The sequence below is a fragment of the Passer domesticus genome, chromosome 5 (genome assembly GCF_036417665.1).
Source record: "Passer domesticus isolate bPasDom1 chromosome 5, bPasDom1.hap1, whole genome shotgun sequence".
Classification (NCBI taxonomy): domain Eukaryota; kingdom Metazoa; phylum Chordata; class Aves; order Passeriformes; family Passeridae; genus Passer; species Passer domesticus.
The window spans coordinates 5407857-5462656 of record NC_087478.1 but is presented as its reverse complement, the minus strand read 5'-3'; the positions used below and the strand labels follow the sequence as shown (position 1 = coordinate 5462656).

Below are 54800 nucleotides of genomic sequence, written 5' to 3'. Positions count from 1 at the left end.
TTTCTGCAGGATCTCTTTTTCTTGGGCACAAGAGACAGGAACTGGCAAAAGTGTGAAGCTTTCAACATGCTGGCTGAAGGCTGATACCAAGGTGAAATCCATGGTGGTTTTGTGGACTCCAGGTGAGAAACTCCTGTTAAGTCTGAATGAGCAAATTCTGTGAGAGCTGAACTTAACAGACCACAAACCAGTTCCTTGTGGTGATTCAGCACTGACCTTGTGAGAAAACAAAGGTGTTAAGGAAGCAACTCATCTTCTTCCTCAGAGAAATACCATGCAGAACCAGGGAGAGTTTTAATTGTACTCTATTTATTCTGAATGAGGAATCCACAGAAGATGTTGCCAAGCAATGTCACAGTTACTGATTTTGTCCCCTAGCAGTGACACCCCACTCAGCAAATGGTACCAACAGGAGACTGAAATGAATGCTACAGGCCAAGTTCCACCAATAAAAGCACCAGTAAGAGATGAGGGCTGCAGAATGCTGAGGTGAATCCATCCAGTTGCTTCAAATGAAGTAACTTATTTCTCTTCCAGCCCCTGTGCAAGCAAGAGGCATTGACAAGACGACTGGGACATGTGAGATGTTTAGTGGCCCTTTGATCAAATCACTAAGGTTAGGGGGGTTTAGGCACTTAAAAATATCCTGTGATCCTACTGGGCATGAGCTAGAGGCAGGAAAAGGCTCAGGTCCAGGAAAAGCTGGGTAAATGCCCCAGGCATCCCTACAGAGATGTGCTGTCAGAAAAATGCCTGTATGGAGAGAGCAGTTCTCAGGAGCCACCTCTTGGTCTGAGGCAGCTACTGTTCCCATTTAAAATACCAGAAAAAGGGTAAAAAGTTTAAAATATAATCACTCAGCTCTTTAAAACCACTCACAAAGTGGTGCCAGATTCATTAAAATGTTTTTCAAAGTGGGAGCTACAGGTGTGTAGCCACAAGAGCTCTGTAGTGTGGATGGTGGGGGACAGGGAGCTCTGAGTTTCCAGCACTGGCTTGCAGGGCCAAAACCATGGAAGGGTTTTTCTAACAGGTAAGCCAAGGAAAAACTCAGGACATCTGTTTGACATCTATTTCTAAGGGTTCAGAGTAATTTCAAAGCCAATGGAGAATGCTCTGTGCCTACAACCCTCTCACACCCCTTTTTGTCCAAGAGCTGAAGACAGCTTGGCATGAACACATCAGAGTATTAATTTATAAGTGCTTATGGAATCTACAGTCATTTCCATTCATGATGATCTGTCACCTAACAGTGAGGTCACTCTTGTGTTGTTAGCTGGAAAGAACAGGCACAACTGTGCATTGCACACAAAGTCTTAGTCAATTAAAAAAAGATCAAAGTTCAATATCCATGCAGTGGCCTGGTGGACTCTTGGCAGATGATATTTTCATCAAAAATTGATTCCCCTACTGATTCATCACTAAAACCTGAATCCTCTTGGCAGTCCAGTATAAATGTGTTTCAGACACAAAAATCCATCCATATGTTGTGAAAAAAATCAACTCCAGGTCACTTAAGACTATTGAGAAATTTTGGTTGTTCTTCTCCTCTTGGTAGAAGCGTTTCTCCACCAATCTTCGGACCTTTTTTCTCCTGGAAACATGAAACATGGAGAAAAGTTGTTAAATGTGTGGTAGGCATCTCCCAAACACTTCTCTGGCAGGAATTATGGTAGGGCTAAATTACCTGACTAAACATTGACAGACCCTTTAGGGACCTTGACATTTTGACTTCTTACAACTTTGTTCAAATGCCATTTCCCCATGGTTAAATAAAACAAAGCTTTGAGAGCAGAAAGCAAAAAGCAGCAGTCCACTATAACACAGCCTGCAGGCACCTGTGTGTACCTGACAAAGTGCAGAGCTGTTGGCTTTGCTGGGAGGGACACAGAACCAAAGAGGGGGACAGAAGTACCACAGGAAGCAGCTGTGAGGTGCTCCCTCACACTCACCTTTAGCATCCCATCTCGCTCCCACTTGAAGAGGCCACAGTTACTGAAAGAGGAAGAGGGCACGTGAGGAACACTGAGCTGTGTTTGCTGCACAGCATGAGGGGACACCAAAGCAGCCCCTCACCCAGCCCATGCTCCTTGGCACAAGGGCCAACATTCCCCTTTCAGGACATGGTGACTCACAACAAGTTACTTGTGAAGGACAGTACCTGTTTCATGAGGCTCATTTCTTACCTGCAGGGCTTTTTTGGAAGCCTGTCAAGGGAGATCGCTCTGCTTCCACAAGGACATTTGAAAAATCTCTTGATGGCGTCATGCCAGAGGTAGTTGTGCTTATCCTGCACACAGGTCTCCAGAGGCTTGAAATAGGTGTAATTACACTGTCAGGGAGGAGAGAGAGAGTGTGTGAGACCTGTTCTGGGGACTGGAAACAGCTGAATGTTCAGAGGAAAGCATCCCTGTCCTCTCCCATCCTGAGGAGCCCAGCAGCTGGATCACCACCCCAGGCTTTGTCCCTGCTCCTAATGCCATCCTGCCCTTGCCACCACCCTGTGGTCCTGCTCCCAGCACTTCATGGGGCACAAGTGTCCCTCTGTGCTATCCCAGAACAGGTAGGGAAGGCAGCAAGAGGGAAAGTTCAGCAGGGGCTGAAACTTTGGAAGGGGGAGGTAATGCTTCCCTTCCTCTCAGGACATTTGGGACAGTCATAAAGCTCCACTCCTATTCCTGATGGCCAAGTCCCTGGAAATGCAGATAGAGAATTCTACCTGAATGTTTTCAAGGACTTTGCTTATTTTTTCATAAAATATGGGGAACTGAGAGTCCTGGTACAAAGCACTTCATGAAAGCAATGGAGAAATTCAGGACAGCAATACCCATGGAACCACTGGCACAAGCACTGAGCTGAGATGAGCACAGCACTGAAGCCTTGCCATGTCTCAGTCACTCTGTGCACAGGCTGCTCTCAGCAACAGGCATAGGAACAAACCATCAATCCCTGCACTGGGCCACAGCCAAGGGAGTGACAGATGGGAGGCTGCAGGATAGTCCTGCACCATTTTGTACAATCCATGTTCCACTCCCCTGCTGGTACCCTGGCTCCCCTTCACTCACTGTTTTACATGTCACAACTCTGCATTTCACTGCTTTAATGTTCCTCATCTTCTCTTCCAGTTCTTCCTTTTTCACCAGGGGCTGAAAGTATTTCTCCTGCAGTTCAGCCTCAACCTGCAGGGCACACAAAATTGGTTGTGAGGACACAGAGAGGGGAGAAGCCACTCCATAAATGGTCCTAGGGCAAATTATTGTCAGGTCTGCTTAAAGCAGACTGCAGTCTGGGAGCAGAGAAACACAACATCTCTCTTGTTTCAAGCAATCCATTATTGTACATGTGCTGTAGCTCACCAGCACTGACACGAGCCACCAATGAAATGCATGAGTGGGAAGGTTTAACAGCAGCAGGAAGTACTGAAATAAGCACATTCCCATGAGGACAGTGCAGAGAGAAGTCAGGTAGGCAGAGGGAATTAATAGGTTCTTAGCCAAAATATTACTCCCCAGAAGACCTTAAAACAACTATGACTTCATGCCAGTAAGTGTCCAAGACAAGAGCCCTGTGCCACTGGAGGTGCTGTAACCCTGGGGAAGTGCTCAGCAGAGACCCCCAGTGTGAACAACCCAACCTCTGAGCTCTCCAGGGCACCTGATGGCATTTCACAGCTGACATGAGCCCCAGATGAAGGTGGCAGCTGGCTTTATGTGGCCCAGATGTCAATAATGAGGGACAAAATAGGCATGTGGCTCATTTGATTTTAAGGCAGAGGGATTTCTTTGATTATCCACCAATAGGAAACTTCACTGATTCTTCCAAACACAACAAAAAAACTGCTGTCAACTGGCAACATGACCTTACCCTGGCTATGGCAGCAGTGCTGACTTGCAGGCACTGTGCCCTGTGTGCCCAGAGACACCCAGCCCTGCTCCTTGGGACGACCTGGAGCCTGGGAGATGTTTGGTGCTTGCTGAAATCATGAGGAGTCCAGTCAGGTCCCCATTCTAAGCCCTCAGTCACAGCTGGAAGGAGGCCATACCTCTTTTAGGACATCTGTGTGCTTGGACTTGGCCTTCAGGATTTTCTGGAACTCTTCTGACTCCAGATAGGCCAGCTGCTGACGCCGTTTCTTTTGGTCAGGCTCCAGTTCATCCATTTCTGGGGAGACAAAAAGGTTCAGTCCTACAAAACAAGGCACTGAAGGCTAAACTTGCTCACTGCAGGAGATTTTGGAAGTCTCAGGTCTCTCAGGCAGATGTTCAGGTCAAACAGCAGCCTTTCATAGTTTGGGAACTTGAAAACAAGTTCAAATATGGCTTCAGAAAAAATAAAAGTATTTTTTAAAAATAACATTGCATCTTCTCTCAAAGCACTGTACTAGGAATTTTCACATTACTCCCAGGAGTGCAAGCAGTGTTCCCTCACTGACTGATGAAGAAACTTTAAAGGGAATTAAACAATTCATCCAAGATCACACAGTAAATCACCAGCAGGCAAACTCAAGTTCCCACAAAAAATTCAGATACCTTCCCAGGTGGGAGGGTTCTTGTTTTCCTTTGGTGAAGTCAGCCTTGCACTGCAGATGCTCAAGTGCCAGAGGAAAGGGAACAGAGATGAACACAGGGAGCTATCAGAGATTACATCTCACACTTTCTCCACAGGGTTAGAGATTTTTTATTCTTTCCAACAAACCCTTGAAGTTCCAAACAGACCTAACTTGGCCTCTTTTCAGCACAGCAATTAAGTCCTTAACCCAGAGCAACTCCTGCTCTGTCAGTAGGACAGAAGCACATTTTTTTCTGTTCTAGAAGCTAACAGTACATACCATTGCCTGCTTCTGCACCTTGTGGCTGAGCAACATTTTTCTCAACCCTTTCAACAACTTCCAGGACATCCTCAGCATCAGTGCGTTTCCTCTTGATGCTGTTTGGGTCTGTTTTAGGAAGAATCTGCCCTTTTGCTCGGAGCCGTCGTATTGCAGCCAGCTAGAAAACAGGAAAGGGCAGGGGAAGAGAGAACATCCACTGGCCTGAGCATGGAGCTGGCTGGAGAGAGTTCCAACAAAATTCCCAGCTCTGACATACACGTAACCTTTAGTGAATTCCCAAACCAGAAAATCACCTCTGCACAGGTGTTACCAGGCCTGGTGTCTCTGCAGCTGAGCTTTACCTGCTTCACAAATCAGTAAGTTTTTCAGAGAAATCAAATCATTTGAGATTTCCATATAAATTGATCATAATTAGGAACTAATAGAAAATTTATTACAACTATTTCTTCTCATACTCCCAGAATGCTAAGACTTCCTCATTCTAGCTGGAAAAGTTTCTTTGACAAACAAATGAACATATTTTTACCAAAAAAAAGATGCAGTTTGTTTTGGCTGGAAAACAAAATTATCCAGACTCATGACACAACACAGCTAAACCAGCTGCTTACCTACCTGTCACACAGAAAACACCTGCCATACACTGCACTAGCAGTGCCAGAGTTTAGCACTCCAGGGATTTTAGGCACAAATCCCTTCCTTTAAGAGATTGACTGAAGGCAAGATGGCAGCATGGACTTTGGCACTGACAGCACCTGTGTGCTGGAATATAGGCCAGTGTGATCCCTCAAATGAGAAACTTCACTAACACCAGAAATGAGCTGACCAATGACTCGTCTTCTACCACAAACCAAATTCCTCTTAACCTCTCTTTAGTACTTAAATGATCTAAAGAGCTGGTACCTTTTTGGCTTCTGCCAGACTGTCTAGCTTTGGCCTTGGAGGAGGAGACTTGTCAAAGAAGAGGATATCTTCTCCTTCTGAGAAGCCTGTACCTAGCCTGGGCCTTTGAGGAGTTGACATTTTTGCAGCTTTGGGAAACTCTGCCCCAGGCACTGGGGAATGGAGGGAGGTCTGTCTGGAGGAGGACGGCAGAGCAGGAGTGCTGGCTTTATCTGTGTTCTGGAGAAACCTTGTAAGACAAGAATAATTCATTCAATTAGGGACAAGTCAGAGATAGAATGGTTTAAGAAACAAATGGGAAGGAATGCAGACTATGATTTTTTACTATTTGGCCTTTAATTGCTAAAAGAAATACACAGCAATTTTGGTATTCAGAAGAAAACAAGACTGGTAAAGGACTCACTGGGGCACTGAAATCAAAAGTGACTTGAACAAGTCAGCAGAAGGAGTGAACGACCAATTGTTTTCAAAGCTAAAATCAGAGAGAGGCATCACACAAAGCTGAGAAGTGTAAACACAGCTATCCTTACAGATACAATAACAGAACCCTTCCTGTGGAAGCCCCTGTGTCTCACCGCCTCTGAATCTCTTCAGATCGCTTTTTTCTGGCCTCCAGCAATTTCTGTTTCTGTTGCTTGAGCAGTGCTGAAGCAGAGATAGACTGGAAGTTTGCCCCTTGCTTCTTTTCAGCATCTGGGAAAAAATAATAAAGCAAAATAAAAAGCCACTTTTTTCAGAAGGAGGTAGAGTGATTTTAGGAGTGGGTCTTCCTTCAGGCAAAAGGACAATACCTGTTTTGGTCCAGTGCTTGGAGAGGTTTCGTGCTCCAAAAGTTGGCTGTGCCAGCAGTTCCCTGAATTCTTCAGAACACTGCAGGGGTCTCTTTGCTGCACCTGAGTGGGAGAGGCAGAAATACAACAGATTTGATGTGAGGAAGGGAAGCAGGCCTGGCTTTTGAGATGTAAAGTTGTCTAGGTTGGAAGAAACCCTTGCAGGTCAGCTGACCACTTCCTCAGAGCAAGACCAACCTTTACATTATATTTGGTTGCCCAAGGTCTTGTCATTTGTCACAGACATTTCTGTCCCTCTCACTCAGCTCCTCAGCAGTCTTGGCTGTCTGTGTTACTCCCACCATTCCCATTTTCAGGATGCTTGACAGTCCTGAAGGCTGCACACTTTATCCCTGAAGAATTCACAGCAGCTAAAAGCTGCATGGACATACACTATGTTGTCTGAAATGGAGGCAACTAACAGATGGAACTGAAAGATGTAAATAAGACTAAGTGGCACCTAGAAGACAGTTTGAATAATCTGTCACCTGCTATCCAAGGAGCATAAAGAGTGTAATATTAAATGCTTTACAGAAACCAAACAGAGGCAGGGAAGACTGATGACATCCCAGGGGCTACAAAAGAAACATGCTTTGACACAAAAGAAAAGCACTAGAAACAAGGTGGGTTTTCAGGAGGGTGCCTGCATTGCAGACCTGACTGATTTATACTTAGTATTCCTTAGAAGCTTTCAAGCTGACAGAAATAATTTATTTTAATCAAATAAAATAAATCCTTTGGTTCAAAGTTCTTGAAACTTCCAATTCCCATTAATCTGGCAAAGATCTTCTGTCACTATCCAAAGACAGAACAGGAGACTTTATCTGGGGGCACTGATGAAAAAAGATGCATGAAGCCACACAGTTGCTTATTAAATTTGCCTTGAAACTGTGATCTCAAGAGGGAAGAGTTTTGACCAGCTGAGGAAGCTGCCTGCAAATGACCCCTTCTGAACAAAGTACTGCCAGGTTCAGTCAGTGATAGAAGGCCCTGGGACAAGCTGGAAACACCTAAGGAGTGAAGAGACTACTTGAGTAATCAGGTACCAATTTTCTGCTTGGTTTCCTGGACAATTGCATCAGCTCCTCTCACGACCAGGTTGGAGAGAGTGGTTTGAATCTTCCTTTTGGGCACAGCAGCTGATGCACTAGAAAGAGGAAACAAATCCAGAACATCAGAGTTTTCCCAGGACAGAAGCCTGAATACTAGCCCAGTGGAACAGCAAAACTCCAGCCACCCTAAAGGGCCAGCTGTCTTTTTGGAAGGATGTGAATCTAAATCCAAATTCCAGCATAATGTTTGGGATCTCCCATTTCTCCCTTTGTTGAGATATGTATTTCCTATGCACTGCAGAAAAACTAAACATAGATCAAAGCTTTGCTTTGCTCACAGGTCGTTCCAGGGATGGAAAGGAGGTTGGAATTGCATCATTACTGTGGAGTCACACCAGGTATCAGAGGGCAGTGGTAAGGGAATAAAAGCTGTGTCCAAGCACAGGGCTGGATCCAGCTGTGACTCAGCTCTTTCCACATCTGTCTTCATGGGATTTGGATAAAGGACCTGGCCCCTATGAGATGCATACTGATATTGGTCAGTCCTGTTTCCTCATTAACCCAGAGTGACACTGTATTAATTCAGCCAGGGAAGACACGAGGAGATACAGAAAACACTGACTCTGGGACTAAATGCAGTAAGCTTTAAGAAAATAACTACAATCTCAGAGACTCAAATGCTTGGGATCTCATGATCTCAAAGTCCATTAATCTACTGAAACACAAAACTGCCTGGCTTCACATCACAGTATTAATGTAGAGGTAAAAACAACCCTTACCACATCTTAGCACCAACTTAAAATTTTCCTGTCAAAGAGCAGCTCTGTTACCCCATGTGGCCAGTAGGATTATGCCAAGTGTGGGGCTTTATTCCTGTCTGGTGAACGTAGTTAAGGCAAAGGCATTCTCTAAATGTATAGAGTCCCTTAGACATAGCTTCAGGCTCCCTTGTACATGTGAGGGAAATTCTGTTCAAAAGCAAGGGAAATAAATGGTTTATCTTACACTGAGGCTGCATATGCTGCTGAAGAGACTCCTCCATAGTAAAACCCATCCTGACACAGCCTCTCCTTCAAAGTGGGATTTTTCCGACCAGCTTTTCTGGGAATGCGGCCACCGGAAAAGGTGGACTGCAGATCCGCCCGCTTCGAGCTGAGCTTCTTGTACTGGGACTGGATGTGGTACTGACAGTACTCACAGTCATTCTGAAAAGAAACGGGAGAAGCTGTTACAGAACACCAGCAATTACAGTTTCCTTCATTCCTCTCACCCACATGCACCTTGTATGGCTAAAATGAAGTAACATCTCTACTGTGGTACTCCAGCATTTGATCATCTAAGCAAAAAAAATGCCCACACTCAAGCAGTGAAAAACAAAGCCAAAATTGCCTATACTAATCACTGGAAACAACCCTGTGCATCAAGGAATTTTAAGGCCATTCCTTGAAGTCAACTCATTTCCCACCCAGGACCTCTTGCCCAGATTCTGTATTCTTGACTCTACTCAGTTTTTTATGTACTGTCTGCACAGCCTCCTCCTGGACTGGGTCTGCAATCACAGACTGGACTGGCTGCCGGTACCTTCTGCATTTTTCTTCTTCCCACTTCCCACACTTCCAGCTCCTCCCCAGTTCTTCATTCCTTCATTTTTTCTCCTCCTTCTGACACCCTACTATCTACAACCCTTCTGACTCAGACAAGATTTCTTTCAGGTATCACACCATCACCACAACCATGAAGTAACATAATCCACAAGTCCTTTAAACTAGTACAAGGCAATAATGTCCTAAAAGAAGGATCCCAAAACTTTTTTCTCATTTCTGGTGCCCCACATACAGGTGTAAGTATCCTAACAGCTTGCAGGTATGCTGGACAAGGGAGCTCATTAGGTGAAAATCATTCCAAAAAAATAGCCATTCCCAAAAATAATCTTGTGTTGTTTTTCTCTGGATGAGTTTTCTGGTGCAGTGCAAGGAAGTTTGCTCTGGAGCAAAGGAGAGTGAAAGGGTGTGGCATCATGGGTCAATACCATCTCCTTTCACTGCAGCACCAGCCTTGCATTCAGGGAAATCCCCTGCACAATGACAACACAGAAACCGCTCCTCTGGGTTCCATTTCTCACTTTCTCCACCCACTTGAATTAGTTGCAATTCAAGATCCAGAAACAAGTAAGAAAAGTCAGAGTATCAGTACAAAATCAGCAGCCAGGTTATCACCAGCAGCTTAGGAATGAATGCCCTGACTATTGAGATACAGACCAGGTTCACAATCTGTGTACAAGGATCACCATTCTTCTTCCTGGCTTTGCAGGTGCCCATATCCAGAGCTTCTCCCATGAGGAGGATCTTCTGGGGATGGTCAACAGACAAACACACCTAGAGAGAAATCAGAACACTCTGGATAGGCTCTTTCTAGATGTCACTGCTTTGTCTCTGATCTGGGTCAGTACCTCTGGTACTAACAATGTAGTCTTAAAATGCAGGCCTAGCTTAAGAAAGCCACATGTCCTATTCAGATTGAGAAATGGCTCAGTTAAAAAGGAAAAAAATGAAATTATTTCTCGCAAAGAGATGAAAGACATTTGAGTTGTATGCTCAGAGCCTCAGGAAACCAAAAAACACCTAAGGCAGTTCTAATTGTGCTGTAAATGAACCTGTACAGCTGCTTGGCTCTGACACCATCATGACCCCCACATCCAGCAAGGGATGGGAGGAAGAGCTGTACCAGGGCTCTCTGTCCTTCTCCAAATGTCTTGGTGCAATCAAAACTGAGTCCTGTGCAAGAAGAGTGTCTGCTTCACACCACCAAATACAGCAGGGACTGTGTCTGTAGCCAAGGGACAATTTCAGAAGTCACTTTTAATGTAGCAATAAATGGGAACATTTTAGCTAGGAAGAGCCATTCTTGACAGTTAAATGCAGCCCTCCAATTAAATCTGCTGTGCCTTTCTGCTCACCAACGGGACTATCTACTGCTTATTCATGCTAATTTAAGCAATTATATAGCTTAAAAGATAATTAATGAGAGCCTTAATTTTTCTATTTGGAGAATTTAACATGCAGAACACTACATGATCAGCAACTAGACTGAAATTCCCCTTGACAGAAGTAACTGGAAACAGGTTACATTCCAGTGCAATTGAAAATATGGTAATTTATTAGCAAAATGAAGCCATCTTAAATGTTTTGCATGTTCTGCATTTATAAATAATCGATTCAACAAGTGTACTACTATGTATCAGCTGACATATATTTACATGTTTGTTTAATAAATCAAATATTGTTGCCTCTCTGTTGTGATTTTTGAACCAGAAACATTTTGTAATCGTATCTCATGCTTGAATTAGAAGAGAGAAAATGTGGTGCTCCACCTTTTTCAGCTTTGAGAGACCTCTAGGCTGAAATAGGTGTTACACTGAAGTCGCTGAATAAACTGAAATGAAAAACTCTCTGTATTTGTGGAAGAGCCAACTGCTACTGAGAGCAAATTAAAAACTGGAATAAACTCTGGGTTTAAATGGTTAATAGGACTTTTTGAAGTTCAGTCTCCCAGGAGGCCAGGAGCACATACACACCATGCAACTACCTGAATGCAATTCAAACTGTTGGGCAGACTGAAGATGTGCTGTAAAGCGAAATCTCAGCCAAACATGAAAAGGTTCAGCTATAGGTTTTTATCTACAGCTGAATGAAAAATCCTCTCACCTCATCTGAGCCTTCTTTAGGTTTCATGGGGTTGGCATTGAGCAGGCCAATGACGGTGCCTTGGTCAGTCTTCCAGTGCTCCTTGTGGACTTCTCCAAACAGGAAGAGCGAGACGCACTCAGTGAGGTCCCGCAGGTCGTTCAGCCGCCAGATGCTGAAGGTCCTGCCCTGGAACAGACATTCCCTTTCCTTCAGCTTTGCTGCAGACACACTGACTGCATCCCCTCTGGCTGTTTCTTCTAAAGAGCTATTCTGACTTTCTCCCTCCCAAGGTTTTAATGATTTAGAAAAGCACAATTTGTAACCTCAGTAGAGCTTACATACAGTACCTCCAGCCATCTGTGTTGCCAGTTTCTGGGGTCAAAAAAGGCCAAAATAGCAAATAATTCTGCTACTACCAAACTTTCTGATATCAAAGCTGGGCAGCACATTTGTTTCTGAATAAAGAGGTTTTTACCCCACTGAACACACAAAACCATTGCATATGCAGATCACTTTAATCAGTGATTTCTAGGACACATAGGATAGGATAGGACACATACAATACTGGATGAAACCAGACAAGCCAAGATCTTTAATACAGAAATTTTCCATTAACTACATGAATTGGCTGATTAAGTTGAAGATCTCTAGGGAAGTTTCTCAGGAAAGACCACCAGCATTTCACTTGAACTCTGCAGGGATACAATGAAGTTACTTACATTATTTGCGCTCTGAGGAGTGACCTTCTTCACTATGACTCCAAATGTTACCCAGTCTATTTCCTCCAGATTTTCAGTAGCAAGTTTGTTCTTCAGCTGAGACAGTCGGATGAGCTTCCTGTTAGCCATTTTCCTGTCCATTTCGGCTGAAGACACCCGGGGTTTTCTAGATCCAGTGAAAGCAAGTAAAAAAACAACACATCCATTGGCACAAATGGACAATCAAAACCAACCAGCATTTCTCTGGGGAGACAACATCTTGCTGCAAAACACCTCTGTGCCTTGCTTCACCCTGAGGCCACTTGAAATAAAACCCCCCATATCAGAAAGTTACTGATAACAGTTTTTGTCCAAATAGCTGCATGGCAACTCAGCCCCAAGCCTACATTAACTCTGCTCATTTCAGACTAACCAAGAATGGCTGACTGAGCTGGGAGTACAGCAGGGTTCTGGTGAGGACACCGTGAGGATTCGGAGTCCTCTTGTGGCCACAGTGAGTATAGGGATGGTGAGTGGCTCCTGAGGCTCCTGTGTGCAGCAAAAACTGGCTCAGCTGGGCTTTGCACATGGCCACTGCTTCCCTGCTCTGCCACTGAGATATCCCAGTGCTAATGCAATGAGAGCCTTTCTGTTAGAAAAGAGCAGAAGTGAATACAGAAACGTGGTACTAAGCCAAAAGTCAATGTTACATGATTACTGATCAACCAGACAGTGCTGTGGCTTTGTGTTACATCCCTTCATGACAAGTGACTAATCTGACATGGTTAAACCATGCATATACATTATGTTTTCTTTGCCTTTACTGGAGGGGTTGTCCCCAGACAGGGCTCAGAGTTGGGCTGCTGACCTTAGTCTCAGTCCTGAGAAGGTTTCCACAGACACTGGCTGCGTGGCTGCACTGGAGCATGCGGGCACGTGAGGAGTCTTCTCTCTGGTCACCTTACTGGGTGTGTTCCCTACGGCAGGCTTGAGAGGCTGGAACGCCAGACTGAGGACTTGCCGTGGAGGAGGAATCTTGTTCTCTTTAGCAGAAGAAAAAAGGCATAGCTCCCATTACAAAGAATGCAATAATTAACTTAATAATTAATTAACAAGCTCTCTGCCACTGTGAGCAGATCACTCTTGGTGCACTGAGTAGTGTAACACTGTCCTGGATGTGTCCACACCACTGCTGGGAACTATAAGCTTTTGACAGAAGCTCAGTGTCTTTAGTAAAAGGTAGACTGAGAATGGTACCTGCTGAGGATGATTTTGATTTCTGGATTCCTTGCTTGGCAGGTGGCAAAGGATTGCCCAGCTGGGCTGAGAAGCATGGTGATTCTTGCAGCTTCTGAACTTTCCTTTCCTTTAAGGGTGGACAGGGAGATTTACCTGGCCAAGGGAACAAAAAAAACAATGAGACTTCAGGATCTGGACTCAGACTCTAAGCACTGTTCCAAACTGTGTAATTCCTGAATAACAATCCCAAGTCAGTACCCCACATGGAAAACTTTCAGCTAAGTTGTCAGCTGAAATGCAACAGCTGAAAAAGCACCGAAGACTCTTCCCCATGACAACTTAAGACTTTGGATGTCACTGCAGCCTCGAAGCTGTGGAAAGTAGAAACATCCCCTGTTTTGCAATCTTTCCATGAAGCTTCATTACAACATCCAGCACACTCTAGCAACAAACACAGCTGCATATACCGGGTGTACCAACATCTGCCAGTAAGAAGGGACACCTCAAGAAGAGTCTGGAGCACTTAGTCATGAAACCTGTCCAATGCAGAATTAATCCATGATGCAGAGACCAAAACTGATTTAATCTGTAGCTGTAGAAACAACCTGTCTGGGAATACACCAGACCACCAGTCCTCCTTGCTACTTAGGATTACTTTGCGTCCTGCCTATAAACTCACATGGGTAAGCCAATAAATCATAAATCCATTTAATTAGTTTCATTACCAGGGGTTTTCTTCTCAGGACCTGAACTGGATTGCTGCCCAAGAGCAGTCTTCTGCAACTGCTCCTGTAACGTCTTCATCTGTTCTTGCAATTTTCTCAGCTCAGCTAGGAAAGGAAGGAGAAGAAAAAGGATAATAATGAAGACAGTAGGAAGCCACTGCACACGGGGATTTATGAGATCCCTGGAAGTCTGGCAGTTTTACTGCATCATGGAAACCTAAAGGAAGACTTGAGTCATAATGCAGATTTACTTGATTCTACATAGCTCATAGTGAAGGCAAACTTTTCTATACAGCCTCGAGCTGGGTCCTCTCTTAAAAATATTTTACTTCATTATGGTGTGTTCCTTCCCATGTTGAATACAACTTTCCTGCTCACCATAAGACAACTTCAATGGCTGATGATTGCACTCCTTAGCATGAAGAAGTACTTCCTCATATAATCAAATACACAGCCTGGACACAGGAAAGCTGTGGCCAGCTCTGCTTCCACAATGACTTCCACCCTGGTAGGGCAGAACCTCCTGTCAGTAATCTGAAGGAAGGGAAGGAACTGGTGGTTCAGATGGCATCAGATACCATCCTGGCTGGTGAAAGATGCCAGGATGGTATCTGATGCCCTGAAGACTGAGGGCCAAGATTGCTCTTCATCAGACAAGGCACAGGTACACAGACAACCTTCCCTGTGCTACTCAGCACAGCTCTGTTCATCTCCCTGCCTTACTTAAGTCCTCTTTCTTTTGGGAAAACAGGTTTGGTGAGTTTGGCCACTGGATGCTGAAAACTGAACTTGGAAACTTTCACAAGACCTTTCAGTATTTCCTCTCCAGCCATCATCAAGAAGGGGCAGGCAATGCCTCCTGACTGTTAGCTCTCTAGAGACAGAATATATCAAACAAAACAGATCAAAGATGCTGTTGCAGAAACCTTGCAGTTCTTCATTGGTTTTCTCCTTCGCCTGACTGGGAGCTGAGGTGGGGACAGCTTTCTGTGCCTCCTCCTCTTCCAGCAGGTCATCTACATCTCCAAAGAGTGTAGCCAAGTTCTCCTTCTGCTCATCAATCATGCTGTCCTCTGCATCAACCTCCTCAGTGTAGGATGCATCATCTTCCGCATCAAAGAGCTCATCGTACTCATCTGGTTCTCCATCTTCATCCTCAGGAGCATCTTCCTCCTCAGCAGAATTCCTCTCCTCAGTTGCTTCGTTTTCTTCCAGAAGAGAAGCCAACAGATCCAAGTCATCATCAGCTAAGGCAAAAATGAGACTCAGAGTTATTTCTGTCAAGTTAAAAAAAAGCAGCTAAGGAATAAACATTCAAGACACCTTGACTACAAGCTAACGACAACTGAAACTAAATCAGAGCACTAAGTAGCATTTTTTAAAAAAATATATTTCATGTTTAACTAAAGGCATCTAGAGCAGCTTCTGGCTGTGAGGCCAGATGGAAATGTAGGTGCAGATGCTCTCAGCTCATGGCACAGGCTGGAAAGTCAGCAGAAGACTTGCCAGCTACTCAGCACTGGCTTTTCCTCCTATGCAGTTCCTTGAGCAGCAGCTGCTGTTACACAGAAAAGCCTGGAACCTGTAAACATGCAGCCAACAGAGACACTCATGTGGCTTTTGCCATATGCAAGGCAGGCAACAAAGCACATCCTCAGAAACGGTTTACTCCCGGAGAAACACAGAGAACAAAGAAATAGGGAGAAAAATGGAGAAGAGATAAGTACAGAGAGAAGAATGGGACAGACAGAGCAGAAATGAAAATCTGAGCAAACCAAGAAACTGATTTAGCCTTTGCTGCTGAGGAAAACACCAAACCAGGGAAGGCAGAGCAGCCTCACAGGAAAGTGACAAGAAAGAAAGCAAGAGACAACCTCAAAGGACTCAGCCTCAAGCAAGAGGCAACCTCAAATAAACTCACTGGAGTGTAAATTCCTTTGCTAAAAGCCTCACCAGGTTTTCTGAACACTTGAATTTATTAGCTAGCAGGTTGATAAGAAGAAAAGTTTCCCACTGAAAGGAAAATAATTTTCTCACTTACCATCCATAGTTTCACCGGGATTTCTTCAAGAACCCCTCAAGGCAAAATATTCTGTTATGGGGAGAACAAAAATGATGCTGTTAAAGTACATATACCATATCTAGAAATATACATTTTGTGTTCAGGCTCCTTGTTTCACAACTTGCAATCTACCAGCTTGGTTTTGTTTACAGCCACAGATGAGAACTCCACTCAATTTAAAACCCTCACATACATCTTCTACATCAAAAGTCTGACCCATGCTGAACCTGCTGCAGTGTAAGGACACTACTTTTATAAAAAAAGCCCATTACAAACACAGAATTTAAGAAATGCCTACCACGTTCTCATAGTAATAACCATTTCCACCTCACCTGATTACACTGAGTACACCATAATTACAACTAGCATTTAACTAGTTATTAAAGTCTAACAGTTGTTATTATCAAAAGTGTACATTCTGCGTTTCTCACAGCTTCTCAATGGGTCCGTGGAATAAAAATCAGCACGGGCGGACATGAATGGGCCAGGGAAGCTTGGATAAGAAAGATGGATATCCACCGAGGCCAAACGAGTCACAAACTCGAAACCGTGCTTACAGACTTCCCTGTTGCAGAACCTTTTGTTTCGCCCGCCTTTGATAGCTTTCTCACGCTCCAAAATTCATTTTCAGCCACCCTGCTTCACTCGCACGAGCAGGCAAGGCCGGTGACCGCCGCGGACCCCGCGCTTTCCCCTCACGGCTCCCTCACCCGGCAGAACCCCGACCTCCTGCGGCTCCCCGACCCTCGGCTCCGGCTCCGTGTGCCCGGGATGGCTCCGTGTGCCCGGGATGGCTCCCTGTGCCCCGGGATGGCTCCCTGTGCCCCGCTTTTCCAGCTCTTCCCGCTCTCCCCGCTCCCCTCACACGCCCCGCTCACCGCCGCGCGCGCCGCCGCTACCCGCCAGAATTCGGACCGGCCCCGCCCCTTCCCGCGCATGCGCGCACGCGCCATCTTTGGTGCTGGCAGCCGCGGCCATGCCCGGCGCCATCTTGGCTGCGGGCGGGCGCCCGCTGAGGGGTGGCGGTGACGGCCTGGGGGTCACGGAATCGATGGGATTGGAAAAATCCTGTCGAGTCCAACCTATAACAGATCACGGCACTAACTGTCACGTTCGCACTTTCTTTAAACATCTGCAAGGACGGTCACTCTACCAATGTCGATTCACGCTTTCTGTGAAGAAATTGCTCCCACTGTCCAACCTAAGCCTCCCCTGGTGCAGCCTGAGGCCATGTCCTGTCATGGTGTTGCCTGGGAGAGGAGCCCGACACCCACCTGGCTACCTTCTCATCAGGGAGGTGCAGAGAGTGAAAAGGTCCCCCCTGAGCCTCCTTTTCCCCAGGCTGAGCCCCCTCAGCTCCCTCAGCTGCTCCTCTTCAGATCCGTGCTCCTTCCCCAGCCCCACTGCCCTTCTCTGGACACTCTCCAGCCCCTCAATGCCCTTGCTGGGCTGAGGGGCCAGAAATGGACACGGGATTCAAGTTGTGGCCACATCAATGCCCACAACAGAGGGAAGAATCACACCCTTGGTTGTGCTGGACACATTATTCCTGATAAAGGCTCTGGGCGAGCCCATTTGGCTGCAGAGTTGCCCCTGTCTGGGCAGAGTGGCCTCAGGATTACCTAAACAATGTCAACACTTGCTTCACACCCCCAAATTCAATCCTTGTTATTGTCACATGCAGTGGACAACATTTTGTAGGTTGGTCAGTTTTGCTTTGGTATAACTGTAATTCTGTGAAAAATAGTTCTGAGCATGTACAAGCTCATTGCTGGACTGCAGTTAGTAATGACAGCAAAAAATAATCTTCCGTGTAACATGAACAGGTTTCTGTGTATTGTGGCTTTATTCTTTGCAGTTCTTCACCCCTCCTGATTTGTACCAATAGACCTGCTCTTCTATCTTTCTATGAAGACCTATTTCACCTAATGCCCATGTTTTCCTGTTAGCACTCCTGTGCTAACATCCCTTCCTCTCTGAAACCTCCTCAGATGATTCATTCTGATTTGACAAATGTGTAAGTTACTCCTTCTTCGGCCTTTCACATTGATTTTCTGTGTTTTCATTAAGGTTAATACTTCTCAGATGAAATCAGCTTCATTATTCTGTTAGTTTTCTTCTGGCCTAGCAGCATTTCCATCAGATTTTAATCATTGCAGAATGTGTAACCATCACAGCTCCCATAATAAAACTGGATTCAGGGTAAAAAAAGCCTATAAATCCTACTGTCAAAAGGAACCAATTAAAAGCCAGTAAGAGATTGCATCTGCTGGGACTACTTGTAATTGATGGAGAAGGTTGCAACAAGGCTGATGAATACCTCTTCACAACAGTCAGCTCTTGTGCTACCTGAAATTATGGATGAAGCTATAGATGAGCTGTAACAGAAAATAAGAATCCAGAGTCTAAAAGTGATAATTAGAACAACAAAGCAAAGTAAAAAACTTACTCAAATTACAACAACAAAAAAGGGGTTTTCTCCTTTTTGTTGAGATAAAAACACCTGGGAGGACAAGAATAGAACTAATCCACTACAGTTGTTTCTACACAAGCTTTTCAGACATAGGAATTTGAAATCCTGTTCCAGTCTCCCACATACTCACAGGCACAGATAAATTTATAATTGTAATAGATTTATTTCGATACGTGAAAATCCACTATACTCTTTTTAAATTAGGTTACATCCATCTCAGTGCTTTCTACCACAATACTGTACAAGTTCAAATGCTTGTATTATAATAAAGAAAAATTAAGACAACATCATAAAAATTAACAGTTCTATAAAACCAAGTGACTTGAGTACAGCAGGAGCTACATGTATCAGACCTAGCTGATCCGTTTTAAACCTTACCCACATCTGGCTAAAGCAAGAGTTACATAAGCCATCAAAAATTTAACATCAGATTAGTATGGTCACAAGGGCAGCAATGAAATGGCCATCTGGAGAAAGATCAGGGTTCACTTCAAATTCTCGATGAATACAGCACTATTCCATTTTGCTGAAAGCTTCTCAAACAGCTTTTTTCATATATTACTTTCCTGGTATATAGTATATAAGAGATGAAGTATTTACAGGCTCACATGTATTTTGTGTGTGTATATATATATATATATTTGATCAGCAAATATCTCATCTCTCCTCCAGCTTCAGTGATTCAGGGCCATTCTGCAGAGTAGCCATAGAGCAGAGCACTTCAGGGAATGTTCCTGAAAGGTTTCATAGCAGCAGACACACTGCAAGTTCTGTAGCACATCCATGTTGTTAAATCTATGAAAACTCCTTCCCTAAAGCAGATTACAACAAGATTAGTGACTACAGGACATGGGAAGAGTTTTACCCTTTTCCCACTGAATTAGCAAAGCAAGCCCCTGAAAACCTCCTTCATAGGACATAAGAGCTGAGCATTATTTGAGCAAGAGGGAAAAAACTCCCAAGTGTTTGGCAGGTGAAATTCCAGAAGACAAAGAATTGGAGGGCATCACTCAATTAATGCAGTCCATAACGTGAATCTGCAATGTGTCCAAATCAGGTAGAATTTCTTCACATTTAGGACATGAATAAATTGAAATATTCCGCTGCTCTGGCCAATCTTGACTATTAGTTCCTGCAAACAGAGAATATAAATGATGAAGTATTATATTACCCAGTTTTGCTCTCTGCAGCTATCCAGCTGCTAGAATAACCACAGGGAAGCTGGTTTAACCTGAACCTGACCCCAGGGGCTGGAGAAGGTGCCTGCAGTACCTCTTTGGACAAGGTGAGGTGAGTGCTCCCGATCCGGCATCCTGGCTCCGTGGCGACTCTGCATCTCTGCCAGAGAGGTTCTGTGGATAATAAACAAGTCAAGGGCTCTGAAAACAGACTCCTGTCAACTGGTCATGCATTTAGTTCACAACTGCTGCTCAGAAACAGGACCTAAAAATGCCCCTGCTTTGTGAGATCATGCCAGAGGTCTGCTGAAATCAGGGTCATGCAACTGACACCAGCAGCAGGATTTGGGCAGCCACACACCTAGGGATCTAGGGCACACTTCTCTGGAAAACTCCAAGGACTCTCAGCTCTTCAGGGAAAACTGAAAATTTGCTTTAAGTAGAAAAGCAAGTTATACCATAAAAAGGACTCAGTGTACAGGTAATGTGAAATGTAACTCGATTCAACTACCACAGAACTCAGAACTGTGTACTCACCACTGCCTCCTGGAGAGGCAGCAGATATCCCTGGCACACACACAGCAGGATTAGCTACAGATTCACAGCTAAAACTGAGGCCAAAACCCAAAGAAACTCACATGGATCAACAGGGAGAATTTACCAAGCATGCATCATCCAAAATGAAAACTTACTAAGGCATCCAACTAAGAACTAACACACTTTACAGAGATTCTACCAGAAAATGGAGAAGTCAAACAATTAATTTTTTTTCTCCTTTTAAATTCAAATTAGGCAAGAAATGTCTGCAAAGTTATTTGCCTTTCTACTGAGATGCTCACAAAGACAAAGCTGGTCAACACCAGTACACAGAGTAACAGGACAGTGCAAAGGCAGTTCAGCCAAAGTCTGCTCTCACCGGCCAAGATCTTCAAAGTTTTGCTGCTCTTTTAGTAGGTATGCCAGCTGGACAGCCAACTGCTCCTTCTCCTCATGGATCTTCTCTCTTGCTGCCCTCTCAGCATGGAAATCAGAACAATAAACCTCCATCTGATCAGAGAAATGAAATCAGGCTGAAAATTTGTAACTTTGACTAAACCATATTTGTATATTACATGTCAAAATCACAAATCTGTATCATAATCTGCATCTACTCAAAACACTGCAAAGCCAAGACCTGCACTTCTCCCAAAGTGAGCAAGGCCTAATGCTTTGTGGACTCTGTAAAAGATACTCTGAGTGTCTTAGCTGGGACACAGGTATTGCCTCTGCTGTACAGAGGCAAAAAGGAGAAACACACAAGCAGTGAGGAGGTGACTTGACTGATTATACACACAAATCTGTGGTTCAGTGGAACCAGGCCAAGATGCCAGTTCTGTGCCTTAAATGTGAGGCAAACCCTTTTTAGTCACTTAACACATGCTGCTTTGAGTAAAATAATTCCTAAAACATATGCAGTGATTCTTAAGCCAGTGGTTCTAAATACACATCTACTCCCAACTTCTGTTTGTTGTGCCAGACCCCAGCACACACAGTTCCTCCTACAGAGCCCTAGAACACAGTGGGTAGAGGCTCTGCAGGTGTCTGCAAGACAAGCCAAGTAAGGGGTGTTATTCTTTGCAGTTGAGAAAACCTATTCAGCATTCCAGAGTGAGCCATTAAATACCTCCTGGTTCCTGAATGCTGGGTGGGGGAAGCAGCCAGTTTGTGAAGAAGAGCTGATACCTGAGCACGGAGTACAGACATAGTTTCAAGGTCCTCCTCTTGCTTAGCAATTATCTGCTTCATTTCATCTATCTGCAGCTGCTTTGCAGCAAGGGCTTGTTCTGCCAACTCCACCTTTGCTGTCAGTTGTTCCACCACAGCTTTATCTACTCTGTCCAGCTGCAAAGAAGAACTCTGATTACGAGATGAACTCCAAATAGGACCCTCCTCAAAGTGAAAGTTTGCTTCTTACTCCTCCTGTCCTTGGAAAAGGTTCCCATTTTGGTCACCAAAGGAACTTGGACTAAGACAGCAGTGGTGACTGGTATTTTACCTTAAAGATTAGTTTTGAGCTTTCAAACTACATTGTATCAAGTTAAAAGACAACCCCCTAGTGGACACTGCAAAAGATGTTTTCCTAGTTTCTGAAATGACACAGAACAATATGGAACTTCCATGGTGGTTCAGTTCCTAACAAGACCTCACTGTGGCAGGCATTCTATTTAAGAATACAAAAATGTTTAGAGATTTACCTTCCTACATTTTTATAACTGATGCTGCAGGAACATGATGTATCCATCACTTCTGTCTAAGGACTATGAACTCTATGCTGCACTGCAGATTAGACCTTACTCAGAAAACACCACGGAAGTACTGATGTGTGGATAAAGTTTTCTGTAACTGACAGCACAGCATCTATGTTTATCAGAGCAGTGCTGCTATGTTGCATGTAATTATGTAGAAGGGATGACAGTTGTTTCCTGCCCAAATTTGATTCTAAAGATGTTCTCCCATCCTTTCCCGCTCACCCCTAATCAATTATGGTTTCTTGTGATGAGTTTACCTCTTTGAGTTTCATTTCATCAATTTTTTTCATTGCCTCAGTGAGTTCTGGAAGGATTTTGCTATATGAATCCTGGAGGTTGTTGTATCTTGCCCTGTTTATGACAAGAAAAGAGATGAAAGTTTGAAACAGTTCTTTGAAATCTAAATAATGTTACAACTTTAAAAAAAGCCACTATCAGCTCCTTGCAAATCAGTGTGCATTTCTGGTGAGAAAAAGTCATGCCCCATGTCTCCACATCTCTCTTCCAATGAGTTGTGTGCTGCTCTGTCCATGGATTGAGTGCAAACCAATATCCTTACTGATCATCTGCATTTCATATTGAAGAATCCATCACTTGTTTTTTTATATGAAGCTCACAAATTCTGGTCAATGGAACACTCTTCTTAGGAAGACATCCAAGTCTTGACTCAGACTTCAAGTGAAGGAGAGTTTATCAGAATAACCACACACAGACTCTGAAGACAATAAGAGCTTCTGCAGCAGCTGGAGATGTGTCCTTCAGGAAGTTCAGCCTCTCTGAACAGCCTGGACTGACATTTTCACACTCCTTACATGGCCTGCACATGAAAGAGAGCAGGGAGCCAAAGCAAACAGCCTCTCCTTACCTCAGCCTGACCACACACTTGACTCTCCTAGTGCAAACATACTGTAGGGATTGCAGACCTCTTCATTAATGTCACTTTCCCAGCACTGTCACCACCTGACTTGTCCCTGCCCTCCAGGATGTGTCCGCATTTACCCCTGCTAGTCAGAGGCACAGCTGTTGTCACTTCTCTGCTTCCTCCACTTGGATGTTACACTCAGCTCTATTCCACTTGGACTTTATGATTAAAGGAAGATACAAGTCAGAGTTGACAGCTCAAGTATTCCTAAGTGAGGGGTTCAGTAGATGAAAAAATACAGACTTCTACTTCATAATCTACAAACACAGCATAGTTTTAAAGGGTGCAGGACACAAAAGGAGTATTTCAGATTCAATTTCCCTTTGGCTGGGTTCCTTTGGACTTTGCTTCGTCACTGATAATACCTTCCTGGAACACAAAACCAAGTCATACTCACTTTTCTTCATGTGTCTTGGCTTGTTCCAGCTTGACTTCTGCCTGCATGCTCTCCACCTGAAGTTCCAGCTTCTTGATGGTGTATATTAGCTGCTGCTTCTCCTCCAATTCTGATGCAGCAGCCAAGCTTTTTCTTTCCAGTACCTGGCACCTGATAGAAAAGAAAAAAAGGTTGATCTCTTCTGTTCACCCTCTCCTGGATGGATTTTTCCCAAGAGGCATATAGCAAAAAGAGTATTTATATGGTTTGCTTTAAAGGCTTATTTTGATGAAAAACATGGAATGACAAAAATCAGTCTATAGACAACAATGAGAAAACAAAGCTATAGAAACCAACATTTATTTTCTTACTATAATGAATCTCAAAGAACTGGGATTTGACAGGAAACTAAGCAAAAAAAGTGAAGGTGTTGTAACCACTTTTATAACCTACACAATTTTCTTCAAAAGCCCAGACAGCTCATGTGAAAAGGTTATAGCCAAGTCTCTTGGCTTTTTCCCCTAAAGCCAGAATAGGGATTGATTATGTGAAGTAGAAAACAGAAAAGATTTTTCTTTCCATCATGAAGGGTTACAACCCAAATCTTGTAATTCATGGCACTGAGGTTCTATTTGCAGAACTAAGCTGGCAGCTCAGATTTTCTGACAATTGCTGTATTTCTGCACTTCATCACTTACAAAGAAGGGGCACTCTTTAACAGCACTTCTATGAAACAGTTATTTAAGTTGATATTTGTAGAGCTGGTGAGTTTCCCAAGATGGGAGTTGTCATACAAGTATGTACTGGGTGTCATGACTTTTGCTCTTCTGAGCCTTACTTTTCTTGAAGTTTCTTCTGAATCAATTCTGCTTCCTTTAACTTCTCATGGGCTTCCTGAAGCTCTTTAAACAGAGCACAAACTTGCAGATTCAGGGCTTCCACTTCACTGCCAACCTTTTAGAAAAAAAGAAAAAGAAAATTACATATGGACAATTCAAGATAATACAGTTACAGGCTAAGAAAGGTAAGTAGGAAGTCTCAGTCTAGAGAAAACTGCCTAAGTTAGTTTGCACAGTTACAGTCTGTACTCAGTAATAAGACCTCATCTACAAGGCTTCACAATTATTCCACACTGTACACCCTCATTGTTCCACTAAAGGTTTACATTTTACCACAGAGGCAGGTAACATGAGCTCTGCTGACAGGAGCTCTGAAGAAACACAACAGTGTACACGGAAACGGCTGCCAGCACAAGCACAAGTGCTGACCTCAGTGTCCACTTCCATGAGGAGTACTGGGCCCAGGCTGTAACTCAGGCAAAGTGGAGATAAGAGCACTGGAAAACATTAATTAACCAAGACATCATCTGCTTTCCCTAGGAAGGGCATCTTTTGGCCTGACTGCAGACTGGTCTTGTTTAATCAACCCAGCCCTGCCCTGCAATACTTCTCCTGACCTTCAGAAGGGCACAGGTCTCCAGCAGGTCCCATAGCATATTTCCAAGTCCCATGCAGCCCTTCAGAAACTCACACACCTCACATACCAGCACTCTTAGTTGCCTGTATTATGCAGTTGCACTGAACCAGCATGGATCTCCAAGGCCATGGGATTGCACTCTCACCTCACACAGAAGCTTACAGCTGCAGGCACAGAAGTTTAAGCATCTGACTGGAGCTGAATCCCAACCCAAGCACTCTTTCAAATCTCAACTGAGAACTAAATTTCTGCCTGGAACTGCATCTCAATCCAAAATAGTTATGCCCCACCATTGTAATCCCACTAAAAACATGAACAAACCTAAAGCAGCTGCCATATGAGCTCCACATGTAAAGTCTCTTTTACAGTATGCTGTCACTGGATTCTGATCCAAAAGCTGACCTAGGCAGCAGCGAGGAAATTCCCACAGTCTAGATGATTACTGGAGTTAGAAATTATTGTATTTCTCTCTGCTTACTGGGCATGGCCAGGGCAATGTGGTACAACTGCAGTTATGCCAAGCCTCCCAAATACTTGGCCCCCAGTCCCACCCCTTTGCAGTGGCTGGTGTAATTTGGAACCACCTCTAAGAGACATCAAAGTTCACTTCCATTACCTGTGCAGGACAATTGCCCCTTGCTCCCTGAGTGCAAGTGGAAACCTAGACCCTGAGGTTGGTGACCTCAACAAGTCAGCTGTATGTTGTTATATCTTGACTGAGGACAGGAACTTACAGCTTCTGAACTCTCTTCTTCCTGTTCAGTTTGTGTCCCACTCTCCAGGCAGTTTCTGGTCTCTTTCTCCAGCTTTGACAGTCTGGAAAAGAGAAGGAAATAATAATGATGGATTTGGCTTATGCTTCAGGTGAGATTGTGACTATACAAGGATTTCATGCAAGTGATGACTCTCTTTGTAACATCACAGCCACAAAAAAACCACAAGGCAGAATGGAAAGCACAGACATGCAGGAAGGCCTGCACAATCGTGGGGGTTCTTGAAGAACACAAGACACTGTATATTTAATGAAAATGGATGGGTAAGTCTGCAGGTGTGATGAAGGTCATGACATTCAGTCCAAAGGGACTGATCTTTGGTACAGTCCAAAACTGCCAACTCTTTGGAAATAGATCATTCTGTTCACTGAATCCAGGGATTAATATTGTCTCTGTTTTCCTGTGGTATTTTCAGGGACTGAGGTTCCTAAGAATTGCTTGGTTATGGCTCATTACCTCTTCTAAGAAGACCACATAGAAGCAATTACTGTGACACCAACCTTTCACAGCAGATAATGTCTTACTCTGTTTCTCTGAAGTGGGGATCTGGAACTGCTTGGGGAATTTGCCACTCCTGAACAGTCGTGCTGATTTACACCCACAGAACAGAGCTGAGACAGACCGTCATACAAGTCTCACTGTGAAAACTCTCTCTTAGGAAAGTTTGGAATTAAACTTATTTTAGACATTTCTAAGGAGCTTTTGCAAGCTCACACACTGCTAAATGTAGCCTGCCAGCATCACGAAGAGGACTCTAATCCTGTTTTAGACACAGTGATTTGGTTAAGGCCACATACAGAGATGATTCATACAAAGCCAAATAACTATGGAGGAGTGAATGGAGAGAACAGCCTCAACTAGTTATCCTATCTTTCTGAATAACTCAGGGATAGTTCAAACCCAAGAGGAAATGGGTAATTTGACTTGATCTGCGGCACTTCAGGAAATCAAAATAAAATCCCTTGCAAGAAAATTGTATATAGGGTTTATCCCTATACAGACAACCACAAAATGTTATTACAACTGAGTGCTCAGGAAATTCCCCAAATCACACTGATACTTCAGCTTGCTGATCATTCAGAGACTTGGTAACTGCAGCAGCCCTGAAAGTAAACAGTTCCAAATGTAACAGTGCACCTACTTCATACCTCTCTCTGTGATCCTGCAGCTCCTTCTCAAGTTCTTCCCTCTTCTGAGTTTCATTTCTAAGGCAGCAGAGCAGCTGGCTCACAGTTAGCTCCTCAGACTCCAAATTCTTAGATTCATCTGCAGATTTGCTCCTGCTTCAAATCAAACCAGATGTAAATAACAACAGCTACCCCTTTAGCAGCACACTTCCTTAACCCTAATGCTGGAATCCAGTCTGAGCCACCATTTCACACAGTGTGGAAACCAGTGTTCTGAGCAAAGGGCTCATTCCCAACTGCCAAGAGCCAAGACCAATAGCCACAGCAGTGAGTGCAAATGAAGGGCACGGGCAGTCCCCTTCCAACTGAGGGAACAATTTAGCACTTAAGCAAGGGAAGCAAAAGCAGTCACGACATTACAAAACCCAATGCACTTATTCTGACCTATTTTGTAGCCCTTTCTGCAAAATGCTGCTGTTTATTCCTACAAACAACTTCTTTTCGCAATAAAGCACGGAACGTTTCTTATCTCAGCCTTGCTCCTTTATGGAGAAGAAAGCATATCCTGCTAAAAATGGTCATCAGAAATCACTTTCTTGTTCAGAAAAAAACCTCTTTAACACTTTACCCTCTTCACATTCTATAGCTCTTTTCAAAATCATATTTTGCTACTGTAAATTGAACCAGAACAAATACAAAGCTCCAAAAAATAGGATAAGTGATAAAATACTGTGTTCCATTATATCCATTTTTATGGCCATCTAGACATAAAGTCAAAATCCCCAAACTGTAAGGATGACAGACAAGTTAGACTGTGTATTTCAGAGCCCCAGCTGTAAAACAGCCTGTGTTAAAAGTTCTGCTTTTGTAGCTCAGAAAAGAAAGCAATGCAGAGTCTTCTGCATGCTTCTGAGAGCTAGAAACCTCTGGTGAGCAAAATTCAATACCCAAAAGCCAGTGTTCAGCCAGGATATTTTAAGTAAATAACTTTTATCAGGGGATTTTTAGAGCAGTTCTACCCTTACAGAAATAAATCCACCCTGAGTGGATCACATTTCACTGAACCTGTTAACAGCACCCATATAAAGTTTCAGTGCTGGACAAAGACACGTGGTGACAGTGGAAATATTTTAAGAGGTACGTATGCCCCCTGTTCTTGTAGATATGGCCCAGATTCTCCTCCAAAGGTAAGCAAGTTCCACAGGGAATGTATTCTCACAAGCCACAGCTAACAACAATACTTGCAGCTCTGTCTGTGGTTAGCAACTCTTTCAGTTTTGTCCACAACTGTAACACCTGGTTTTTTTTTTTCCTCCTTCAACTTCTTATCTGCATGCTGAGGGACAAGTTTCTCTGATATTACACTGAAGCACTGCTGTCCCTTGCAGTGACATAGGAGTGACAATGTGGAGCAGAGCTTTCTGGCCTGCTATGTCCTTAGCATTTTCTGCATCCTTCCCTTTCAAAAGCAAAGGCACAAAGTAAATAAGAGTTCAGCCAAAACCATCTAGCTGCTAAACTGGGCAGTATCCAAAGTGGAAAGTTGAACAGTATCAGATGTCTCTGTCCACGAGGAGAAAGGTTCAGCCAGGGGCAAGAAAGTCCCTTGTGTCCTGGAGCTGATGTAAAGATCAAATTTTGAGAAGTAACCTGAACAGAATGCTGCTATCTTAAACCCAATAACCTGAAAAGCAAGGACTGTATTGCACTGTGTGTCTACCCCATCATGGATACACTTCATACCAGCCACACTCCAACAGGGTCAGATCTGAAAGACTATAAGACCTCTGACTCTGAGCAACATCAGTATAATTGGGACAGACACTCTACTAGATGGTCTCAATGATTAGGAGGGAAGAAGTCCCTGCAGCCTCTATCTTTGTCTTCTCTCTTTAGCCTCCCTTAAAAGCCTGAGGAGTTGGCAAGTCAGAATGTCCATAAATGCCTGGCCAACTTGCCAGAATATGCACTCCATCTTGTGAGCTAGTAAAAATTGGAAAGAAAAATGTCAGAGAGGTGAGGGTCTTATTGCATGCTAGGAGATAGAGCTACTGCAATGGAGGGGTGCAAAGCCAAAGAAAAAGAGGATTTTCTAGTGCATTCCTCATGGAAAGGAATTCCATTACATTGCAAACAAAGCCCAAGGCAAAGGTCTGAATCACACATATCACACAAGAACCTACATACATGTAGACAGCAACATTACTGGGCATTTCACCACTATTCTCTTGATGTTCATTTGCAGTTCTATTTATTTCTTCTTCCTAGGAGAGAAAAAACACTATTAGCTTGGTATTTTATCTAAGCAGGATAGCAGGACTTTATTTGTTTGAGTTAAGGAATGAAGAAAAACAGGGAGAATTGCTATCATGGCAATACAGATAAATAAAAAAACTCCCACAGATAATCTTGATGTTTGGAAATTCTTAGTTTAAATACTTCACATGCCTTTCCCTGTATCTCTTCCAGCTTGATTAGAGAATAGAAACAACAATGAGATTTGCCCTTCTCCATTCATCAGCAACTTCCACAGCCACTCTCCCCTGTGAAGATGACTGGGCACCACACAGCAAGTCAATGGCACTGCAGGTGACTTTCAATATAAGCCTGGAAATCACTCTCCAGCCCCCTAAAAGAACAACTCTTCCTTCCCACTACAAACCCCACTCCTTGACAAACTCCTCACTCCTACAAACACCACTTTGTAGCCCAAAGGAGAATCCTTCCAGCAAATAAAAAGGAGAATTCACCCCTATGTTTTCTCTGACAACTCCAAACAAATTTTAATTACATTTTAAAAATTTCTTGTTGCAAATCTACTTTCCAGAGGGAGGATACGGGGAATAGAGGGGTAGCAGAGGCCTGCATTTTCACATTGCAGTTTGTGAAGCTTTTCCAGATACAAGAACAGTAAAAAAGTACATTTTTTTGCCTCTAGGGAATACTCTCTAGAGTTTTGCACTTAAGTTTTGTTTGCCTGCATCTCTATTTATCTGTCAGTGAGAAGTAAGCCCCATTCTCCAAAGAAAATGCCCCATTTATGCACAGGTACTGCACCTTAACAAAAGATAGTACTGATGTTCCCAGGAATTTCAACTAAGACAAGACTTAACATTTTTAACTAGTGCAACAGAGGCTATCTATGAAAGTAATTTGTTTAGACCTTTAAAGTGGAAGGACAAAAACGAATTCCAAGTCCTTTACCATTACCTTTATACTATCTTGTAAGGCACAAGTACTCCACGGCAGGTAATGTAGGAGACCAAAGAATGACATAATTATTTAACCTGGCACCTGGCTGCAGGTTACTGTGTTCCTGTTACTCCCTTTACTTACATTCATCCCAATCTCCACAAAGGAATCCTCTGCTGAGATGTTCAGCTTGACCTGCAGCTCTGAGATGATGGCGAGCAGATCTGCCTTCTCAGCCTGGAGCCGCTGCACCTGGGACTTCAGCTGCCTCACTTCCTTCTCGGGAGCCATGCAGCCCTCCTGGGATAAACACCCTGCATTAGCCAGCCAAAAGGGAACACCAGCCAAGGAGCACACAGCCTGAACATAACAGTGTCCTACATCCCTTCTTTTCTGCTCAGGCTTGCCTGAAAGCCCCACAGCACAGACCCTTAAAGTATGTTCTGGGTCACTCAACAGAAAGAAGTCTAAACTGTGAAACCAAGTAAATCAAACACTGGGCATCCCACTGCTGGAAAATGTGGGACTGGTTCTCTGAGTGCACACATAATATGGGTGTAAGTTTTTGCCTGAATCTATGCCTTTTGCTACCACACAGGGTATCAGCCAACCTCCAGAATGACTGCATTTTTTCACCCATATCCCTATTCCTCTTCTCCTAAATCTAACCAAGATCCAAGGAAGGAAAGACTGGTGGGCAGAGAGCTTTCCCATATGCCCAATTCTTTGCCTTTCCCCACCTTCTAGCTTCTTTGTACCCCCTTTCCATGTATAAATCTTCCCAATTTCTTGACCTTCATACAAAGTCCTAGATCCCTTCCCACAAATCTCTGTTCCTCAGAGATTATCCCCAAACTTCCCTCTTTCCAATCACGATCATCTCCTTTGCCTTCTGCCTTTTCCCTTTCTCTAGGTTACTCAAAATTCTCTCTTAAGCCTCTACATAACCAGCAAGACTCATTTTTTCCTCTCCTTTAAATGCTGCTCCCCATTATGAAACTTTTCCCTGTGAGTTTGTTTCTTCCTCATTTTGTAATCTGAACTTCCATCTCCTGATAATGCTTTTAGTACATCACATACCATCCATGCAAATTCTGAACAATTCCTGAAGTCTGAATTGCATTCTAAGATATGATTATGCCAAATCTCCAAATTATCTCTGTGTTGACAGTGTCTCTCATCTCACAATACCACTCTGCCTCTCTGACCTGCTGCTGCCTCTGATTTTGTGCTTAGACTGTAAGAGGATGCATTTAGAGTCAGTTCCAGGGAGAGAGATTTTAGATTTCTTAAGGAGGCTGGAAAATTCTGGCAACAGCACACTTCAGGCATTCAAAGTACAAGAAGCTCTACAACAGATAGAAAGATTATAAATCTTCTGCTTCCCTTTAAAAAATATTCCAGATTTATGAAATTCTGAACAATTTATGAAATCCTGAATTTTCCTGACAATCCTGAAACACATCTTTCAGTCTGTAAAGACCATGTAAGTAATACTTACACAATCAATCACACTATTTAAACATGACTTTCTTCCCCCTTGCATCTTCTGACCTGTTGGCCTATTTTGATTTACATGCTGAAACATTTCTTACAGAGTTCCATCAAACAGTCAGGAAGAATGGAGAGTCTGCTAGTGACTCTGTTGAGAAAAAGGTTAATACACTCATCTTTCATCAGACAACAGAGAATCCACATGGGTCTTGGAGGTACCAGACACCAGAACGCATCAGTTTGGCTCTGCATGAACTTCTTAATTAACTTTTCACATGACCATTTGGGACACAAAGCAGGTTTTGTTTTGATCAGCTTTGCCCACAGAGGCCTTCAGTAGCACCTGCAAAATGTTGCCTGGCTACTGTGCAACCACCTGCAACATTAGAAATGATGTGTAACAGAGACAAAGGCAGGGCACGGAGAGAAAGCTCAGTCAGACTCAAATGGAACAGCAGAAGCACAGATCTAATTTGACCTCAGCAAAAGAGCTTTCATAAAAGAAGACTGATACAATAAAAATAGATGGCATATGATTTTTTTTTTCCTTATTTACATGTCAACTTCTCCCTGGAAACATGCTCTTGGAAATACAATACAAAAAGCAATTAAATGATCATGAGAGACAGATAATCTAACAAATAAAGGGAAGGATAAAGTATAGAGATATCCAAGAACAAACGAAAAATTAGCAAGAAATGCAAGTTCTTATTTATTACGTAAAAAAGCTTAATTATTATTGTTTACTAAATGCTAACAAAAAAAGTAAATTATCTCAGGTGTGCCAGAATTTTCTGTTACTACACTCTGAAAGGCCTCACTTTATAAAGTAAGTCAGGGGAAGACCATTTCTTAGAGCTAAGGATAAAAACGGAGATATTAACAAATCTCCAAACCACTGCAGTGTGATGAATCCTAGAATCATAGAAGGGACTGAATGCTCCAGACTTTCATTGCAAAAGCAAGTCAATCTTTCCAATTCCTTATTTACCATTTCAGCTCCTTCTTCTCTTTCCTTTAAGCTCTGAAGTTGCTGCTGTAGCTGTTCATTTTCAATGCACTTGGCCTGCAAGCACTGCTTTGCCTCCTTAAACTTTAACTCATAAAATTCTCGCTCTTCTTTCTGCTTCTCTCTCCAGGTGGAAAGTTCCTCATATCGGTCCTTCATAGCTTGGTTGTGCAACTTCATGGCCTCTAAATGACAGCCAGAGAGAAGACATTGACTCACATCAATACTCTGTCCATGAAACAGCAAATTTCCACTACAGTGAGCTCAGCATTCTTCAGCATCAAATGGGTTGGCAATAATTGGGTATGAAATATGAGCCTCTGCCTGGCGTACCTTAAATACCAAAACTAAACTTATCATAGTCTGTTAGCACTATAATAAACAGCTTGAAATCCACTGCTGAGATCACATGCCCACACTCACTGACTTCTTGGCTTTTTCCTAAACCAAGAAGCCAGAAGGATTGTTCACAAGAGATACCTGGTATCTTGCTGTGTGTGGTATTTACATGATCAGCCCAAATGAAACTGCAGAACTGAGCTTCTGAAACTACTGAGATTTGGCAGGGAAAACATCCTAGACTGGTGAATGACTGCATGGAAACAGATGCTATCAAATAAAACGTCTCAAATATGCCCAACATCTGGTTAAGATTTGATTGCAAGCATTGAAAAAATATACCAAACAGCTTACAGCCAAGTCAGTTCCCTGTAAGTAACAGAGTCACTATGTAACAGTATCACTCTTGCAAAAGGCTTACGAGATTTTTAGGCAGAGTCAATGAAATTATTTTAGACATGCTTTTTTTAAAGCAAACAAGTCAAAGCTGGGTACTTAAAAATCCTTTATACTTGTACTTTCCAGTAACTTCTATTACATCCTGATGTCATATGATAAACTGTCCTTGAATCCTTCAGGTTATGGAAAAAAATATAGTCTGGAGAATGATCTGCAAGTTATGGCTTACAGCAGCTGTAAATATGTCCCAAAACATTATCTTATATAAGACCTTTTAGCAAAATACCAGATATACTTCTACAATAAACTTTCCTGCTAGATTCCCGTGAGACAGAAAAGTTGGACCATGTCCAAAAATGATTCAGGAAGAATTTAAACACCAGTGTAAAATCACAATACAAGAGATATGTAACTTCATGCTCTGCTGTCAAATAAACAGTGAGATACCTCTGTCTCTAACACAGAAAATTCTCAGATCCCCCAGGTTTTGCTCTAATCATTTAAAGGAAGAAGTCAGTGACACCTAAATTCCAGATCCAGATCCATGTATCTCACACGAAGGACTGAAATCATTAGGAATTTTCAAGGAAGGCTACTGGTTTCTCCCCCATATATAATGGTGCCATAGCCACCATTCCTTTTTAAAGTATGGAAAGTAGAGTACCCAGCCCTCCTAATGCAGCTTTGGCAAAATGTTTGTAATGGATCAAATAGTTCTACAATACAAACAAAAAAAAAATCTTTTAAAGGTTGATGAGCAAATAGTATATCATAGGAAGAGATGTTTCATGTCACCCTCTAAAATACAGTGCTTGTATATAAAATTCAGAGCAAGTAAGTCACCCTTACACTGTTATTCCCCTAATCTACCACAACAATTCAATTTAATGTGTGCTACCAAATATCCTGTTGATGGGTATTATCAAACTGGCATTGTCACTTGCAAAGTTTATACAGCGAATGCTACCCAGCAAGGGCAGACAAGCACAGAATTCATACTCATAGCAGAAAACAAACCCTTCAGAAGAGACTCAAGGCTCTTGCATTCTAAGACCAGCTCACGTGTGCATTCACCTTTTAACTCGTTGTTCTCAGTGATTAGTTCTTTCATCTGCTGCACCATCTCCTCCGGGGTGTAGGTGTTGAGGGCTGGGGCTGCCATGCTGTCCACTCCATTTTCCATTTTGCTCTTGGAATGCTCTCCATTTTCAGCAGGACGGCCCTTCGACTTGCTGGACATCTCTGAAGCAGCTGTTTACAAGGTTTGCCAAGAGCAAACTTTCAATTTCTTGCCCAATTATAAAGAAAGCAAAATGACACACTCATTTTATTAACATACCCAAGCCACATGCCTTGTCACAGCACACAGGCACGTTCAATCCCTCTAACCCCGCTACACCAAAGTACCCGTGAGTCTACATTAATCCCCCATGGGCCTAAAACACTTGATGCCCAAGACGTCTTTCGAGCTAACCAACCCTTCCTCAGGAGCCCATTTCTCTGGGAATGAAACGAGACTCCCGCTCCCTTCCCATCCCTGACAGCACCCGGGCCCGCCGCCCGCCCGGCCCTGCGGGCGCCCCGGCGCCGCCTTTCCTGCTGAGAACCCGTTTCCGCTGACTTTTAACTTTCATTTTCGCTTTCCTGTCCCCTCTTCCCGTTCTCCTGCATACCCCACCGCGGGGCTGGGGAGGCTGCGGCGCCTGCACCCGCCGCTGCCCAGGCACGGCCGCTCCCTCCCTGGGCCACACCGGCCCCCGGGAGCCGCAAGACGGCGTTTCCCCGCCTTGCCCTTCCTTGCCGCAGGCCCACCCCGGATCCGCCGAGTCACCGGGCGAGCCCGGCCGTGGCGACCGCCACCCCCCGCTCTGGGCCGGCCTCAGGGACCCCGTCCCCACTCACCCCTCACGGCGCGCCCATGGCGGCGGCGGCCCCGCTCAGCTGACGGGCGGACTGCCCGCCCTCCCCCGCCGTCCCCGCCTCCTCCTCCGCGGGGACTTCCCAGCCCCGCGCCTCCGCCTCCCGGGAGCGCTGCGTTCGCTCCCTTCCCGCTTGCCCGGCTCCCGCCGTGAGGGGCGGGAGCCATGTCCCCCAAGGAGCTGCAAGGTGGTGTGGGGGGCCGTGCTCCTCAGGGGAAAAATCCTGCGGGTCGATGAGGTTGGGAAACACCTCTGAGACCTTCCAGTCCGGTTTATGACTGAGCACCGCCTTGTCACCCACGCAATGGCACTGACTGCCGCTTCCAGGCTTTCCTTTACAGTCACCTCCAGGGACGGCGACTCCACCACCTCCCTGGGCAGCCCGTTTCAATGTCGAATCACCCTTTACGTGAAGAAATTCCTCCCAATGTTCAGCCTAAACTTTCCCTGGAACAGCTTGAGGCCATGTCCTTTCGTCCTGTCGCTAATTTTGTGGCGGCAGAGCCCGACCCGCTCCTGTCAGGGATTTGTAGAGCTATAAGGCACCTGTGAGCCTCCTTTTCTCCGGGATAAACAAACCCAGCTCCCTCAGCTGCTCCTCACAGGACTCAGGCTCCAAACCCTTCCCTAGCTCCATTGCTCTTCCCTGAACCCCCTCCAGCCCCTCAGTGTCCCTCCTGAACTGAGGGACCCAGAACTGAGCACAGCACTCGAGGTGTGGCCTCGCCCCTGCCCAGGACAAGGGGAGGAATGGCTTCTCCTGGCGTGAGGCAAAAGCGAGGGATGGGTGTGAGGTGAACAAAAGGGAACGTTATTGCACAGAACATTTTAGTGATTTTTGCCACTGGATCAAATCAGTTAGGAAGGGGTTTGCCATGCTGTGGGGATACAGTTCATTAATGGCTGTCAAACAGTGTGGTTGGAATGCTTTACATGGCAGATTCCCGGGATGGGGTTAGCTGGGGTCATTCACCCTGCACTGCCCCGGAGCTTTGTTACTGTGTTTGGAAGGATACAGGTCTGGGAGTGCCTCAACTGCCTGTTCTCAAGTCACAAAGCCAACCAGGACATGTTGGTTCGTTCCTTTACAAAATGAAAAATTGTAGCCATTGTAGCTAAAATGTCAGTTTCCGATGTGGAAAATACCAATCTTTCATTAAATAACCCCATGGCTCGAAAATAAGCTTTTTTGATTTGAAAATGCTGCTTTTCCATGTCCTAGGAGGTGTGAACTGCCTGTTGTCTAATAAAATCGTGCCTTTCCATAGGCTGGTCTCCCCAGCTGCCCTCCAAGTGCCACAGGCAGGGGTTTCCCAGGATGAAGGAGAGAAGTAAGGTGCCATTGGATGTTTGAATAGTGGACACTGGTAGGGAAGAGTCCTTTCACAGGTTCAGCATTTCAACGGGCTGCAGCTTACAAATCTCCCAAAGAAATAAAGCCAGCAAACATTTGGGACCAACTACATGGTGCAAAGAAACAGGTCTGATAGCAGATTTATGCATGCTGAGTCCATAATCCATGTGCTTTTTGTTTACTCTGCTAATGAACAGAATCTGCCTTCTTGATGGTGGAATGAGATCTTCTCTCTGGGAGGGAATAAGATTTTGGAATTGCTGTCATGTCCCATCACTGCATCTGTGGCTGGATGTTGGGAGTGTATGGGAGTTAGGGGGGCAATAAAGAAACCTTCTGAGAGACTGAGGAACAGAATTACTAGCAGCTCATCATGGCTTTTTATTTGAGCTTTAAGTTCTTGCAGACGGCAAGACCTTACTGCATGTGCAGCAAAGAAAATTGAGTTTTACTCGTCAGAAGATTTTAAATAAACATTTGGGGGTTTTGTTGTTGTTGTTTTGGTTTGTTTCCCCCCCACTTCTGATAGCTGTTTGTTCCCTCAGTAATCCCAGATCGGGTTATAGTACCCAGATTTAATTTCTGGGAACAGATCTTATTTAAGCCACAAATACCCAAGTTCTGGGGGAGCAGTTTATCTTTTCAGTGTGTGCTTCTCTGCCACTAAGATTTATGTATCTCACAATGCTTTGAAGAGATCCAAATGCAAGAATAGTCCTTGCTTGCAGTTCTAAAATGGAGGTGGGTTGCCTGGAAGCAGAAGTCATATATCTGACGATAATTGGAATGAAACACTTTGCTTTTTAAAAGCCAAAGAAAAATTAGAGTCCTTGTCGATATGGAAAGGAGATAAATAACCAAAGAGGCTTTGTGAAAAATAAAAAATATGAGACAATTTATTTACATGAAAGAAAAAATGGCTTCTGTCTAAGGAAGATTAAAGTGTTTGCACAAAACTCCTGTTGCACATCCGCCTTGTGGGAATACAAGGAATAAAGCAATTGTTTGGGCCCACCTATTTTATTCAGATATTTTTTTCACCAGTTTCTCTCAGAATCCTTCTGTCCATTCTGCAGGTGACAGATGACACACAGAAATGAAATGTGTGGGCTCTGTGTACGAAGGAAATCTGTTCTGGCTCTCCTGGTGAGTGGTGTGAGCTGCTGGGCTGAGTTAGGAGTAGCCCATCTCTGTATGCTGTATGACACAGATAATAAATATTTGGAGGTAAGGGGTATAAAAGTGTCCCAGACCACTCCAAAAAGTTTCCCCAGACCACTCCATAACATTTGTTTGCAAAAAAAGACATTGGTCAGCTCTGGGTCTGAGGGCTCAGATGCAGTCAAGTTACTTAAGAAAGTTAGTCCCTAGAAAATGTGGGATAATTCAGTTTAGCTTAGTCTGAAATGATGAAGAATTGTGCTGAATTGTCACATCAGTCTGGGCTAACATGTTAGGTATTGTTTTTGCAGTTATCTGGGAGCTGAGTCCTGAGAATGAGCCAAGGCTTGAACTTTGGGAAGCTTTGGTACAAAGAACACCTCTCTATGAATATCTCTCTATATACACACTCAGGGCTTACAATTTATCCATCTCCCTGTGTGTCATGGATTATGTGGAACTCATGTGCCTCTGCATCTCTTCTGCTGGCTTTACTCTTTCTGTCTTTTAAGTCTCAGCATTACCTTCTTGATTGTTGCTGTAGTAGCTGCTGGAAACTCCTAATTTTGACCAGGATCCCATGGATAATGTACAGACATAGCCCAAAGACTGACTTCTCTCTCAGGACACAAGGAATATGCACTGTCCTGGTCTGGATCGTGTCCTCTGAGCAGCTCAGGTGCCTAAAGAGGCTTTGCTTTATTCTGCCACAGAGCTATCTGCATGTCTGTGGAAGAACTACTAACCTTGCCTAATACCTGGGCCTCTTGCCAACATAAATGCTGGAGTGTTTGCTGTGACTTCAGATTTGCTGATTAAGCTTAATTTCCAGCTGACAGGTAATTTGAAAACACCATAAAGATATGTTCTTTGCAGGCTTTGAGCAGATTAAGTCAGGGAGAGGGGTTGTTATAAAGCACATCCAACTTCTGCAGTCAGCAGTACTCTGTGATGAATGTCACCATAACCTAGAGAGAAGTAAGATGATGAAATGCATTCCTTTCTTCCAACAATTAAGTGCTACCATGGCCTGGAGAGGGCTCAGAGCCAGCTGGGAAAATTTACATTAATCAGAGTCAGGCCTTAGATGATCATCTACAGTAAAACAGCTACAAAGAGCATGAAAGTGAGATGTATGATCTAAATGTTTGTCTGCCACTGACAGATGGTAGGACAGGTTAAATCTCGGATCATCATGGGTTTTTGATTATCAGCCCAGTATTGAATCTATTGCTATTGATACTGTTCTTACCTTCCAAGGGAAAATCATCAAAACGGAAGTCCAGGAAGCCAAAAGATGACAGAAATAAAGTAGTAGAAAAAAAAATGACCCAAGGTCTTATTTTCAATCTAATAACCCTGCTGTGGGCAGGATATGTGAAGCAAAGGTAGTGCCAAAGAATGTGTGTAACTGCTTTTCTTTTGGCCCATTGTAAGTTCAGTGCAGCATGTTGTGTACCTCTTTCCCTCCCACATATTGCCAAATGGATAACTTCTTTTACAACTGCAGTTATATAACACTCCTGTGCAATAACACAGGAGAGTAAAGATGCTCTAGAAGAATTTTTAGATGATCTAATACAGAGACTGGTGGAATGTAGGGAAATTATAATGTCACAGTTTTATTTCTCAGATTTTTCCTTCCTCTAGTGAGTTGCAGTTGGATTGTGCCAAGTTGCTGGAATTCCTCACCAGCAGCTCTGATTTCTTTCTTGAAACCAACTCATTCTGTCACCAGTCAAAAATATTATCTCTAGGTTTTTTTCTAATAAATTTAGTGATTTGAGTCAAACTAGCAAAAATATCGCACTTATGGACAGTCTAGCCTGAGCAGCAGAAATGAAAAGTCTTCCACACTATTTCCTCTGGGTACCTGGCCCTGCCTTAGGAACTCTGATGACAAAGTAATTTTCTGCCTGTCAGTAGGCTGGTTTAGAAATTTTGCAGAGAAGAGCAAAATGTTAACTACAGGTCTGATGGTTTTGTGATTTTGTGTCTGTCATTGCAGAGGAGTTGAACTGGCTCCTGGCTGTGGAATAACTACCAGAGACAGCACTGTAGGGTCCTTGTTCAGGCTGTCTTCTCTTTCGTGACTGATCAGCAGATACTGGTGTCAGCTCAGGATGCAGTACATTTCACTCAACAGCTGCCATGCCAAAAATAAGATGGATAAATGTGCAGAAAATCTAAAAACCAAACTGACCACCATCTTTGTTTTCTCTTTCCAACAGATGGCAGCAATTCTCTTTCCATATTGTCATCGGTTGAACAGGGCAGGAGCTCCAGAATACCAGAAGAATTAAAAAATACAGGCATCTTTGCCCTTTTCTTTTGCTCTTTCTGAGTGTGAAATTTGCACCAAGAAGGCAGCAGACTGAGAAAATGTCTGAAGCCCTTGGAATGTGGCACTGCTGCCAAGTACAGCCGTGCCAGGAAAACACAGGCAGGTCAACAAGCAAACGTGACCCAGGGCTCAGAGATGGGGGAGGGAGGTTTTCTTTTGCCTAAGAATGATCCAAAGTAAAAGTGGGACTGTTTTAGGGTTTAATTGAGAAGGAATTGGAGAGCCATGGAAGAAGGGAATGGAACATGAGGATTCCAGGTCAGATGGAGAAGTCTCAGACAGCCAAGGAGCAATGTCAGTGCACCTTGTGGAGGAAGAATCACACACAGTGCACTGTCCAGTGCAGCAGGCTTCCCTTGGAAGAACTGCCTTCTTAATGTTTGTATAAATCTCCAAGAGGAAATTAAACAAGAATGGAGCTCAGGAGGGCTCTCTTCAGAAAGTAGTGTGGCAAAAATCTCTGGCAGATAAGACTGCTTTCTTTATCCTGAAATGCACCTGTGTTCCTCATTAGAAGAGAACAGCTCCATACCACCAGATGGACCATGGGGAGGGATGAGCCAGGCTCCCATCACACATTATGACATAAAGAAAGCATTTCTTCCTGGCTGCAAAGAGATGGTCAAGATAAAAATATTTAGATTTAAGATTATTTAAAATGTAAAAAAACTGCATGATATTATTTTAAAAAGCATAACTCTCAACTATAGCCTGGAGGCAAATGAGTTCCTAATGAATTTTGGCACTTAAATCCTTTTCTAAAATCTCTTTCTAATGTTTTCAGTCATATATACCCTTTATTTTCTTTTTACCTCAAATGTCTTGCTAGGATTTTTGGTTGAAGTGCTCTTTGACTCCACAAGCTGCTTTCCTGCTAAATGTGGAAAATGTCACTCTAGTGGGTTGTGTAATTGCACTCCCCACTATTTCTCTTTTTACACAATCTGGAGGAGGGAAATAGTGCTACCCAGTGAACTGAGCTGCACTGGCAGTTTTGATGGGATGCAGCAAAGACAAACCACTAAAAGGAAAATTCCAGAACATGATGGAGACTGTTACAGTACAGAGTTTCCCAATAAGACACCCCAGATCACACTCCTGATAGGAGCTAATTGGGTTTTTTCTAGAGCATCTTGTGGGTCTGCAAGCCATGAACCATGAGCAGCACTCCAGGGGACATGGGACCATATCCTCATCTTGCTCTTGGGATACTGTAGTTTCTACTGGGTGGAAATGAAGTTTGCAAGCACATCTCAAAAATTGCAGCATTCCCCTGGTTGTTTAAGGGATATTCTCATGTTGCAGCCTTGGCTTGTCTCTGTGATGGCTTTAGGAATACCCCAGCATACCTGGGAATATAGCTGCTGCCAGGAGGCTTGAAGTGCAGTTTGTATGGTGTTTAAGCCTCTTTGAGACAGCACTGCCATTGAAAGAAATGCAGGTGGAGCCATACAGACAACCAGATCAGAATGAACCAGCCCAGAGGTTTTTAACCTGGATCAGTTTTTACCTAAAGCAGTTTTGCTTGTGCTGACTCAAAACATGCTCACAGTTTTGATAGTATGCTGGGGAGAAGTAACCTTTGGACCTGTTGGAACAGGTCCAGAAGAAGGCCATGAAAATTAACAAAGTGCTGAAGCACCTCTCCTGTGAACAGGCTAAAAGAGTTGGAGTTGTTCAGCCTGGAGAAGAAAAGGCTCTGGGGAGGCATTATTAAAGCTTTTCAATACTGAAAGGGGGCTGGTAAGAAAGATGGAGAGAGACTTTTTAACAGGACTAGTAGTGACAGGATAAAGGAAAACAGTTTAATCTGAAAGAGGATAGGTTTAGAGTGCACATAAGAGTGATTTATTTTTGCAAGGAGGGTGGTGGAAATGGGCCTGAGTTGACCAGAAAAGCTATGGATGGATGCCCCATCCCTGGAAGTATTCAAGGCCAGGTTGGATGGGGCTTTGAGATGCTTGATCTAGTGGAAGGTGTTCCTGCCTGTGGCACTGGGAGAGCAGTGACTACTGGGAATAATTTGGTTTGCAAGAAAAAGTAGAGAAGGAGAACTTTTCTGAGGCTATTTGAGGCAGTAAACTCAGACTGAAATTTTGTCAGAAAACAAAATGGTTTTCAGACAGCTGAGGGCGCTGAGCACTTCTTAAGTGAAGTTGGTGTTTTGCAGTTTTGGGCTTTAAGTTACAGCACCAAAATGCTCTGATCACACATAACACTGCTGGTGAGCAAAGCCTCACCAGGGGCTCAGGGTCCAACACTGGCAATAGCTGAAAAATGAAAGACCTAGAGCTGGTTAAATAACTGCTTATGTGCTTAAGTGCAAGCATAAATGTATTGCCTTAATTTTAATGGCACCTTGAAAGACCTCTTTGATCACTGATTTCCCCTTCTGAAGCAGCAGGACTTTGTTTATTTATTGCAATTTCCATAAAAGTAGAACTGGAGAAAAATGTTAGGCTCATGTACCTGTATATTTTTATTCTGGTCATCTTCTGTCAGTTTTCTCTCATCCTGGTTTTATCCTTATCACTGAGATCTGCTTCTTTGCATGACACACCTTTGCCAGAATCACCACCTAGAGCTGTCCCAAATTTCCCAAGAAATGGCCTTTCTTGTGTTGGAATCTGCATTTTGGGCACGTCTGTTCAGGTCTGGAAAAAAGACACAGTGATTTCATTTCACCCGGACTATGATGCATGATTCTTTTTAGGGATTTTTAATATAAATCAGATTTCTCTGGATTCTCATTTATCTTGCATTGATTTCTCTAGCTTATTCAAGCTTCTTAAAATCATTCTGTGGTTTTTGTTTATTCACCACTTTTTATTAGCAAATCCTTAATTCCTTTGTGCTTCTAAAGCTTCTTAGGACACGAAACAATGCTTCTGATTTTTTAACTCTTATTATTACCTCTAATGGTATGAATAAAAATTAGTTTACTTTGATGAAATACACTTAATTCATACACTTATTTTATTAAAGTCAAGTAATTACTGCAACTAAAGTCTTTCTTACTTGGATATTTCATGTCTTTAGAAGAAAGGTTAATCTACTTACTGTGGCAGTCATTTCTGCAATTTTTTCAGCTCCAAAGGGACATCTTGGCTTAGAAAGTTAAGGATTTTTGAGTCAGTCAATTTCCTTGTTTTCATCCACAGAAACTTTGATTTGCATTTTCAAGTACTGGTAATTAAATTAAAGGATCTGTGACTTGCAAGGCTGTTTGACATTAGGCATGTAACACATCTCTCAGTGTCTTAGTTTGCAAGATGTGGCTGAGGGTGTGTATTCTATTTCTATCTGTTAGAGGTGGGGCAGTTATCTTCTGTTCATTGGGCAGTTTTCTTTATCTCTTCCACAGTCAATCCTCCCTCCAGGTGTTAATGGGCCAGGGAGTGTCACTGCATGGCTGATAAAATTCCATCATCCCATTGAGAGATCCTGCACCCAGGGGGAGGAGCGAAGCATTCCTACCTGGAAATAATCTGGGATTTGGAACAACACACAGCAGCCTTTTCCCACTGGATTCCCTGAGGAGCAGCTTCCTTCTCCCCTACATTCCCAGAGGAAGACCAGGCACATCTACACTGCCAGTGGACCTTCAGAGGAAAACTCCACCTTTCTACAAGATCCCTGCTCCAACAGAACCACAGCTGGCACTGCAGGAGGGCTGAGCCACCATAGAATGGGACTGTTGCCACCACCCTGACCCACAGGGTGTCAGCTATTCTGACTCTTGTCAGTGGTTTATTTTTTTTGTACTATTGAACTTGTATTTTTAATTTTCCTAGTAAAGAACTGTTATTCCTAGTCCCATGTCTTTGCCTGAGAGCCCCTTAATTTCAAAATTATAATAATTCAGGGGGAGGGGGTTTACATTTTCCATTTTAAGAGAAGCTCCTGCCTTCCTTAGTAGACACTTGTCTTTTCAAACCAAGACATTTAGGTACATGTGTGTATGGTGAATTCCCCACATGGAGATAAATGTCCTAATTTAGGGTTTGTATATGACAATGTGGCTGTGATGGTGTCTCCTAACCTGAGCTGTACAGAGCCTCAAGGCATGGCATGGGGCACCTCATTTTTTGTTCAGGTGCCCTGGTGTCTAAGGCTCTACATTTTGTCATAGAACAAATGTCTTCCTCTTTGTCTTCTGTGACCATGCAGCCAGGCTGCAGCTGGCATGGGAACTTTGGGAGGGATTTGCTTTCATCCCTGAGCACAGGACTTGGCTCCTGAGCTGCTGAGCTCCTCAGTTTCCCCACTGAGGAATGAAGCACAGGTAAATGATTCTGCAGAGAAACGGCAGAGCATGTTTCTCTTGTCCCACTACTATCTTCACTGACAAAATATAATTTCTCAGTACTCATAATGTGGGATTCCCAACCCACATTTCTCAGCATTTCCAAAAATATAAAAAATGTTTTTGTCAACACATAACTTCCTCATGGTAGAGCCAGGCAGCACAGGGACCATCTATTTTCTCCACATGAAGAAATACCTGGCTATTAAAGGGAGGGACATGCAGAAATCAAGTCCAGCTGCCTGATGAGATGCACACTGATACCCATATGTCAAATGGTTGAATCCATATTTCTGTCAAATCTGCTGGGGGTGTTCAAACTGGATTTCTCAAGGGGTAGCCTGTGGGTGTTCCCAGTGGCAAGTGATCTCTCTCGGGTGTCTCCTGCTTAACATTTTGTCTGTCTTTGGCCTTTGGGTGCTCTAGGCAGCGCCACAGCTATCAGACCCAGGGGGCTGTTTGACCTCTGGGCAGGTCAGTATCTCACAGGTGTGACCCATGAGCTCTGTGGGATGCAATGACACAAGACAGAGGCATTTTATCCCTCCTGCCAGCCTTTCTGCCTCCCTCTGCCACTTTGATCTCTCTTCAGCCAGGACCAGATCCAGGTGGGGTTGATGGCTGGAGGGTCTGTAGCCAGCTACTCCACTGGAGTCATACTGCACGTCCTGAATCAGGCAGCCTTAGTGGCAGGTCAGGGAGGGGATGGATGCCACACACAGCCACCACTCTAAATCCCTGCAGCTTCCTAAAGTGACATCCAGCCAAGGAACATAGCAGATGAGGGAGCAGACCTTATAATTAGGTTTACAGTTTGATCAATTATTGTCATAGCTGCAATAAGCTAGTTACAGAGATGGGAACAAGCTGGTGTCATAGAAAGTCAGCTATAAAAGGTGTGTTTCTAGACATGCTGAGTTCTGTGAAGACAGAGAAATAGCCTATTAAAATAACTTGTTAACACACAGGTTGTAGCCTCAAAGCTGCTGTTTGCTTTGTATGTGTTTTATTTTTCCTCTCATTTTCACTTACTTGTTCCTTTACTGTCTTATGTAAAGGGATATTGTTTTATTTCGGTAGATTATTGGATAATATAGTGTACAGGAGGTAAACACTTGTGGTTACTTCTATTTGCTCAGCTCCCTCAAGGTGAACAGAATGTGATGTAGACCCAAAGAGGAACCCAGGCAGTTTCTTTGCACTAATTCCTATAATAGAATCCTAGAGTATCCTGAGTTGGAAGGCAGCCACAAGGATCATCAAGTCCAGCTCCTGGCCCTGCACAGGACAAGCCAAATAATCCCACCATGTGTCTGAGAGTGTTGTCCAAGCACTTCCTGAACTCAGACAAACTTGGTGTTGTGACCACTTCCCTTGGGAGCCTATGCCCAGCCACCCCCTTGGTGTGGTGTTTACTGTCTCACTTGCAGCCATCTCTTCTTATTTCTGTTTTTCCCTAGCTACCTGATTTTTCTGGTTGGCCATTGGTTAGGAGAAAGGATACCTGGCCTCAACTCCATGCTGAAGAGAAAGAAAAGTCAGTCTTGTGCTTGACTGAATTACATCAAAACTTCTGTCTGTTCATTTATTCAAGAGACAATGAAAGGGGAAGGAAATTGTAAAATTTTTAGGCACTTGCTCTCACTGAGGGGTTAGGATACTACTAGTTTGACTATTACATTATTTTTTCCTTATGCATTTCTTAGCATTGCAATGTCAGAGTAGGGTTAAATGACAGAGTTCCCGTCCAGGTCCCATTGCTTTGATTTAGCCTGTCATTCTCCAGGAGGGAGACCTGTGACAAAACCTGAATCAAGCCCAATGTCAAACATCACTAATTATTTCTGCTTGCAGTTTTTGTACAGCTCATCACTGTAGGGTCTGAGTTCTCCCTGATGCTGTAGTAAAAACCTATGGATCTATACACAACCTGTTCTATTTTCTGCAAAGTTTTTTTCTTGGCCTGATAACTTTCTGTTAGATACCATACCATTTTTTTTTTTTTACAGACTGTGCTCTGGGTGAGGATTTAGTGCAAATCTCTTATTTAAAAGTCGCAGTAATTGCTCCTTGAGGCCAAATCTGAGCTGAACACACTGCAGCTGGAGTTATAGCTGGACGTGGTGAGTTTTGGCAGCAATAGCATGTTCCAGAGTAGAGAGAAAATATGGAAAGGCACTTCAGGGTCCTGCAGGATTTTTGTATAGGATATGTGAACTTAGGGCTGGGTCAGGACACCTCAGGAAGGTAAACTTCTTAAGAGGCATTTTCTCTTCTTTATTCTTTGAAAACAAAGGGCCATCTAAGATTTTGGGCTGCCTGAGACTGCAGCCAGTAAAGTACATTTTGGGATTAAACAGATTGTGTTTGGGAGTGACAGCTAGGTTAATATATTACTTTGGTAATAACCCCTTGTAAGCTCTTCAGTGTGTTATCTCTACATACCAAATCTCAAAGAACTTCCTAGATTACAGGCAGCTCCTGTAAAGGTATCATTTGCCCAAACCATTACCCCAGACACATCTCATCCTTGAACCTGGGATAGAGGAGTAATGTTAACTGAATGTAACTAGAGGAATTTGAGAGAGAAAAATAACTGCTATGGGAATGATTTTACACATATTAATGTATTTCATGGATCACTTGGATTTCAGGTGGCTGAACTGCTTTGGAATATGCTGCTTTCTCTGTGTTCCTGTTCTTGCCACTTCCATTTTTCAGCACTTGTTCACCACTAAGCTCAGAGAGGCAAAATCAATAGTGCTCCAACATTAATAATTGAGCAAAGTAGGCAGCCAGCTGAGTAAACCCCATCTCACTTGAAATCAGAGCAGTTACTCCTGCCTTGAGCTAATATATCTGAGAATTAGGTGCTGGCTGAGGTGGAAAATGGGATAAAAACACCAAAATAAAATAAAAAAGCCAAACAGCTGGCTCCCCCCTGTACTGTGCTGTCATGATTCTCACCAAAGGAGTGGCAGAAGTGAATAAGGATTGCTCTCTTGAATCATTCTGTATCAGGATGCAATCAGGCAGAATGGTTTGAAAGCATCTTTAGTTTGTAGGAATGAACTCTCCAGGGATCTGAGTGTTATTTCCAGGTTTCATCCTAAAGCATAAATCATGTACTTATTGAGAGCTGATCATATAAAGAACACAAAGAAGAAAAGAGTCTGAGCTTTTAACTTGGGGAGTGGGGAAAAAAAAAAGAAAAAGCAATAAACACACCACTGGAAGTGTTTCTGAAGGGCATTTGGATACTCTCTCAATGCAGGGTGAGAACCCCACTTATGTGAGAGAATGTGATGCTCCACAACATCCCCTCACTGAAATGCTGCCATTTCTGGAAAAGACTGCAATAAATTCCTAACACCCCTGGTGAAATTACACAGTGCTTAAGGGACAGGGTCTCTTAATCCCAGTAAACCATTGAGCAATAGGATGGCACATCAGATTGTCATATCACCCTGGTGGCTTCTGCAGTTCATGAAAGCTGCCTACATGATGTCTTCTTTGAAAGTGCTGGGTTTGGGAATCTCTAGATCAAACCTGCTCATAAATATTGAGAAGAGGGGGCATCTCTGAGGGATAGTCTTGTTTTAATAGGGCAGAATATCAGTAAAGGCATAAATCATATCTGAGACAGCAGGATATAGCTGGCAAAGGAATCCAATGAGAATTAATGCCAAGGTGTCAGCAATCCAGGAGATGCATGACAGTATCAGTGCAGAGCCAACAGATAAAAAATACCATGTAAAATTTTCCTTTCTTTCAGGAAATCTCCTGGGTTCCTTTTGCAATGTTTAGGAAAAGTGCTCTGAATCCTAAGTAGTGTGAGGAGGCAGACAGCCTGATTTAAAGGTGTTAAAATATTGCCAAGGGATGGGAGCATCCACAAGGACAGCACTCTGGGGTGGTGCTGAGCACTCACTGCATCAGGGCTGTTTGGTGCCTGTTGAGGACAAGCTGTGTGATGCACCAAGTTATCCCATCAGGAATTGTGCCATTTCTGCAAGGAGTAAAAACTGCCTGTGATCTCTGTAAAGGAGAAGAATCAAGAAAACATTATGACCTGGTGCATGGGGGAATCCTACTACTGTGTATCAAAGCATCCTCTAAAGGGATGACACAAACTCCAGATGGGGACCCACTTTGTTATTTGGATGAAGCCTGTAGGAGTGAGTTTATGAAAAGCTCAGCTAGGGCTGCATTTCAGCAGGGTGGTGTTTGTAGCTTTTCTCCCAAACAGCAGAAAAAGATCAAAACATTTTATTTTCATGGCTTTCAATGTGGTTTTTTATTATTTCTTTTCAGTGGCCTGCAACACAACAAGAGTTGTGGCACAAAGAGATAGTGATAGTCAGAAGCAAATAAACAAAAGCTTTTCTAGATAGAACTCATCTGTATCTCCTCTCTGAGCTCTATCTTTCCCCTTTGACTTTTTGTATAGCAGTTGGCAGTATGTGTAAATCCAGAAAAGCCTTGCAGAGCCAGGAGAAACCCAGGAGGCAATTAATTCATCTTGAAACAGCACAGCCTAAACAGTCACCAGTGACCTGGTCTGTCTATACAGAACGTTTAAATAATTGCGCTGCCAACTTGCCATCAGGGCTGGGTTTTTATGAATATTATTTTGCAGTGAGCAGCAAATACTGCCTTTAAAGATGTCAGAGAAGGAGAAATTGCACAGCTCTCAGCTGCAGCAGCCACTTCTGGTCTTGTGGGTGCTGCCCATCATTCTTTGAGACCAAGGTGAGACCACTAGGTTGAACAAGAATCTCCAACCATGAACTCAAGGGCCAGAAGAAAAGAAAAGAAAGTAGGGGCTTGTTTGTCCCTGATGATCCTCTTGGATGTGTGCAGCCTGGAGGTGTACAGCTGGAATGGAAAATAAGACCATATAGTATGATTCAGCTGATCCCAAACAAAGGTTAGGGGCAAGGAATTCCTATGTGAGCAGAGGGAAGGTTTGCAGGGAATTTCCCCTGGCTGCCTTTCAAAGTTCTGGCTGTTGCATATTGACCTGTGAGGCATTTGTTTGGTTTGGCTTTTATCTTCTTTTTCTTCCTTTCTAAATTTTTTTTCCTTTTTGGTTCTTGTCTGTTTTGTTTCTGAAAGAATGACATCCTGGCTCCTCACATTTCTGGAGGCAACACACACATTCCTTGCAGCTCTCTGTTACCAAGAGGACAGAAAATATTCTTCATAATTACACATGATTTGATCATTCCAGCTTTTCTACCTCTTCCCAGAAGTTTTATTATCATAATTAATTTTTCTGGCATCTACTTACAGCTCTAGGCATTTTCCCAAACCTTTAAATACACAGTTAGCAGTTCTGAACATTTCACTGCTGTATTTTCCCTCAATTTACTAGTTATAAATTCTTTGCTAGTAGTCCTTCCTGCAACGTGAGCTTTATTCATGTAGTCCCCATTATCATGTAGTATCACCATACTCCAGGATCTCTTCTTCCCCATAGAAAATGGGGTTATCCCTAGTTACAGATGAGAATCTGGGGTACAGTGGGATAAAGATTCATCTTTTGGTGACTTGCCCAAAATGCCACAGAGGCAGAAAAGAGAATTACACTCTGGTGTCCCAATTCCAGCTCCTGCTGGGCCAGCTAGGTTTTGCTGTCTTCCAGTGTATTTCTCTTTCAGAAAATATTCTGCAATTTTCAGTCCATGCAGAACTTAACGTTTTATCAAATGCCTTTAAGGAAAGATGAACCAGGAGGGAAGCAATCTTAAGAACCAAGGATTCCTCTTGGAAAATTGTCTTCTAGCTTCTGGATGTTGGGCAGAGAATGATCTTTTGCTTAAGAGAGATCTGAGCTCTGATCTAAACTGTGGAGTATTAACCATATGTTCATTATATCAGTATATAATTGCACTTGTCCATAGTAAGTTTCTTCGATCTCAGAGGGATGTAAGAGAGATGATCACAAATCCTGTTGGGTTTCAACAGGCAACCCAAATCACATTACAGACATCAGTTTCAACCTCCTGTTTGTTTCAGTGAGGGTTGGTAGATTACTGAAATGAGAAACTCCAGTCACAGTCCAGCACAACTCTTGGTGTGATTCAGTGTGATCCCTCAGTCACCACACAATGGGCAGGGCTGTGCATTAGCCTGGACTGCATGTCCCCAGGAAAAGCCATGTACTGCAATGGTAGAATTCATCCTGCCTCTGTCATTGCAAATTAATTGTACAGGCTGCCAAAATTCCACAGATTCTCACTTTTCATCTGTTTAAACTCAACCCCATGTAATGCTCGTGACAACTCACAAGATCCACAGGTATCCTCAGTCTGAGCACAGGCCACCTGTGCCTGGTTTGCTGGAATGGGAGCAACAGCCCAAAAACAAAGCTGCTGATGGAGATGCCAAAATCGTGCTCTTTCTCAGACAGAAACTGAGTCAAAAATCAGGTTTCAACCTATGCAGAACTTGGCCAAACCTTACTATTAATTTGGCTTCCAGCACAAGCAGCGCAGCACTGTAATACAAAACTCCCTTGTGGGTGAACCATTTTCCACACACTGTTGGATTATAGCTGAGAAGGATTAGAGGTGTCCTGGGGTGGGCAGCTTTCTCCAGTGTCAGAGAGAGCTGGGTCTCCTGGCTCAGCACCCTGGGTCCTGGCATGGTTCAGTGTGAGCAATCTGGGGTCTCCAGTCCCGTCAGGTTGTGCTCCTGAGACTGTCACAGGAGGGAACTGGTCACCAAGTCCATCACGGCTGGAGACAGCAGCTTGCCAGGCTTAGATATGGTGGTACTCAACAATGTCCTAAATAATTTCACTGCATATACTCCAAATCAATTTATCAATTAACTGGGCAAAGCATTAAAACAAACAAACAACAACATAAAAAAATCCCCCAAACAAACAAAAACAGCCCCAAAAGAAGAATAAAAAGGACTTCAAAGCATTTCACTTACATTAATTAAGCTATTTGTCTATGTCAGTCCGTGTCAGCCAACAGATACTCAGCAATCCTTATCTCTACACCGTTGAGCCTGATAAAGGTCTAATTGCCTGAGAAATGTACAGCCCTTGGGACTGCAGTGGCAAAAGCAATTTCCTTCTGCACAGTGGAGCCTTAACGAAAACACCTCCTGCTTAATGAAAGCCTGGAAGATTAAGGGACAAAGGTAGGGGCGTGGAGCTGGGCTGCTGCCAGAGGGGTCTGTGCGGGATGGCTGGGGGCAGCGGGAGCCCCAGGCAGAGCAGGAGGTGCCTGTGCCATTCCTGCTGCCCCAAATCCAGGTGACACCGAGGGCAGCACCCTCCAGGTGCTGTCAGTCCTGCTGGGTGCGACCAGGGCACGGCCAGCAAAGATGGGCTCAGGACCCACAGCTGCCTCCCGAGCAAAATCTGGCCACTTGTTGCAGAAGCGTTTGGAGGTGAAAGGACTGAGGACAGAAAAAGTGTTTGTAACAACAGTGTTTCTTTGTTGGAAGTTAAAGAGCGGAGTTTAATGCAGGATGCAAAGCTGACCCTGGGGTGAAACATCACTGAGCGTCCTCAGAGGCTGCCTTCCCACGCAGGAGCCAAACTCAGAAAATCTTTGATGCATTAGTGTTCAAAAGCAAGAGGGAGGGGGGAAAGCCCTACAAATTGTTGTATAGAGAGAATAAAATGACAGAAGCAGCAAAAGAGTTTAATGTGGATTTTGCAGCAGATACTGATAAGGGACAATTTCCCCATTTCCTTTCTGGTTTAGAAATACGATTTAATGGACACAGAGATAGTTATGGTACAGCTAATGAAGCATAAAGCTGAGCAAAAGGCATCATGTTCGGGGGGCTGCTCACAACTCACAAGAAAATGCTTTCTCGCTTTTTTTTCTCCCCACAACTACAAGAAAGAGGACTTAACACCTGTGCTTGCTTTACTCTGCCATTTTTCACATTTGCAGTTGTTCTCAGGAGAATCAAAGTGACAGATTTATGCAAAGCTGCAGTTTGGATCTTTTCTTGCCCCGGAGCAAGGCTTTTATCCAAGCTTTTCTTTCTCCCTTCATGAAGGGATGGTGAAGAGGAGGAATGCATCACACTTAAAAACAGCAGAGAAAAAAAATCTTTCACAGCTGTTTCTAGCAGCTGAGATATATTTAATCCAAACTAGAGATTAACATGCACCTCTGTGGAAGAGATATTTCACCTCCCCCTGTGGTTGTTATCACCTGTGTTGCAGACAGGGCTTGGAGATGAACTCATGGTGAGAGGATAGAGGGCTGTGGTGGGAAAGCTGTGAGCAAGTGACTTTGTGCTCTTATTCCCAGAAATTCCTGCTACGGATTGACTCTCCAAATAAGGTGGACAGCTTCTCTGGGCTGTCTGCATTATGAATGTCACTTCTAAGTGCCTCAGGTTTGTCTGTGCCCAGCTCCAGCTCACCTCTGTACAGCAGGGGTTTTGCAGGTTATCTGCAGGATGTTTAGCAGGTTATCTGCAAGAAGCAGCTCTGCTCTAACTGTTGCATTGGAGATGGGATGAGCAGAGAAGGTCTCTCCCTCTGTCTCAGTGCTACGTGCTCGTAGATGCAAATGAGTAATGGTAAATCTTCAGTAGCCCAAGAGCTCCTGCTGTCTCTTCAGGGCACTGAGCCACGAGCAGCAGTTTGGAATGTGCCCTCCTAGTGAGCACTTATGTTTTATCTTCACTGCTCAGTGTGCAAATGTCCTGAAATCCCATCCTTGAATCTGTAAGGGTTTGAGAGGCAGAACCTGGGAGGCAGAACTATTAACACCTGTATGGACTTTCCTGTGGTGCTTGTCTTCATATCATCTGAGTGCTGCAGACAAGTTAATGGATGTGAATTCACAATCCCTTTATGAAGTAGGAAGCTGGTACCTGTGTGACCTACCAGGCTTGGCATTTTTGTCCCCAAATCTTATAATTCCGGTCAATCTCCTTCTCCAGCCCCATGTTTCAGCCAGATATGAAAGTCTTGCCTCTACTCAGAGGAACAAAGTTTTCTACACAAGAAAAAAAAAGGCATTACTCTTTAGACTGCCGTGATGAAGAGAGCATTGAAATCTTTCCTACAAACATCTCACCCAAGATAAGCATGTAAAATGTGATATTTCAGCTCAAACAATTAATGCAATCCAAGGAGAGCCAGGCAGCTCTGCTGACAGGCCATACAATCCAGCAAATAATTTGCTTTGGCTGCTGCTGCTGGACCTCGTAGCCTTCACTGGCTCCAGCAGCACCTGTTTTCTACATGTGTCACCAGCCCCTGCAATGGTGGCCAAGGGACAGCTGTCCTGGCCTTGATTGATGGCTTTGCCCTGGCTGCTGTGTGTGTGCAAAGGCAGCAATCCCTGTACAGCAGCACGGTCAGTCCCTGCCACTGGGTCATCAGCAGCTGTGTGGGTGACTTCCAGCTGAGGTGGGTTCTGGAGCTGTTTCCTTCTCCTTTGCAATTCTGTTGGTGTGTGTGAGCATCTCATTGCCAAGGAACCTGGGAGCAGAACTGAAGTACCTGTAGGAACCCATCAGCAGCATTGCCCTCATCACAAGCGATCAAGGGAATTCTTCAGGAATGTTGATGGCATTGCTGACCCAGTTCTGGAGGAAAGACATTCCCCTGAGTCAGGAGCACAGTTGTGCTCAGCACCAAGCCAGCTGATTGCCATGAGAAGAGGAGGATTCTCCTCATGGAGAGGAGCTGGATCAGGGCCCATTTCACTGCCTTGGCCAGTGCTTGAGTTAACTCACTGGGTTCAGTGCAGCCTTTTTATCCTTTGCAAAGGGTAATTTCTAAAATCCAAAGAAACCTCCTGCACAATGGGGAGGGAATGTGCTTTCATGTCAGCTGCTCTGTGGATTGAGCTCTATTCTAGAGCATGGCAGAGATGAACAAGACCTTCTTAAGGCAGAAAAATACAAAGCACATATGCTAATAGAGCAGGGCCTTAACCCATTTTGTGAGTTTTTTTCTGGGGGGTTTGATGCCCTCTCAGCAGCAGTAAAAGAGAGAAACTTGCTGCCTGGTGGTTGGGGAATAGGTGGCTTGTGGGAGTGGGCACATCTCATGTGAGTGTTGCTGGAAGTTGGTGGGAGGGTTGTGATCCTGCACTGTCAGGGACACAGTTTATAAGGCCACCCCAGACACAAAAACTCACCTCCCTCTTCTTGGTACTTCAATTTAAATGGCTTAGAAATTGATGTAGGTGCAGGGATGCCCATGAGAAAAAAGGTGATTTGGGGGTGATGGTGGGGCTGTGATGGGGCAGGCACAGCAGCTCTCTGGCTCCAGGAGGGGAGCACAGGGAGCAGCAGCTGAGAGGGCATGAGGCAGGGCATGGCATCAGGCTAAGCCCAGCTTTCTGCAGGACAGGAGGCAATGCAAGCTGGCCAAAGTGAGTGAAACCTGGTGTTACAGAAGGTCTGACAGCTCCTGTGGGGATGTACAGGTTTCTCTCATGGGGTTTGTACTGGACACCTCCAGTTGGTGGCTGTGTAAAAAAAAAAAAAAAGGTTTAGGGTTCTCATTGTTCATTTTTCCCCTTCCTTTCTTGTCCTTAGTTCTCGAGTTCTACCATATACTCTTAATTTAGTTAATTTAATTCCTTCATTTGCTCCTTCTTTGCTTTAAATTTTCCTCGACAAGCCACTTCCCTTACTGCCCTT

At 43.8% G+C, this 54800-nt stretch overlaps 2 protein-coding genes and 3 long non-coding RNA genes across 11 annotated transcripts; 2 read left to right on the top strand and 3 right to left on the bottom strand.

Annotated features, from left to right (window-relative positions):
• Positions 1 to 292: 292 nt before the first annotated feature.
• On the bottom strand, positions 293 to 17319 carry MCM10 (minichromosome maintenance 10 replication initiation factor). 4 transcript variants are annotated; one of them, XM_064421788.1, is made up of 20 exons: positions 17298 to 17319; positions 16003 to 16053; positions 14888 to 15208; positions 13962 to 14066; positions 13255 to 13389; positions 12866 to 13040; positions 12019 to 12184; positions 11318 to 11485; positions 9872 to 9988; positions 8619 to 8818; positions 7608 to 7708; positions 6523 to 6624; positions 6307 to 6424; positions 5732 to 5960; positions 4829 to 4988; positions 4043 to 4161; positions 3066 to 3179; positions 2187 to 2332; positions 1953 to 1995; positions 293 to 1594 (listed from the first exon to the last, which is right to left on the bottom strand). In XM_064421788.1, exons 2-20 carry the CDS (start codon positions 16007 to 16009, stop codon positions 1511 to 1513), a joined length of 2610 nt encoding a protein of 869 aa, XP_064277858.1. In that variant the 5' UTR covers positions 16010 to 16053; positions 17298 to 17319; the 3' UTR covers positions 293 to 1510. The 4 variants fall into 4 exon arrangements, with proteins under 4 accessions (XP_064277858.1, XP_064277856.1, XP_064277855.1 ...); XM_064421786.1 differs by lacking the exon at positions 17298 to 17319 and adding an exon at positions 16902 to 16947; XM_064421785.1 differs by lacking the exon at positions 17298 to 17319 and adding an exon at positions 16734 to 16839.
• Positions 17320 to 18639: 1320 nt separating this feature from the next.
• OPTN (optineurin) lies at positions 18640 to 35130 on the bottom strand. Of its 4 annotated transcripts, none has more exons than XM_064421781.1 (14): positions 34972 to 35130; positions 34144 to 34320; positions 32314 to 32516; positions 29973 to 30128; positions 28824 to 28900; positions 26658 to 26792; positions 25471 to 25552; positions 24099 to 24214; positions 23282 to 23431; positions 22220 to 22313; positions 21397 to 21555; positions 20591 to 20721; positions 19769 to 19848; positions 18640 to 19628 (listed from the first exon to the last, which is right to left on the bottom strand). In XM_064421781.1, the coding sequence occupies exons 2-14, from the start codon at positions 34307 to 34309 to the stop codon at positions 19507 to 19509; spliced, it is 1671 nt and encodes a 556-aa protein (XP_064277851.1). In that variant the 5' UTR covers positions 34310 to 34320; positions 34972 to 35130; the 3' UTR covers positions 18640 to 19506. The 4 variants fall into 4 exon arrangements, with proteins under 4 accessions (XP_064277851.1, XP_064277852.1, XP_064277853.1 ...); XM_064421782.1 differs by having other exon boundaries at positions 26658 to 26789; XM_064421783.1 differs by having other exon boundaries at positions 34144 to 34357; positions 34972 to 35105.
• Positions 19625 to 21547, top strand: LOC135301572 (uncharacterized). The gene is made up of 2 exons (XR_010363324.1): positions 19625 to 20155; positions 20467 to 21547. It is a non-coding gene; the product is annotated as an uncharacterized LOC135301572 (long non-coding RNA).
• Positions 35131 to 35507: 377 nt separating the features above from the next.
• On the top strand, positions 35508 to 43662 carry LOC135301573 (uncharacterized). Its single transcript, XR_010363326.1, has 2 exons — positions 35508 to 38342; positions 39735 to 43662. It is a non-coding gene; the product is annotated as an uncharacterized LOC135301573 (long non-coding RNA).
• LOC135301571 (uncharacterized) lies at positions 42323 to 43944 on the bottom strand. The gene is made up of 3 exons (XR_010363323.1): positions 43890 to 43944; positions 42908 to 42955; positions 42323 to 42501 (listed from the first exon to the last, which is right to left on the bottom strand). It is a non-coding gene; the product is annotated as an uncharacterized LOC135301571 (long non-coding RNA).
• Positions 43945 to 54800: the final 10856 nt, after the last annotated feature.

Excerpts from the sequence above, each read along its gene's own strand:
- MCM10 (XM_064421788.1), bottom strand. Across the intron at positions 6,425-6,522 it reads CAAGCACTGGACCAAAACAG|ATGCTGAAAAGAAGCAAGGG; the intron begins GTATTGTCCTTT and ends ATTTTTTCCCAG. Across the intron at positions 5,961-6,306 it reads TCTGAAGAGATTCAGAGGCG|GTTTCTCCAGAACACAGATA; the intron begins GTGAGACACAGG and ends TTGTCTTACAAG.
- OPTN (XM_064421781.1), bottom strand. The coding sequence starts at position 34,309 with ATGTCCAGCAAGTCGAAGGGCCGTCCTGCTGAAAATGGAGAGCATTCC. Across the intron at positions 21,556-22,219 it reads ATGAAATGAAACTCAAAGAG|CTGGACAGAGTAGATAAAGC; the intron begins GTAAACTCATCA and ends TCTTCTTTGCAG. Across the intron at positions 20,722-21,396 it reads TGTCTGTACTCCGTGCTCAG|ATGGAGGTTTATTGTTCTGA; the intron begins GTATCAGCTCTT and ends TTCTCTGATCAG.